This window comes from Ricinus communis, chromosome 10 (genome assembly GCF_019578655.1).
Source record: "Ricinus communis isolate WT05 ecotype wild-type chromosome 10, ASM1957865v1, whole genome shotgun sequence".
In the NCBI taxonomy this organism is placed as follows: Eukaryota; Viridiplantae; Streptophyta; class Magnoliopsida; order Malpighiales; family Euphorbiaceae; genus Ricinus; species Ricinus communis.
The window spans coordinates 9,379,532-9,449,391 of record NC_063265.1 but is presented as its reverse complement, the minus strand read 5'-3'; the positions used below and the strand labels follow the sequence as shown (position 1 = coordinate 9,449,391).

Here is a 69,860-nt window from a genome sequence, read left to right as displayed (position 1 = left end):
GAAAAATAAGTCAACACCGCAAATGCATTTCCCTATTCTGATTTTTCTTTCTTGATTATTATGGAAGACTCTAACTTTGGGTTGTCTTTATTTTTTCGTAGGGCGATTTTTAAGTCACATTCATCACATTGGTCCGCTGCAGATTCAACAGTTTTTTTTTTTTTTTGTTTATGTCTTCCAACTGTTTAAGCAAATCTTGGGACATGAGTTTTCTTAACCATAAGTTCTCAGTGCACCATCAAGTAAACTTTGATTGAATTCGTAGCTAAAATTCATAATTAACTCTTTGGTTTGCATATTCCATTTGCATTCTTCAAGGCTTGATTCTTCTCTGCTTTTAACTTGTTCATCCTTTAATTAGCTCATAAATTCTCTCATCTTGATCATAGACAAGACATATTCATTACATGTCAAGTCTTCTTCCCATCTTCTTAATTTGTCTCGCAATTTGGTAGAAGTTTTCTTTCATTGCATCACAGTTACCTACTTCAAAACAAAATCTTATTAACATGTTAATTAGCAGTAACACCGGTTATTAAAAAAATGAAGGATAAATCTGATGCAAGACTTGAAATTCAATGCTGCCCTCGATGATTTGTTATCATTAGGTTTGCCCTAACTTGATCAGGACTCAACACTTGAGCAAACCCACTGCCAAATGAGGACCAAAAGTTATGGGCGGCCACTGCTCAAACATGAGTGTTAGTGTTTGGTAGGCACTTAGTGACGAGATTAGAAGGGCAGTACTTTGCCCTATTTTCTTTCCTACAGGCACAAAGTAACATCAACAGCTGCATTTGTTGAAAACAGGGCAAACTTTCTTGGCTCACTCTTCTTTAACTAAATTATTTAATTAATCAACTTAGCTTGCCCCTTTCTATAAGGGAACATAACTAATAAAATGAAATGAAATCGACATATATTCATATGTCTATTATAAAAAAAAGAAATGATATCTTCAACAGAATAAAAATATTGTAGTAACGATTTACTAATTACTTAGTCGTATAGTATATAGTTTCCACTTTTTTTTCTAAATCTTCAAAGGAAGTTTGTCAATTAGTAACTTGGGGAATGAATCTTGACAAAATGGTTCATTTGATGGTGGTTAATTTACCTTCAATGGAGGCAACACCATAGTTTCCCAAGCAAAGGTTGATATTTTGAGGTGAATCATTAGCTTACCATGTGTTTATATATCTACAAAATTCAATTTTGCATTCATTGTTGATTCACCAACTATCTCTTTTTTTTTCTTTTCTTTTTCTCAATAATGAAAAAGAATTAGATGGACACCCATAGATTTAAACTTGTGTGATAGATGTATATATATTTTATTTTGAGTAACGTCTTAAGTTCGAATTTCTTTTTCTTCATTTGTATCATCCACAGTCAATGGATTTAGTAAATTATGATTAGATCTATTAGTAAAAATATCCAAATCTTTATATGATTTACAGCGTTTTCTTTTTTCCTAGCTAAAACATGACTTTTATTCGTAAATTTATTTGTTGACCTACATTGCATATGGGCGCAAAAATATGTAAATTTGAACAATTAAATCCAAACCAACCCCTTAATTTAAAATAAGGTGCATTTATTATTATTATTATTATTAGAAGAAGAATTTTTGCAGTGTATTGTTTATTGAAAATAATAATAATTCTTATGGTAAAAAAAATTTGCGATAATTTTTTTCAGAATTTTGTCTATACTTTTTTTTCATAATTTTACTAAAAAAAAAAGATACAAAAAATATATCTATAAGATATCCGAAGGATATTTTTAAAAATTTGTATTATTGTGACTCAGTTTTTATTTTATATTTTTTTATCTTTTTAAAATCTCATTAGAGAAAAGATATTAAAAGAATATCTAAAAATACTGAAAATTTATTTATTTTAACTTTTATTATTATGAATTTTTCTTTTAAAATTTCTTCCGAAAAGAATTAAAAATATATATTTTATTATTGTAAAATTAGTCAAATGAGAGAGTTTTATCATTTATTTTATTTTATTATGTTTGATATTCGTTAATTAAATGATATTGCATGTTTTTTATTTCAGCTAGTACATTTGGATGATATAAATATGTCTGTTTTAAAAAATATCATAATATATAAAAAATAATATCAAATACAATTTAAAATATATGGACATATAATTAAAATAAAATTAAAAAATATATTAAAATGATACCAATAAAATATTAAAAATATACTATAATACAGTTTTAAAAGTAAAATCATATAAATCAAATATCTTAAAAAAATCGATAAATTTTCTATAAATGCGTCAAAGTATTTTATTATTAAGCCACGGTAGCATTAAAGACAAGGAAAAGTTTCATAAAGATTATTCATCTTATAATTATTCTATACATTCACTCTTTCTCACGAATTCTTCTTATCTTTTATTTCTTTGAAACATAATCAAAATCATTAATTCAGAAGCTTAAGTTTATTTCAAAAAATAATTTATTAGAAAATATTTCATTTCACAGTGGGTAATTGCAGTTTTTTTTCAAGAAACTAGACTTGTTCATGGGTTGGGTCTGGGCGGGCTCAGGCCCGGCCTGACTTGATTTTGGACAAGCCCGAGCCCGCCCAAGCCTAAAATTTTTTTGATATCTCTAAGCCCAAGCCCGAGTCTGAAATTTTTTGAAAAGCCGGGCTCGGCCCGGCCTGGCCCGACCAATTATTCAATCTGTTCCAAATTGTAGACTTAGGGTTTTGTTTTGATTGATATATTATTAATAACAATAAAACTATAAACATAAATAATAGGTAGTTAAGTGGTATATAACACTTAATTATAAGTTGAAGGTCACTGATATGCTAGGTATGACGTTTCTTTTTTTTACTAACTAAACTAGACATCGGCCGGGTCGGGCTTGAGCTCAAAAATTATTGTCCAAATCTGGCCCAAAAAATACAGACCGGGCAGGTACCCAGGCTCATTAACATATCTACAAGAAAGCAAGCAATTTCAGAATGTGACCTTCATTGAAACTGGGCTTTCATTGAGACACGTGAAGACATAATGGGCCATGAAGACATAATGGGCCTTTCATATAATTCAATTGGAACATATATATTTATTCTCATTGCTTTATTTTTAGTTTCGATTGGTTGTTGGGTTTCAGATTATAAAAGACATAAATGGGCCTAGTTTCACATGAACACATTTTTTTGAGAATACACATTAACACAATTTGCTTCTTTTTTTTAAAAAATCCCTTCCTTTCTTTTCTTTTTTTGAAAAAATTCAGATTATTTTTTTTAATAATTTAAGATTATCTTGGATTAGCTTTTTTTTTTTTTCTTAAAAAGAAGACGGCTTTGAATTAGATTGTAATAACTTCTTGATGCAAAATTAAGCATCAATTAGTTGTTTATCCGTGTTCGATTATAAAATTAAGTTAATAGATATAATTTAATAAATATTTTAATTTTTAATATTAATTTATAATAATTTAAAAATAATAACAAATTTATTTTTAAATATGTATAGTTTTTAAAATTTTAAAATTTTATTAATGTAATAATATAGAAATTATTTTTAAAATATTTATTAATTAATATTAGTATTATATAATTTAATACTATAATTGATATTACTATTTTTAGAATTCAAATTTATTATTAAATATAATATTAAAAATATAATTTAATATGTTATTTTTTAAAATTAGAATTATTATATAATTAAAAAACTAATTTACTACTTAATAAAATATAAAATATAAGTAATATGCTTTTTTAAGATAGAATTAGTATAATTATCTTATTAGGAAACTATTTATAAGTTAATATAATATTAAAATATAATAAGTATACTATTTTTTAAGATTATAATTAATATTTAATTAAAAATATAATTTATTAATTAATAAATTAATAATAAAAAATTATAAAACTACAAATAAGTTTGAATTCTATGGGTCAAAAATAGTACACATGTCAAAATAAAAATTATACGTGTAAAAAATTAAACACATATCGAAGAAATTTAGATCTCACAAATTAATATATAAATAAATTATTTTTTGGAGCCAATAATATTTTTTAAAATATTTATATATTTACTTTTAGTATTTTTCTCAACCAAAAATTTTAATTGAGAATTATAAAATAATATTGAAAGAAATTATTTATCTTTTCAGAAAATTCTAAACAGACTAATGAGGAATGCATTTTAGAGTCGTAATAAATTGCCAATAGGATAACATATATCATTGGCAATAATGGACCTTAGATGATAATACCGTAAAATCTGGAGCTATACATTTTCGATGAAATAAAATTTGGAGTTTTTTACAAATCTATTGGAAAATTGTTCAAAATCATTTCTCCATTTTTTTTATGATTTTTTTGAAATTATATATTTTTTTAAGATTTTATTTATATAAATTTTTTTAAACTGTATTATAGTATTCATTTGATATTTTATTAGTGTCATGTTAGTATATTTTTATTACTGTTAAATATATTTTTTAATTTTATTTTAATTATATCTTCATTTATTTCAAACTCTATTGAAATATTTTTGATATATTATGGTATTTTTTTAAAACACACATCTTCATAACATCAAAATACACTAGTTGCTATAAACAAATACGTAATATTATTCAATTTATGAATATCAAACATAAAGATATAAAATACAAACAATAAATCTATTTCATTTAGCCGATTTTACAATAATTCAAGTTAAAATCATATCCTATTTGTATCTTATAGGTATTAGTTTTAGTATTTTTTTCCGAATAAAATTCTAAAAGGTAAATTTATAAGAATACAAGTTAAAATAAATAAACTTTCGGTGTCTGTCATGTATGTTTTTAAATTTTTTATGAGATTTTTAATAAAATAAAAATACCTAGAATAAAAATTGAATTCATAATGATACAAATTTAAAATAATATCCTTTTAATATCATATAGGTATATTTTTAGTATATTTTTTTTTATGGAATTCTGAAAATATAAAAAAGATATAAGACAAAAACTAAAGTCACAATATATTTAAAAAATAATTATTCAAATATTTTGAAGTATATTTTTAGTATTTCTTTAATAAATTATGAAATAAAAAAACTGTATAAACAAATTTTTTTTAAAAAAGAAATGTAAAAGAAAAAATTGTGATCGTAATTTTAAACAAAAAAACAGTTCACCATAAATTTTCTTTTACGATTTATGACTATGAAAAGATTATAATTTAATATTAGTTTGAATACTAAAAATATTTATTTGGGCTTAATACTTAATTTTGTTGGTTAAATGATAAAAACTAAAGATAAAATTTATCTTATTATGTAAGTAAAACTGATAAGACAAAACAATATTACAGTAAAACAAACACATCTCATAGTATATATTTTTTTAAAGTTATATATATATACTAATATTTACTAAATAAAGAAATATTTTTTAAGATGACACTTAATAAATTCATGACTTATTATAATAAAGAATTTATTCCTGTGATTTTAACTTTTTATTACTATATAATGTTATTCTTATACAGACTACCATCTTAAAGAAGATTTACTCTATTTAGCTGTTAGTGATTAATTTTTGTAACTTGCTACCCGGTGCATATGTCACATTTATGACAAAATAAAATCAATTACTTCCTGTTTGAATAATTATCTCTAATTAATTATCACCGTAACAAAATCAATTTTTTAATAAATTAGCTAGATCATTAGATGAGTTTAACTTAACTTCAACTATAGATTAAATACAGCTCCTTTATAAAAAAATTACCTTTTCTTACTTTGACAATTTTATCACCAAAAGAAACATAACTAAATTTAAAAATATTAAGAACAACAGTAGATAAAGTTTACAAAATCAGTTATATCAATTAGGATAGTGGGACCACCTACCGGGACTGCCTTGACCGATAATTGGGAAGACGGGCTGACCAACGGAAAACCAGGTTGACCAACGCTACCTCAAACAATATTACGAGTTTAATATCTAGGCTCTGATACCATATGCGGAGCAGGATCAGAATAATAGAGAAATAGTTAATAATAGAAGAAGATAAAAGAGAAGAAATAAGTAAATAATTTAAACTTTTATTGAATAAAGAAGATTTTACAAAGAGAGATAATAGGGAAGATAGTTCAAGCATTCAAGTGATGCCTCCCTTCATCTAATTTACATCTATATATAATAAGAAGTAGGACACTATTCGGACTTCAAACAAGCTTGAGTCCGTTACATTATTACAAAAGATAAATAATTAAACTACTTTGTCAAAAAGAAAAGATTATTGTCCGCCACTTTGTCCATTCTTATCATCTTATTTTGTCTTCTTGTTTTGTTCATTATTCTTGTCCATTACTTTGTTCATCCTTATCATCTTCTTTTGTCCATTTTCTTCCACTTGTGAAAAGGAAAAGATTCCTTGTCCATTTAGTCAAAAATAATGTCATAATTGTCGAGTCCATAGCAATCATTTTCATTTTGAGGAGTAAAGCTAGGTCCACTAGTGCTTCTAGAGTCCTCATTGTCACTATCTCTAGAGACTTGTGACAAAGCTTGTTCCAAGGCTGCTTTGAATTCCTTTTTTGTTGTATTTCCAGATAATTTTGCTAAAATTTTACTTTTATCCGATAAAAAGTTAAATTGTCCCATAGATTGGCTTGTGCCAGATATCATGGGATTTTTTCCCGCAAAATGTTTCAAAACAGTTTCTTTATTAGCTTGAATGTCTTTGCAGTTTTTCCACCATTTGACACTATATTCTCGAACTAAGCAGACAATAGAATTTACATTTGGAGAGGGTTTATAGGGTTTCACCTTGAATTGCCAAGAAAATATCCAAGGTAGGTTAAAAGTTTCAGAAAAAATGATCAATTTGTCATGTTTAAGAATGGGTAATTTTTCTTTAAAGATAGTAAATCCTTCCATAATTTTAGTAGGTAGAATTTCTGGGCATAGTCCAAAATAGGTCCACCAATCAGAAAACCAATTGGGAAAGGTTTTGAGTTGGTTTTGTGAAACATAAAGAACTGTGGAATGGTTCCAATTTCAAGATAAAAAGTATAGTACCGGGCTTTTTTATAATCAAAATAATTGAAACAAGGAGGTGTAAAGGTAACAAAAATTTTTTTGGCAGTATAAGGATTTTGGTTCTAGTCGGTTAGGGTAAGGACTTTCAAAATTCTGCATTTTGAATAGGAGATCTTTTCAGGAACGTCTTTATCAAAAGAATGTTCAATTTCTATTGAGTGAGTGTCCAAAAGGATAAGTTCGTAAAAAAATTTTAATTTGTACGAACTTTCAGGAATGAAAAATTGTCCAGAGGGAAAAATATATTGGAATAATTGTTGGTAATTGGGATTTTCCAAATTCCCATTGAATATTTCGCTTTCAAGAATAGTTACAATTTGGTGTTGAGGTTTTGTGAAATATTTGGGTGGTTCGGTTTTAGAAGAACCCGGTTTGTACTGACTTGTAAAAAGTTGGATGGTTTAGGTGGGGTAGAAGGAGTTTTGTCAAGTATTTCAAATCATTGGTAGATACCAATGAAGATTGTTCAGATCTTTTAGCCGCAAAATCGGTACGGAGATAATTTTTCTTAATGGGAGTGCCCATAAGAACTAGCTTGATTTATTTCCTAAAAATTCTCTTGTCAAAAATCGTGCAAAGAATTTGAAGAACCTTTAATATACTCAATATCAAAATCAAATATTCCTAAAAGTGCTTGCCATCCGGCAAAACTTGTTTCAAATAAAATTTTTAACATCTTTTCCAAAATATTTTTTGCAGCACTACAATCAATACGTAGTAAAAAATGTTTTCCAACTAAATCGTCTTCAAATTTTGTAATACACAAAACAATTGATAAAAGCTCCTTTTTAATAGTAGAGTATTTAGATTGGGTTTCATTCCATGCTCCAGAGTGAAATCTAACCAAAGACTCTGTATTTTGACCAGGTAACCTCTGTTTGAGAATACCTCCAAAACCTAAATCAGAGGCATCTGTTTCTACTATGAAAAAGGCATTGGGATGTGGTATGGATAGACAAGGTAAATGACGAATTTTCTGTTTAATAGTTTGTACGACTCGAGTGTGTTCATGGGTCCAGGGTTTTGGATTTTTTCTAAGACGATTGAACAAAGGTTTACAGAGGATTCTAATATCCTTAAAGAAATCAGATACATAATTAAGGCATCCCAAAAATCTTTGAAGTTGATTTTTATCCTTAATTTCATCAGGAAATTTGGAAGTAAATTCCAAAACTCTTGAAATAGGTGAAACATTATTTTCAAAAATTTCATGTCCAAGAAATCTAATTTTTGTTTGACATAGTTTCATTTTAGGTGCAGAAACTACTAAACCATTTTGCTTAATTATATTGTAAAACTTATGCAAATGAGAAAAATGTTGTGCTAATGAATTTGAAAAGACTAACACATCATCAATGTAAACAATAGTAAATGATTGATGATCATGAAAAATGTCATTCATAATTCTCTGGAATTCAGATGGTGCATTTTTTAATCCAAATGGCATGACATTCCATTCATAATGACCAAAAGGGACATTAAAACCAGTTTTGTAACGATCTTTTTCATTAATTTGAATTTGCCAAAAACCAAATTTCATGTCAAACTTGGAATAAATTTTTAAATCATAAAGTTTTTTCAACAAGTCTCTTTTGTTAGGTAAAGGATATCTAATCCATTCTAAGACTTTATTTAAAGGTTTATAATTTATGACAAGTCTAGGTACACCCCATTCTCTTTCTGCTGCATTGAAAACATAAAAAGCAGAGCAGCTCCAAGGAGAACTAGAATTACGAATTAACCCCTTTTGTAATAATTCATCTATTTCTTTCTTACAATGATTTTCAAGTTCCGTGTTCATGTGTATAGCATGTGATTTTGTTGGTATGTCATTTCGGAAAATCTTTAACATAAGGTAAAGAAATCACATGTTTTTCCTATTCCAAAAGCATTTGGGACAGTGCACATAAGTCTTTAGTAAAGAGATTCTCAATATCTTTTATTTTGGCTTTTGTCACATCAAGGTCTGACTCTTCTTTAATCTTTAAAGACAAAATTTCTTTGTTTAAAAAAGCGATTTGTTTTTTCTTTTGACTAATAAGATCATTAAAAACGCAATTTTTCTTCAAAACATTTATGTCTTTTTCTTGCTCAGAGAAGATGAATTTAAAACAAATTTTTTTTCCTAATAATCTAGTTTTGATATCGTGAGTGTCTACTGAAAAAGGATAAAGCAATGCTAAAAACGGAGTTCCAAGAATAACAGTAGCAGATAGATTTTTTATTAAAATAAAAGAAGTGTAAAAACATAATCCGTCATTACAAATTTTAACTTTAGAAAGCTTATAATTTATTTGCATTCTTGAACCATCAGCGGTATGTAATTTTTCGGTTGTTTTTTCAAAAAACTGTGTAGGTACAATTCCTTCTTGAATACAGTTTTGATCTGCTCCAGAATCAACTAAAGCAATTGTCTCAATTTTAAAATCATTTATAAGAATTCTAACAAAAATAAACCATTTATGAAAATTTACTCTGGTAATATGAGCTAAAAATTCATTAATATGAGAGTTATTTGTATTTTCAGAGGACTCAGCAATATCTTTATTTTTCCTATTTAGTTCCAATTTTAAAATTCTTTCTTTGAAATCTAAATTTTCATTTTTTAAATTATTAATTTCTTGTTTTATATTTTTAATTTCTTCTTGTAAATCTTGAATATTAGGTGTAGAATTTTTAGAAGATTTTGGTTCAAATCTTTGAAAAATTTCTTTTAAATTATAAGGAATAGGTTCAGTTTTTTGGGTTTCATTATGTAAAACAATATCTCTTAATTTCAAAAAATATTTTTCTCTATCAGAAGCGTCATTAATTTTATCAACTAATTCAAAAAGATTAGAAAGGGTTTCTTTTGTTAAAACATTTAAAGTTGAATTACAACAAGGACCTGTACAAATTCCAGGACCTTCACATGTTTCAAAATCAGTATTTGTAGAAGATGAATCACTCAAAATATTTAAATCATTTTCTTCAAAATCACTTAAATCGGAATTTTCGGGATCTCAGACGATAGTAAAAGATTAAGCATTTGATCTTTAAGTTTATCGGAAATGTCTAAATTATTGATTTTTTCTTTCATCCTACATTGGGATTTAAAATGACCAACACGACCACATTTGTAATGTATGGGAGGACCTTTCTTTTTATTATTTTTATTTTTATTTTTATTTTGAGAAATATTTTTGGATGAAAAAGTTTTTTGAAAATTCAGAGTATTTTTTCTATAATTTTTATTAGAAGATTTTCTTTTCAAATATTTTTTAGTTTTTGAAGAAGGGGCTTGAATACGTTCATAGCCATATTGAAAACAGAAATCTCCTGACTCTTTTTTAGATTGTGAAAATTTATTTTTAATTTTAGCTTTTAATTTCAAATCAGTACACAAAGCTAAGCCTTCATTATTAATAAAATTAATAATTTCTCCATAGGTTAAAGTATCATAAGGAATAGTATTTCCATAAAAATCTCTAATCCTTGTTCTAACCTTTTCAGCGAATAATTTAGGTAAACCAGCAATAAATCTTTCTTTCCAAAAACTATGGTTACAATCAGTTCTAGAGAAAACTTTTGTTAAAAAGACATCTTTGTACCAACGAAAATCTTGAAGTTTAGGGCAAGTTAAATTTGAAAGAATTTCAAAAGATCGAATTTGATATTGATTAGGTTCACCAACAAAATATTTTGTAATAGCAAAAAGTAAAGTTGCTACAGCATCTTCTTCTTCAGTTTAAATAGATGTTTGATTTTCAGTTTTTATAACTATTTCCTAGCATTTAAAATCCTTGATTTATCTTCTAAGGAGGTGTAATTATCCCACCATCCTTTTAATTGACCAGTGAAGCCAGATATTAACATTTGAGCTATTTTTTTATCAGTATTATTTACAGATCTGGCTCTGTACGAAGTACAGACCATGGTCATTTCTTGAGACAGACCATCTAAGTTCCATTCATAAACAGAATCTCCATCATATTTTGCTTGAGTAAAGCTAACTCTTTCCTCAAACAAGACATCTGGAGAAGTAGGTCTAGGATAATAATGTCTAGTCCTAGGTTTGTCAAAACCTCTATTATGGTATATTTTATTTATTTCAAATTTATCGTTAATAAATTGACTCTCTAAATTTTTAACTTCATTTTGTTCAGGATTATCAGAATTAAGTACACTAACAGAAGGTTTATCTTTCAAGGACAGACTAGCTAATTTTAAATTTATTTGGTTCAAGATATCATCTTTATCATTTAATTTAATTAATTGTTGTTCAGGAATCTCATGGGGTTGAAAAATAGGTTTTCATAGGTATACCACCTGGCCTAGGTGCTTGATTATTTAGGCTAGATGTCTCTATCCTATCAAGTTGTGAAGCAATTGTAAAAAGAATTTGATTTGTATAATTATTTTGATTTTGAACATTTCTAATATCTTTTAATAAAGGGAGTTTGTCATCATTATCAGAGCTTATTCTTTTAAAGGGTGAAGCAATTATTTCCTGATTATGAACATTTATTTTAACTTTTTCTAAAGGTGGATGAACAGAAATAATTTGTTTATTTCCTACGGTTGTATTCCAAGTTTTAGAAACTCTATCATTTGTAAAAATATTTTTAAAAGGAAATTCTATATCATTATTGTTACAATAAATTTCAAACCAGATAAAAAACGGAACATTTACCTTAATGTGAATTTAAATATTCATAAAATTTTTCTTGAATAGTCTCTCTCTCCCCCTTCGAAAAATGATTTTGAAACCATAAAACTTTTTCACGATTTCTTATATGGTAATAATCAGATCGTAAAAAAGGTTTATCTATTTCGAAAGGTGTAAAAATCATATTTAAAGTTGAAAAATTTTCCATAGTTGATCTAGAAGGTGACAAAACAGTTCATCGGAATTTTTATCTTGGTCTATATTAATGTAATCAGCAAAAGGTTGAGGAATCCTATTTTCAAAATCAACCCCTTGTAAATTTGTATTAGAATTTGGAAAACGTCATGTGTGTGGAAGGTCTAGAATTTTCAAAAGTAGACAATCTAGATGAAGGTAAAAAAGTAGGTGAAAAACTTATTTGAATGTGAACCATTTGATTGCTCTAAAATTTGTGAAACTCTAGAATTATTTTCTATAGATTGAGGCTTATTAATTTCTTGTAAATCCCAAGTTCCAGCTTGAGACAACTCATTCCATTTTAGTCTTTTGGGGACTTGTATTTTAGAATGTAAAGGATTAGCTTCAAATAAAATCGTTTCATTTCTTGTTAAAGAATGTCTTGCTCTAGGATCTATAGTTGTTGTCATTACTTTATAATAGATCCTATAAATGGCGGTATAGATCTAGAATTTTCAGCAAAATCCATATTTTTAGTTTTAACAGTTAAAATCAAAGTGTCTAAAATATTTGAATCAAATAATGAAATTGAAAAATTTGGATAACAATTAAAATAGACAGGACCATTGGCTAAATTTGATTCAGCCATAGCCAAAAGTGAATTTGAAAAATTCAAATGTCTTGCATCTCTTAAACAAAGGAAAATAGGTATGTCCAATCCAATTCTAAATAAAGGTTTAACAGCAATTTGAACCATGCCTATATGTAAAAATTTAAATTTCTTTTTAATATGTTCATGCAATGCAGAGGACGAAAGTAAATGTAAATTTTCATGAGATTTATTTAAAGCAATAGTTTGTTCAGTTTGTTTAATAGAATAATTTTGTGCAAAATCAAAAGTTCCAATTCGATAAACACTATTAACATTTTGTTTAGGGATGGACCAATTATGTAACTGATTTTCTATTTTTGAGATATTAGACCCTTGAATAGTAAATTCTTCAGAATTTAAATCAGAAAGAGTAGAAGAAGAAGAAGGAGAAACTATTTCTCGACTACTAAAATTGCGAATTTTTTTAAGATTTTATTTATATAAATTTTTTTAAACTGTATTATAGTATTCATTTGATATTTTATTAGTGTCATGTTAGTATATTTTTATTACTGTTAAATATATTTTTTAATTTTATTTTAATTATATCTTCATTTATTTCAAACTTTATTGAAATATTTTTGATATATTATGGTATTTTTTTAAAACACACATCTTCATAACATCAAAATACACTAGTTGCTATAAACAAATACGTAATATTATTCAATTTATGAATATCAAACATAAAGATATAAAATACAAACAATAAATCTATTTCATTTAGCCGATTTTACAATAATTCAAGTTAAAATCATATCCTATTTGTATCTTATAGGTATTAGTTTTAGTATTTTTTTCCGAATAAAATTCTAAAAGGTAAATTTATAAGAATACAAGTTAAAATAAATAAACTTTCGGTGTCTGTCATGTATGTTTTTAAATTTTTTTATGAGATTTTTAATAAAATAAAAATACCTAGAATAAAAATTGAATTCATAATGATACAAATTTAAAATAATATCCTTTTAATATCATATAGGTATATTTTTAGTATATTTTTTTTTATGGAATTCTGAAAATATAAAAAAGATATAAGACAAAAACTAAAGTCACAATAATATAAATTTTAAAAAATAATTATTCAAATATTTTGAAGTATATTTTTAGTATTTCTTTAATAAATTATGAAATAAAAAAACTGTATAAACAAAATTTTTTAAAAAAGAAACGTAAAAGAAAAAATTGTGATCGTAATTTTAAACAAAAAAACAGTTCACCATAAATTTTCTTTTACGATCTATGACTATGAAAAGATTATAATTTAATATTAGTTTGAATACTAAAAATATTTATTTGGGCTTAATACTTAATTTTGTTGGTTAAATGATAAAAACTAAAGATAAAATTTATCTTATTATGTAAGTAAAACTGATAAGACAAAACAATATTACAGTGAAACAAACACATCTCATAGTATATATTTTTTTAAAGTTATATATATATACTAATATTTACTAAATAAAGAAATATTTTTTAAGATGACACTTAATAAATTCATGACTTATTATAATAAAGAATTTATTCCTGTGATTTTAACTTTTTATTACTATATAATGTTATTCTTATACAGACTATCATCTTAGAGAAGATTTACTCTATTTAGCTGTTAGTGATTAATTTTTGTAACTTGCTACCCGGTGCATATGTCACATTTATGACAAAATAAAATCAATTACTTCCTGTTTGAATAATTATCTCTAATTAATTATCACTGTAACAAAATCAATTTTTTAATAAATTAGCTACATCATTAGATGAGTTTAACTTAACTTCAACTATAAATTAAATACAGCTCCTTTATAAAAAAATTACCTTTTCTTACTTTGACAATTTTATCACCAAAAGAAACATAACTAAATTTAAAAATATTAAGAAAAACAGTAGATAAAGTTTACAAAATCAGTTATATCAATTAGGATTGAGAAAAGAACCATTTAAATTATATCCAATTCAAAATTCGATTAAATTAAACTGAATTTATTAGATAACAGAACCGATGGTTTAAGTTTATGTCTTACTTTTTTTTTATAATTTTGATTTTTGACTGGTTTTAGTTTTTTAAATAAAAAGACTATAAATTTCAGTTAACTGACTAAAAATATTATATCTTATATATTTACTATAAATATACCTAAAATAACTTTATTTTTTCTCTCATTTATATTGATAATTAAGAACTACTTTCTTTGTTTTTAGATTTGTATTTTCTTCTTATAACGGATATTCGTAATAAATTCTTTAAGTAAATTTATATTTAAATATTTAAAATTTATATACTTTTTTTTAAAAAAATGTACTTTTTAATATTGGTTGTATAACTTGTATTGTAACTTTTATTACACTTATTTTAGCAAGCATTATTGTTTCTATTCAAGATTTTTGTAAAAATATTTGTTGAATAATTGTGACAGTTTAAAACTATAAAATAATATTAATCGGTCTGTATGAATCGATTAATTGATTATCAGTTAACTAGTTCATTTTGATATGATTTCGATTTTAAAAATAAAAAATTAAAGTAAACAATTTGATTTTAATTTTTAGTTGATTCGATTAACTGAATCATGAGCACTCGTCGTATCAATTAGATTGAAAATTATGAAATTATTGTCAAAAAAAAATTATAAAAAAAGGGAAAATATTATATTTATATTTATCCTTGTTTTTCTCTTCATTGACATTGGATTTTGACTGAAATACATTTGTTAATGAAAATAAATAAATAAATAAAGAAGACACCAAAAAGAAAAAAGTATGGTTTATTGTAATTCAAAGAACCAAGATATTTTCCAGCTTGGAAAACAAGGATTGTTTTTAAAAAAGAAATTCTTAGCCAAATTACTCCACAAGTTCAAATCCTCATCAGTAAGTCACCGCCACTTAGGGTTTTAGCGCCACCGTCACAACCACCACATCTCATGCATTTCCACCTCTAAGAGAAATGGGCGGCGCCACCAGATTCCTCATGCTTCTCACCACCACCACGGCCACAGCTCCCTCTCCATTTCTCCTCCATCACTACCACCACCGCATCCCTTCTCTCCTCCGCCTCTCCCGTCACCGTCGTCAACTTCTCCATTCTCTCTCTCACTACCACCATAATTCGTCTCTTTGTCTTCCAGGCCCCTTAAAAATCAAAGCTTCTCAACAACAGCAGCAGCAACTCCATACCCAAACCGCCTCCTTAACTCGGGCTGCCGGTTGGCCTGTCCATCCATGGGCCGAATGGTCCAATTTCATTAACAACCTATCCATCTCTGGGTACTTTAATAGGCAAATTGAAATTGATGAAGATGATGAGTTGATAATAACAGATGGAGTTAATTTGCCGGAGCATTTTATTTGTGCTGTTAATGCTTGCTCTGCGTTTTCCCGCGAAAAACCCCACCTTTTAAGGTTAGTTATTATCTTCCATTTCTTTTTCCCTTATAACATGATTAAAACTATTTTAACTTAATTCATTTTATTTTAATTGTGTGTAGGATGCTATCAAGAAGAGATATTGAGGTGGTTGTTGATAAAGGAATGCCCTTTTTGTTTAAAAATGGTGATGTTTCAAAGAGGAGAATGATGTCGTTTCTGGGTATACCTGGTGCTAATGTTAGTAGTTTTGATTTTTTTGTCAATGCTTATTTAACATTTACGATTGATGGTGGTACTTTGAATTCTTGTTTTATGATTTTAGTATTTAATTGAGAGGATATTGTTTTTATGTATATTTTTGTGTTAAGTTATTTAATATTTTTCCATTTACTTAAGAGGAGATTAAGCATTATCTAGAACTACTCTTTTAGACATTTGAGATCGATAATAAAGGATTATGTTAATATGTCACTCACAGACAAATGATAGCACAGAAATAGAACTGATGGCATGGTAAGTGGAAAAGAGATTGTTGTTTCGATCTTGGAAGTGTTCAAACTCTTGCAGATGATGTTTCATATAAATTAATTGGTTTTATAAAAAGTCTTTCTGAGACCACTCATAATGTTCTCTTATCAACTACCCTGAAATTAGATGCGGTCTTTGCCATTTTCTTACACACAATCACCAACAAATGATATTGCTAAAACTCTGGCAGTTCGCCGCTGCCGCTTACCTGTCTCCCTTCTCTCTCTCTCTCTCTGTCTCTCTCTCATTAGAACTCTCTAACCTTGTTTACTAAATTCGAAATGTCTTTATCCTCAGCACCCTGTTTTTTTTTACTTTTAGGTGCAGAATACTGATAAGGCACACACAATTGATTTGGTAAGGTTTCTATTAAGTTATGCAAGCAATCTTGTTTCTTCTAAGAAGAACAATCTACCCAGTGAAGAAATCGAGTCATCTGTGCGATATCTATTGGGTGAATTGGCCCAGCTGAGTTATACTCCACAGACAAACCTATCTGTGTCGGTGCAAAACCAATTCCCAGATAGATATGAACAAGCATCAAGGCCTCTTGGGCAAAACATTGAAATGAAAAGAGGTGACTGGATTTGTCCAAGGTATTTCATTTATATTTCTTTAATTTCTTAACCTACTATTTAGTGTCAGTGATATGTATGGTAACATTTTTGTTTTTCTAATACATATATATATATAACTTTTATTAATTTTTCTAATTGAGCAGGTGTAGCTTCATGAACTTTGCAAGAAATATGAAATGCCTTGAATGTGAAGAAGCACGCCCAAAGAGGCAGCTTACTGGTGGGGAGTGGGAGTGTCCTCAGTGAGCAATTTTCTTTTTCTTATCTCCTATGGACTTGTTGGTTGATCTGTCTTCATTTAAATTATTAATAGAAAAACTTTTCCATTTGCAGATGCGATTTCTTTAATTATGGGAGGAACATGGCGTGCTTAAGGTGTGATTGCAAGCGGCCTGGACATGTCTCACTTGGTACCACCAATTCTAGATCAGGTCTGGGTTATGGCAATGGTAGTGATGCAAATAGAGATGATGTGGATAGCAGGCTGGCAGCCAATGAAGAGAAGGCACAGCGTTGGTTTAGCAAGATCTCTCAGATGGATAGTAATTCGGACATGGGCAGTGCCATAGCAGATGAAGATTTTCCTGAAATCATGCCATTGAGGAAAGGAGTTAATAGATTTGTTGTTAGCACAAGAAAGACACCACTTGAAAGGAGGCTGGCCAATGCCGAATATGAAAGAACTTCTCGTAACAGTAGCCCTGTTGAAAGCACAGGTGCAAATACATCTGCCAGTCAACCAATCAGCCAGAGATTGGATGCGATTCTTGGACGTAAGACAGCTGGTTTTCAATCTGATGACAAGACTTTCAACATTGGACAAAATATGGAATCAAATACTCCCTCTTCTACTTCCAATTATATTCCATTTGTGCCCTTACCTGCAGATATGTTTGCCAAGAAACTTGATAAGACACAAATGGACAAGAGTGAGGCGGAGATGGACAGTAAGTCTCTTGCGTCAAGCACTGGTGAAAAAACAGCTTCTGGGAGTGATGGATATAGTAAATCATCAGAAAATTGGCAGCCTTCTGAGAATCCCATGGGCCGGGATCTGAGCAATGAAAAGGAAAGAGAACAAGCGGAAAAATCTGAGAGATGGTTTAAGAGAGTTGCAGAGCTGCATAATGTTAAAGATTTGGCTAGTGAGATTTCAGACGAGGACTTCCCTGAAATCATGCCAATGCGAAAAGGAGAGAATCGATTTGTCGTCAGCAAAAGGAAAGATCGTTCTTTGACTTCTCCAATGTACAAGAGACGTATGGCCATGGAACAAGCTAGTGATACAAACTTTGTGCCTTTTGTCCCCTTCCCACCAAACTACTTTGCTCAGAAGGATAATCAGCAGTCAGGTGGAGCTGATTCAGCTAATAATGCTAGGAGTGCAATCTCAAATTCAAATTCAAATTCTACAGCAACAGAAGAGCTTTCAGAAAAGTTGGATGACAGTAAACCTGGGCCGCCTGCTGCAGCTTATGTTCAAGGGATGGAAAATCAACAAGACAGTACAGGGAGCACTCAATCGAGAGCTTGGAAGAACTCAAATGAAAGCAAGGCAGATGCAACTTACGAGGCACTAACAAGTGGTAAATCAACTCAAGATATTGTTGATACCCTGCCTAATAGAAGGAATAGTTGGACCAGTGGATATTCTAGGAATGAGATTGTTAGTGGTAAATCGAATCTTATGGATAGTTCTATACAGAATTATACAACTTCCCCGACAAGTGGCAAGGAGAGTAGGAACAGTGGATTCTCTAGTGAAGAGAATGTCAAGGAGGTGGCAAGTTTGACAGAGGCTATATCTCATCCATCTAAGAATCAGGACATCAGAGAGAACTGGAATGGAAAAAGTTTGGAAGGGTCAGCAGTGAAGGAACCAGATCCTCTGGACATGTCAGAGGAAGCCAAGGCAGAGAGATGGTTCCGACGTGTTGCCCAGATAAAGGACATCTCAGAGTTGAGTCAGATCCCAGATGAAGATTTCCCATCAATAATGCCAATGCGGAAAGGTGTTAATAGATTTGTAGTGAGCAAAAGAAAAACACCATTAGAGAGGAGGTTGACATCTACTCAGTATAGAAAAAGTCTTCCAACAGTGAACTCTGATCCAGTAAAGAAAAGTGACAGTAGTTGATGCATCACATAAGATTATATCAAGTTAAGTTACTTGGATCCTTGAGCAACTTCCGTTCCTTGTACTCATAGAGAAGAAACCTTTCTAGGACGTTGTCTATTTGAGCTTTATTCTTCTACCAGGAGCGAGTATTTGGGTAGGCTGATACAGTCAGAAGGTCAAATCCTGGAAGTTGCAGGATTCAGATGCTTCTGCTAATGCAAAAACGCGATACAGAAATGAAAAATAGACCATGCATAATGCATGTATGTCACGGTCAACATTTTTTTTACATATAAAAGCTGGAGAAATTGATTGTCCGAACCCGAAACATTGATTCAAGTAATAAAGGAATTTGAAAGCGTTTATGTATCGAATTCATAGTTGAAAACATATTAAGACAGCATACTACTTTGGTTGTGAACGTTGAACCACCATCATTCTCCGATACTAATTACCTATCTTCCGAACTTTTCGATTTATCTATGGAGCTTTTTCTTTTTTTACAAATATATAAAAAGTGAAGGGTAAAATTTTATTTTTACGGTACAAAATATATTTTTTTATATGTTATATTATTATTTTCTAAAATATATATATTCATATCATCAAGATACACTAATTGCTATAAAAAATCATGTAAAATAAAATTAAATATAAAATAAAAATAATAAATCTTTCTCATTTGGTTGATTTTATAATAATACATTTTTTTGATATTTTTTAGATATACTTTTAAAAGTTTTTTCCTAATGAAAATTTAAAAAAAATATAAAATAATAGTTTCACAATAATACAAGTTTAGGTATTCTTTTAGTATTTTTTTCTAGATAAAATTCTGAAAAATAAAAATATAAAATAAAAACGATAAATCTATCTCATTTGACTGATATTACAACAATAGAAGTTAAAATAATATTATTTCAGTATTTTTTAGGTATACATTTTATATTTTTTTCTCACAATTTTATTTTTTTAAAAAACCATATAAGTAAAGAATTTTGAGAAAAAAAATGTAAAATATTTTGCAAAAAAAAAATTGTAAAAATATTTTTTTAACAAAAATCGTGTCCATGAAACTTCTTTTTCCTCTTATTTTTTTTATTTAATCTTTCAACATTCAATTTCTGTTTCATTATTTTCTTTTGATAAAAATGATGAGAGTAAGCAACACTCCGCCTGTGACAAACTTTTCATTCGAAAGGCAAGTTAATAAGATGGAAAATATTAAAAGAAAAAGGAATAGAATTATATATGTTTTGTTCTTCTTATATTTGTTTCGCATTACTATTAAATTGTGATATTTCTATTTTCAAAGTATTGAAAGTTTGATATATGTTACTATTTATATACTAAATTGATGGACAGTTGACACATATTTTTTAGTTTTAAATGATAGAGTATGTGTTAATCGTCTAATACTAAAATATAAAATACTTACACATAAGTGTCACTCTTAGAAATGGCGGATAGGCGGGTTTTTAGATATTCGATCCGACTGAACCCTAATATGATATATTTAAATAATAATAAATAAATTTCAAATGAGTTTAAAATTTAATTTATTACCCGTATTGAGTTCGAGTTGGGTTTGAATTTGAACCCGTGTGTACCGTTACTCGAACCCGAGTATATTAAAATTTATTATATTTTTATTATTTAGAATGTTATTTTAAAATATTATCATATTTATGTTTAGATTGTATTAATATATTGAACATTTAATGTTGAATACTAAGATTTGATTAATTTATATCTTGTTATTTTGTATTTTTTTGTTTACGTTAATTTATGCTTATATATTTTAAAATTTAATTATTGTAAATGGATTCGGTAAATAGATACCTATTTAATTATCTGAATATTTATATAAACAGGTAGCGTACCCGCTATGCATTTAAATATCTATAAATATATTTAATAATTATTTAATTTAAATGGATTTTAATTGAGTTCAGGTAGTATACGAATTTTCTATTCAAGTTTGGGTAACAAAAATAATTTTTTAAACGGATTTAGGACAGGTTCAAGTATGTATATTTTAATAGGGTTTGGGTTCGAATATTCTTAAATAGGCGAGTCTTTATTCGTTGTCATTCCTAATCACTTTTCTATCAGCTATATTGGATACACTAAACCTAGATAAATATTTCTTAATTATATAAGTATTTGATATAAAGTTCTCAAAATGATGGATCGAGAACAGCTAATAGTTAAATCGAGTCCACTTTTGTTGGCCATAATTTGTATGAATATTGACACATATCAATCATTTATATATATTGATCCTATATTATTAGCATTAATTATAAATTTTCAAATTTAAACTTTGATTAATCATATGATATAGAATTTATAAAAGAAACAAGAAAGAATAAAATTAATAGATTGCTAATCAAAGATTGTCTCAAAATTGGCAAAAAATAGTCGAGCACACTTGCAAAATGCACCGAGTTTCATTGTTTTTCTTTGAAGGGAAATCCTCTTCATGCTATTGTGGAAAAAAGGGATTAAAAGTTACAGGAAGGAATACGAGTGATGATGAGCAGTCAGAGTCATTATATGGCAGAAGAAATGTTTTCTCCGAAATGGGTTCTCTTTTGTTTCCAAGAAAATGGGACGATAGCAACATTATGAATAAATCTGCTGTGGGACTGGGCAAGGGTCAAGTGAAGCAAGTTTAACACACATACGGTACATGAATCGCTAGTTTTCTGCTCAGAAACCAGCAATTTACAATTCCATGGCCCTTATAATTAGATCGGAACTAATCAGTTTTGATTCACAGTTCCGATTCTAAGGTCATAAATGTAAATTAATTTTTTTGAAATGATTACATATTCTTTTCCTTTATTACAGATTGGAATCGAAACCGTCGGCTCCGGTTTAGGAACCCACAATAATGGTGCCATCAATGAAAGAATCGGTTTGAACTGGTGCATTTCGAGCAGATTCAAACTAGTATCTAAATTTGACCGGTTCAATGTTGTTTTGACTGGTTCAATTTTGGGTTCATACCGGCCCGTGGCCAACCCTCTGCACATAGGTCTATCCAAGTAGTAATTATACAATTGCTCCGCAAAGCTAAGCATTGCCGCCACGACTATTACTTTATATCAGCTATAAAATAATTATACAATGAATTATCTTTATGAATATCAAATAAGTTAGAAAATTAGATATGTCAATTCTTACAAGTTTATATGTATAAAAGAAACTGCTAAAATATTTTTATCAGTTAAAATGTTTGCTCTTAATGAACTTTGTTTGATTGAAATATTCAAATGTCTTACTCTGTTTGTTGTGATGAAGCTGCCGGATTCTGTTAAATATTTCAAAATATTATAAACATATGTCTCACTCTCTGTCCATTAGAAAAGACAACAGACATGCAAGTTTGAAAAATAATTATATTCTTGAGGTCGAAACAGAATCAAACTTTTCATTTCTTTCAGATCCTTAACTCCTACGTGGCTCAATAATCTTCTTTCAATTTGCTACAATCTTTTCTTGCGTCTCAGCTCAATATTCATCTTATCTTTTGCTTCTGAAATCCCAACTGCAAGTTGTTTATATATATATCTTTTCTTATAGTCCAATATTTATTAATTAAAATACTATTTTCACTCTTTTCTTGAAGTTTCTCTCAATGTCTCCTGCTTCTTTGGTCAGAGGATGTACCATAAAAGCTGCCAATAGTATCATCTCTACGCTTGGCTTCATTGTTTTTCTCTATCTTGATTTTCTCGAAATCATCTTTTGTATTATTTATAGGTTTCTTGATAAGTTCTTTGAAGGGAAGGCATGTTCTTGTTATTGTGAAAGCAGAGAAGCGCAAGAAGGGAATGCTGGGGTTGATGCAGAGGGTATTGAGATGTCAGAGACTTTGTATAGGAGGCAAAATGTGTTTAGGCAAACGGGACTTTTGGGTTTTGCAAGGAAATGGGAGAACTGCTCTGTTGGTGCTGCTGAAGGAAAGATGGTGAATAACAATAAGTGGTCTGATTGTGGGTGCGAATCTTGTGTTTCTTGGATGAAAGATGGCAGTGGGCAGAAGTTGCATGTAGTTATGAGGGAACCTTCGAGAGGTAATTAATCGTAAATGTTACCTTGATTCACTTAATTAATTTCAAATTTTAAACTAAAGCTTGATTCTGTGGACACTTAATTGAGAGTAATAAAGAGTTAAAACTCAAGATTTTTATTATAAACAGACGTGAGCATTAATGTTAGCGGCAATCACTTGTAAATTTGGTGAAGTTGGGACCGAAACTTGAGATTATTGCTATTATAAGCTTCTATTTGATTGCTGAGAAAATGAAAGATAAGAAGACATATTCTGGTTACGCTTGTATTGTATAATTAATTGAGTAGACAGTTCCTTGTGGTTCAGGAAAATGATAATTCCTGTAATGAGTTTCTACGTAATATATTATTATCAGCAATTTAAATATTTTAATCCATAAATTTATCTAGTTCATTACACGAAGTTATCCATTCCAAGCTTTAAGTGGTAGCAGCAGCTGCTGTTGCTTTATTAAGTAGCATGGTCAGTACTGATGCTGTTATCATTTCTTGTTTACAGCTGCCAATGCGGATAGCTGCAGCAATTTGGCAGAAAATGTGATATTCCTGCATGGGTTCCTCTCTTCCTCTTCATTTTGGACAGAGACAGTGTTTCCAAATCTCTCCGAGTCTGGAGAGCAAAACTACAGACTATTTGCTGTCGATCTTTTGGGATTTGGAAGGAGTCCTAAGCCAAATAACTGTTTCTATACTTTAAGGGATCACTTGGAAATGATTGAAAAATCCGTGATCCATCCTTTCGAGTTGAAATCTTTCCATGTCGTTGCATATTCCATGGGCTGCATTATTGCACTGGCACTTGCTGCGAAATACTCAGATTGCGTGAAATCAATCACCCTCGTAGCACCAGTAAGTGCATAGAACTTGTGATAGATTGAATTGCTTTATAAATTCTGTGCAAACTTTTACAATGTCGATCAAGGCTTATGTTGTTTTCTTTCTGTTTCTCTTCCAAAAATGCTGTAGCCATACTTCCCAAGTTCTAAAGAAGAGGCAAGTCTAGTAGCGCTTCAAAAACTTGCTGGGAAGAAATTGTGGCCACCATTGCTCTTTGGTTCGTCTTTTATGTCATGGTACGAGCACTTAGGCCGATGCGTTTGTCTACTTATTTGTCGAAACCACAAGATATGGGAGAATATTCTGAAGCTACTTACTTGGAGAAGGTAACACCAGCTTTATCATAATAGCCATAAATTACTTTTTATTAAGCAATTCTTCGTTTTGGATAATCTATCCTACTAAGTTGGATAGATTTTAAATGTAATTATTTTTATATATATTTTAAAATTTAATATCATTGTAAAACTTAATTTATTCCCAACTGATTTTAATCATTTAATATAATATGCAACTGATAATGAAGATATACACTTAGAGTAGATAAGTACTTTCAATCATAACTTGTTATATAAATGTTGACATTGGCAGGGATCTCCATTTCATAGCTGTTGACTTGACAAGGCACACGCATCATTCAGCTTGGCATACAATGCATAATGTGGTATGTGGAGGAGCAAAATTCATGGATGACTACTTGGAGACTTTGATGAAATCCAAAGTGAAATTTTGTGTAATCCAAGGCGACAGCGATAATGTTGTCCCATTGGAGTGTAGCCATAATTTCAAGAGTAAGGTTACTGATGCACAAGTTAGTATTGTCCCTAATGCTGATCATGTTTCTGTCGTCATCGGCAGAGACAGGGATTTTACTATAAATTTAGAGCTTATTTGGACATCAATTGCTGACCCAGAATTTTGTTTGGAAGATGACAATAGTTCAGAAATTTGATCGCTCTTTCTTGTAATTCTTAGCTGAAGCATTCTTTTCACAGGGACCCAAAAAAAAAACATAAATTAAATTTAAAGTGAAAGGGTAACTAAGTTTTTCTTCCTTATAAATACTTATATGTATCAGTCGTTTGCTAGTAGTATTGACCATTTGGTTGCAGAGTGAGAGGCAAACAGTATATATGGGTACAGTTTATGCTGTAGTTGTGCTGATAGCTACGGAAAATGAGAAATAATTTAAATAAATAGTTTATTTGAGCCCACCCATTAAATTAGGAAGTTTTTGGCAAATTTGGAAGCCTGTTTTGTTGGTTAATTGGTCACGTGCGCCAAGTGGATTGTTGAAACCACGTGCTGTGTCCAAACTGTTGGCTTTGTAGCTATACTTGTTAGGTGGTTAGGTTACCCTTCAATTACTCAACTACCCCGTTTCTTCTTTTTTCCTAAACACAAGCTTGTACTATAAAAATATCACAATGATACGTTACCTATTTTATAATGTAAAATTTTCTTTTAATTCAAAACCAGTAATAGGTGATATATTTTACAATGTAAAAAAACATTTCTCATATGTCACTATATTGAAATTCACATAGTATATCTTTTTTAAAATTATTTTTATAGACTATTTTTATAATATATTAATTTTTTATTTTATGAAATATCTAAATTAGATAAATTATAATTTTATAATTAAAATAAAACTAAATATAAAATTCAATCACTATTTATATAAATATTCAATCTACGACTACGCTCAGATACAAAAACGACAAAACGTGGAATTTTCTTGTCCTAATTTTTTTTTTAAATCTTTTTACTTTGCATAAGTATAATCGACAACTTTTGCGTCAGCATTTTATTACTCAAATATAAAAGGAATTTTATCTTTAAAACAAAAATTGAAAAAACTACTACTTATTTGTTTATTAATTGTGTTCAATTTGAGGACCAAGTTTAATTGGACTGAACTGATGTGTAAACATAGTATGCAATAGGAATTTTATTTATTAAAATAAGTTATGTAATTTTTTATTTGACACCCTTCTATTTTAATATTACGAGGTTTAAACTCTTATTGAATATTAAATTATTTTTATTACTGAAAAATTTATTCTATCATTGACAACCAATAATTTTTTTTTGATTTATAAAAATTTATTAAGCATACCACATATGTAGCTATATGAATTGTCACAATTAATATATTTTTAAATTGACTTTTTAATTAAATAATCAGTGAATATATAAATTTTTTTGATGGTTTGTTTAAATCCTTTAGAGGTGCCACAAGATTTAAACAAATTGTAGTAAATACTATAAAGGAATAAGCTGAAAGACTTATATTTAATTGGTTAAAAATTTAAATAAATAACTGAGTGTTTGAAATAAATATAAATATAAAAACAGTAATTGAAAAAAAATAGTTTAGTGGAAATTAAAGTTTTAAAAAGTATTTGGTGAGAATTCATATTGAATAATTTTGATTGTGTGTGGTTGCTCTTTTTGATGTTGATGCTTGATACCCTCTCCATTCCATGCTTCTTTTGTTTTGTTTAGAAAATCTCAAGTCCCACTTTTGTTGAAAAATGCTTTCTTTTCTTATATCATAACTTTTTATATAACTCAAATTATTTTACGTGTGTAGTAGTTACCTTTAATTACTAACTAATTAAGCTAATTAATTAATTAAATTAATTAATTAGATTAATGATTATGAACTTTCGACTTAGGTTCTTATTTTACTTATTTATATCTAAAAAATAATCATAGGCGAACTAATTTCACAAAGAATAATTTCATTTTAATAGAAAATAATAAGATTTTTTAAAAAATAACTTTATTTTTTTTAATATTATAAAAATATTCTAATATTAGTTTCAAGATTGAAAGTACCTTAATAGATGAAATTATAAACAAAAATTCAAATCTAAAATTTATAAATTTATAGGTAAAAAATAAAAATTAAGCTACTTTATAGTAGATATGAGTTCCTGCATTTTCTTTTCCTTTGTGTAACTGCATTAATGTTCGTATATATATGTTTATGGTTTTTTTCCTTTTTTAGGTGGGTGAAGTGTGCCATATGTTATATTATTTTCGATAGAATAATTTCTTTATTTTATTTTAGTTAATATTTACTATTATTTTTTATTTTAAAGTATTAAAATATTATTTTATAAAAATACTTATTTAATATTCTTATAAAATTATTTTTTATTTTAAAATGTTAGATTCCATTATTTTCTAATTAAAACTGTTTTTTTAACGGACTGTAAAACTGGCAGTCCATGTTTTATTTGACAAAATAAAATGGGATGGTACACCAGTACCAACTACCCCTTCTCTATATAAGATACTGGCAGGTTATTACAACCAAATTCTTTTTATATATTTCCTCATTAAATTATGAAATTTTAATTTAATTTATTTTAATATACAAATGTCTTTTAATAATATTATTTGTTTTATTTCTAAATAATATTTTATCAATAAAATAAAAAAAAATACAGAGGAAGAATATAATTCCTAAACAAATAAAAAAAATAAGACTAATAACAAAATATACCTTAAAACTATTTTCTCCCATTAATTTAAAACATATGATTTAAGAGTTTGTTTGCTTACCTACTTCTTTTTCTTCTTCCCCTTTTCCTTTTTCTTTCAATTATTGAAAATTGACTTTAGTGGTGGAGTTACTGTTACAGCACCACCAAATCCCATTGATATTAGAGAGGGCCCATAAAACACCCATTCTCTGTCTTTTTCTCTCCTTCCCCTAACCATTTATTCGCTCGTTCATTCAGTTTCTTTCTTAAAATTTCTCCCTCTCTCTATACCCTCTGCTACTTGAGGGATTTCTTGGGGCGATCAACTATTATGGATTTAGATTTCTTGCAAACACTTGATACTCAGATTCTTGTTGGTGTAGCTGTTGCTGTCTTGGCCATTGCTGTTGGTGCTGTCTTTCTTTTTTCCGCTAAGAAACCTAAAGGTTCTGATCTCTTACTCACCCTCTACATGTCATTGTATTGTGTTTTTAACTTCTGGGTATTGATTTGACTCTTGCCCTTTTTTGTACTGAAATGGTTGAATTATTCTCTGAACTTTCTGATTTATGGGTTTTTTGGGATTACCAACATTAGAATCAAATTTTGTTTTGCCAAAGTTTGGACTGTAATTAGTGTAATTTGATCTTGTTTTTGTTTCTGCATGTGCATTGTTTTATGAATCTGTATATGTGTGTGGTCTTTAGGCTGCTTAGATCCTGAGAATTTCAAGGATTTTAAACTTGTCAAGCGCACTCAGCTTAGCCATAATGTGGCGAAGTTCACTTTTGAACTTCCTACACCTACTTCAGTTTTGGGCCTTCCAATCGGACAACATATAAGCTGCAGGTTCGTTGGTTAATCCCTCCTTTCTTTCTGACACAAGAGATTGAGGAAATAGGTTTCTGCATCTCTATCATTTAAAAGTCAAATTGCATATAAAATGTTTGATCTATGCGCATGCAATATGTCATTTGTTTTCTGAATTTTACTCATTCTTAGTATTCTTAAATCGCACTCTAGCAGAGAGAAACAAGAATAATAAACACCCACAGGAGAAGGAAAACAATATAAAAAAAATTTATGTGGTTCAATTTTCCGTTGCACCTGCATCCAAGATAATTCGGCAACTCAACAAAGTTTTGTTATAATTCTAGACAGAAAACTGTATAAACCTTTCTTGCTCAACACCCAATAACCTAGTTACATCTTTTTTAGTTAACTAGGACAGTTGAAACATGTTACTTGCCACATAAAGAGCTCTTCCATTATCTTATTACTCTTTAGCAAAGCCAGACAAATGCATGGCTATTTATAACTGAACTGGGCACCATTTGTCAAACAAGGATGGGAAATTCTTCTTTTGTGGGTACTAAATTCCTTCCTTTCAGTGCCTACAATAGTCAACATTCTTATTCCTTTTCTTTTATGGCAAATTTTGGGATTTCTATGATATTGGTGGGCATACAATTAATAATCTTCCCTTTTCCGACAACATTAAGATCTGAATTTGCACTGCAACTACATGGCAGCAAAAACTCAAAAGTATGGTAGTCTTCCTTTCGATAGGAACACAAAGAGATCATTACTTAAAAGGGATGCTATCAAGGAGCTGTAATCCAAATCGAGCCATGGATGTTGTCATGGAAGGAGAAAATATTGAGCTTGAGTATGGACTCCCCAACATGGTGTAACCCACAAATTTGATGCAAAAGAAAGAAAAAGAAAAAGGATATGAGCAACATTGTGTCCTCTTTAGTTATCTAGGATTACTAAAACATGTTACTCGTAACTAATCTGTCAAACAAGATGGTAGAAAATTCTTCTCTTATAGGTACTGAATCCAGTCCTTTCCATGCCTATTATAGCCGAGTTTTTTTCTTAATATTTTGTTTCAAATTTGGGGGTCCCACCCTATTGACGGGCCTAGATTTTGTTAAAGAAAGAATCCAATGCCTAAAAAGAATAGCCATGTGGTGCAGAGAGTAAAAGGAGAGCAGAGGAGCTCTCACTGTGGAGAGTAACATAGCACATTTCAGCAATTGTTGTTACACTAGAAAGGGTGTGACATGCTTATTGTGTTAAGTGCGAGAGAGTGTTTTGCAATTGTAAATTTGTTAAGTTAGTCAATTATCCTTTTGAGGTTTGTGGATTGTTAGACATAGGTATATTGAGGAACCAAAACACGTAAAAGGAAATACTAGCATTGTATTTCGCTTCTTGTGGGTGTATTTATTTCTCTTTCTTCACTTAGGTACATACAATTTAGAGTCAATTTTTTCTTATCAAACTAATTATAAAATGTTATCCTTGTAGAATTGCAAACTTCACTTGAACAAAAATAGTTTTTCCTGTCCGCTCTAAACGAACAAAACTCAACCTGAGAGCAATTGCCAAAATATTTGATACCACTTGATGGGAATTTCAGGGAGGATCACAGACTAAAAAAATGACTCCTGGGAAAAGAAAAACAACACAGGATGCAGTTTCATTCCTCAACAAACTTGCGTCCATGATCCCTCACAAGGATAACTCAGTAACTCGATACAATTTGTGAAACCTCTCTCGCAGAACATCCAATCTGCTAATCTCTCTTTCATTAGCTAGGATCACTAAAAGATGTTTTACCCAGAAAGCTCCTAATGCTCTACCAAAGATTTCAGAATTTTCATTATTTATATCTCAACTTGACACTAATTTTTCGAACAAGTTGATGCCAAATTTTCTTCTTTAGGGCTTTTTCTTTTTTAAAAATCATGGGTCCCACTATATCGGTGGCTCAAAGAAAGATTAATCTTTATGTTTAGGTCTTTTGACCCGTTACTTCCTTGAACAGGGGCAAGGATAGCCAAGGTGAAGAGGTCATTAAACCATATACTCCAACTACATTGGATTCTGATGTTGGACATTTTGAGTTAGTTATTAAGGTATGATTCATAGAATTTTCTGTTCATGAACTTTGATTGTGTTGGCTCTGTCTACATATGGTGGCTTCCCCCTCTTAATCTGCTTTGCTGCTTTGGATTGTTTCGCAAGTAGATGTATCCACAAGGAAGGATGTCCCATCATTTTAGAGAGATGCGTGTTGGTGATCACCTTTCAGTAAAGGGACCCAAGGTACATGTTCTCCTTGCAAGTGAACTCAACAAGTGCTTTTCAATCTGCATTATTGCTACCAAATTCTTGGTTGTTTTTTTTTTTTCCTAATTAGCATCCCATTCTATGGGAATATGGTATTGAAAAAAAGTGAAAACGCAACTAATATTTAATAATCATTTTCTTGGCTATACATATGTCATGACTATAGTGAAAAGTGAAGCCTCTCATTTGGCAGCTGGTGCTTGAAATCTTTTCTGTACCAGGGTCGTTTTAGGTATCAACCTGGCCAAGTTAGAGCTTTTGGAATGCTTGCTGGAGGCTCAGGCATTACTCCAATGTTCCAAGTATGTTTTCCAGAACTTCCTTTTATCTCATCATTTTTGTTGATCTTAACTTGCAATGATCCTTGGACTATTTCATATTATTACATGGATAACTGTTTTTTGATGTTTCACCGCCTAGGTCGCCAGAGCAATATTAGAAAACCCGAAGGACCAGACAAAAGTACACCTCATTTATGCTAATGTTACTTATGAAGACATTCTTTTAAAGGTGAGCAGAACCTCTATTTTCCTGTGAACAGTTTTAGATTTGAACTTGTATTACTGTTTTCTTATTCTGTGTGCTTCTCTGAGTTTCCTCGTGTATAAATCTTGGGTAAAAATGTCCATCAGTTCACTCAAGTACTCGGCCATTTACTTGGTTCAATTGACCGGTGTTCTATTCAGCAGTATTCATCTAACTACAATACATACACACCAGCGTTGCAGTATTTTGAGACAAAATATAATTTTAGTGGATAATTATTTGTTTGATTTTGGAACAGGAAGAATTGGATGGCCTTGCTGCTAATTACCCTAATCGCTTCAAAGTTTATTATGTTTTGAATCAGGTTAATTCCTCTGCTAGAGCTTCTTCTTTTTTCTCGACTATATAGATAACTTTCTCATTTTATGTTGAATATTATAAAGAAAATGCAAGTAATAACTGATTCTGGTTGATAATTTGCTAACTTATGGTCATGGTTAGTAAGCTGACAAATGCATTGGTGATGTATGGCCTCTTTGGTTGGCTCTGCCACTATACTATCATTTTCTGATCCATGTGGAGTTTCATTGTGCCTAAGTTACTACTTATTTGGTGGATGTATAATCTCATACTGATTAGGGCTATAGATGTTGAAGTTATTTTATTACCAGTGGCTATTTTATTAATAAAATTGCCTTGTTGTCTCAGCCTCCTGAAGTCTGGGATGGTGGTGTTGGCTTTGTATCAAAGGAAATGATTAAAGAACACTGCCCTGCACCTGCATCTGATATTCAGGTATGCTTTTTTTTTTTTTTTTTTTAAATTTATTTACTTGCTATGTGCATCTAAATATACCCTCATAAATTGGAAGATGCAAGTCCACTCTTTGATTTCATCTATGAATGGAAAGAATTTAAAGGGACATGATTATGGATGTCTCAATTGTTAGGATCATGTAACATGCAGATTCTGAGATGTGGACCACCCCCTATGAACAAGGCCATGGCTGGTCACCTTGAAGCCCTGGGGTATGCACCTGAGATGCAGTTCCAATTTTGATCCTTCACGGCAATTTATCACTTGCATGGACTCAATGAAGGACTTCACCGCTCTGTATTGTTGTTCCTCCTATTTGGATAAAACAACCTGTCATCAGAGAAACTGAAATGTAAAACTTGGAATGCTTTGATTTGTTTTTTAAAATTTTAAGAAAATTTTCCGGAAATTGGATTTAACTTAGAAAATGCTGCCTCTTGTTGAATTATCTTTGAGATTGAACATTTTCTGAAATAATGTAATGTTTACTCACCAAGTATGCGAGTTACCATCTGTTCCTACTCCCGAAATGATTTTGAATGTCTGTAAAAGAAGAGTAAAAGTAGCAGATAGAAGACAGACATCTTGTCATTTTCTTCTTGGGAGACTTGGGAAAAGGGGATGGGCAAATGTTGACAAACTACTCTCAGCCTGAGATGGCTATCCTGTCAATTTTCCAAGATGATTGTAGTGTGTTTATATTGGATTATTTGATCAACAATGCTTCTTTTTCCCCAAAATATGCTTTTGTGCAAGCGGCGGAGTATTAGAAAGAAAATAAAGTAAGAATCATCCTAAGTAAAAGCAGCATTAAAAAAGCATATCAAAACCTTGATATTATTATTATCTTTTTCTTTCATTTTATCAAGTATAAAATAGGGTTATACTCCTATGATAAGGTAGCATTTCCAATTTAATAAATAACAATCATTTAAGAAAAGGTATATTGGAGGGAAAGCAAAACAATGGTTTTTGGGATCTACAAAATGCACACATGCACACCTGCCACTACCCCTGAGAATATTACCAGCCTCAGAATATTAAAAATAAAAAATAAAGGACCTGACCAATTGTTAAAATAGAAAAACAAAACAAACAACCAGACAATAAAAGGCTAAAAGCTCCACTCTCTCCCTGGCTGCCTGCTCCCCTCTAATGGCTGATTTGAACTTGTCATGAACTCAGAAATGAGTGATTCCCTACTTTTTATTACCACCATGCAAAATCAAATACTTACATTATTGGCACAACTTCTTCTTCTTCTTCTTCTTTCTTCTTAATATCAGAGACATGTATTAAATAGCTGTGAGAAAAAAAATGGCAATTAGCATTGACAACAATAATGTCGAAGCAAAAATATTAGGTAGCATTTTCAAGCAATGAATTTACTTTTAAATTACAAAGTGGATCCACATGGCTATCAGTCCCATCAGTACAATATATATACTAGTTTATATGGACCATGTCTCTGTTCATTGATGCTATAAATTATAAGAAAACAAAAAACAATTTTGAAAAAATCAATAATAAGAGCAGTTGGACACAGACTATTATATGCCCCAAGTAAAACCATCCCTAGTTAATTCCTGTTGAGGGCTTCTGTTTATGCTCATACAAATTTCATAGAGATTCAAAATCTTCCCCCAATTTAGGTCAATTGCACATTTTTTTTTATTTGGGTTTTCTCTTTTTCTGTGTGTATGTGTATGTAATGGAGTTAGACTGCAATCAATCCCACTTGCACTACAGAAACAGCCATTTTTCTTCTATTCTCTGTCAGAAAAAAATTCAAAATGAAACTGTAATCAGTAATGTCAATATTTCAACAGTTTGGTAAATAAATTTCATGGATTTAAATTTCTTAAAAACAAAAAAGAAAAGAGGGTTGAAGGCTTCAATTCCAACCTGATGTTGATTCTACATCTTATTGGAGTGGTGAGCTGTCATTTCCTTGCAACAATCCTTTAATGGCTTGACTTGACTTGAGTCATAGCTAAATACATTTATTTACATATACCATTACTATTTGCTTTTTATTAAACTTTTAATATTTTAATTTTTAAATTTATAAACTAAATTATTAAAATAAAAAAATATATAAAAAGTAATATGTAAGTTCTTAACTTTTTTCTTGTATTTGGATAATTTTTTATTATTTGTGAATTTTCTAATATAGAGTGTATGTAGGATGTTAAAAAAGTATATTTAGAATTTTTTTTTTATTTTTATAAGTTATTTCTAAGAAAAAACATCAATTTATTTATTTTTTAAATAATATTTAAAACTCTCAAATATAATAAAATAGAAAATGAGAACCTCAATATCAAACATTCTTGGTGTTTTAAGTAGTTGAATGATTTTTATTTTCTCCTTTAAAAATGATTTAATAATTATTTTAAATATTTTTTTATTCTTTTACCATTGCAATTGGATTATATCTTTTTATACTCATATAAATATATATATTCTAAGTTAAAATAATAATACGTTATAAAATTTCATATTTAATAAGTAGTTGTAATATAAATAAAATAATTTCAGAGAAAATACAAAATGTAAAATCAATGTATGTCTTATTGAGTAGGATTAGCCATAACAACTCATTAAAAAAATGGAAAAGAACATAATATAGACAATCAGAAAAGTTAAAAAAGTTTTAACTAAAAAATTAAAATTTTTAATTATTTTACTCCTTGTCTTTTATCTCTGCATTAACAATAAGATTAGAGTGGTTAAATTTTGTGAGTATTCTGTTTCTCAGTCAAAATTTAATTTACCCAAAGAGAAAATAATAATTAGCTAATTTAACTAACAACTAAAAAATAGTTTTTAAAAGAAAAACATAAATAGCAAATACAAAATGTAAATAATAATCAAATATTAGTACAACGATAGATAATTAGAACAAAATAAAAGAAAAGTGAGAGAAAGGTAGAGAGTCCGGTTCTACAGATGGACCCTATTCCAACGCTAACTCAATTTTTGCACTCTAGAGAGAGAAACTAGTAGAGAGAGAGAGAAAATTTGAGTGTTCAAACGAGCACCAAACCAACGCCATCTTTAGTGTTCTATGCATTCATTGTTTTCTCTCTACGGTTCGATTCTTTACATTGTAAAGTTTTGATTTTTTTGACTGAACCAAGAACTAGAAATAAAGACACCCATTTTTTCCTCTTCAATTTAATTTCCTCTTTCACTAATCTTTCTTTGGTTTTTAGTCATTCTTTCTATATTGGGTTTCTTTCTTTCTTTTTTTCTTCTTTTCTTTTTCCCTGGTGGGCTGGTGAGATTGGGTTATCTCTTGGGGTTTGCTTGTGTTGTTGCATTGGTGTTCTTATTGAAGGCTTGATTTTTGTTTCCCCTCATTCTTGGCAATGTGGAGAGGGAAGAGGTGATGGTAGAACTTCTGGGTTTTGGTTTATAGGTTGTGTCATGAACTTGATTCTCCATCAGGGTGATTACTTTTCTTGCAATATTTTTGGACAATGCCATTGCCACCGATGATTATTACTTTTACCCACGTGAGATTTTCTTCACATTTTTGTTGCTTGTGATCTCTGGTAAATTGATGCTCGTAGTTTCTCCTCTTAGGGTGTGTTTTTGGTCAGTATGATGTTTGTTAGGAGACATTGCTGATTTTATGTGGGATTAGTATAGCAATGGCTGAGAAACATAGTTCATCACTTGTGGTTATTTCTAGGAAATCTTTGTTTGGTTTGTTCTCATTTGTATTAGTCTTGTTCATATTATCTTGGTTCTTTGTGTTACGCTCCACTGGCCGCCCTAACTTCATTGATGGTAGTTTGATAAATAATCCACTTTATTCCATAATTGACAATGGTAGTGATGCACCCTCAATTGGAAGCAGAGCTACCCTAGCGGATAGCAGAGGAGAAGGACAAGAAGAAGCAGAAGAAACGCCCCAGGAGAAAGTTGATGTGAAAGATGTCAAATGCAATACCCCTCTTGAGAATAGAAAAGAACCCCTTAAGGTTTTTATGTATGATTTGCCACCTGAGTTTCATTTTGAACTCTTAGATTGGAAAGCACAAGGGGATAGTGTTTGGCCTGATCTTAGAACTAAAATACCTGGATATCCTGGTGGGTTAAACCTGCAACATAGTATTGAATATTGGCTTACATTGGATCTTCTTGCTTCAGAAATTTCTGGTATTCCTAGAGCTGGTAGTGCTATTAGAGTCCGGAATTCTAGTGAAGCTGATGTTATATTTGTACCATTCTTTTCTTCATTAAGCTATAACCGATATTCTAAGGTAAACCCACATCAAAAAAGAAGCAAGAACAAACTGTTGCAAGAGAAGCTGGTGAGATACGTGACATCACAAATGGAATGGAAGAGATCACAGGGGCAAGACCATATCATTTTGGCTCACCATCCCAATAGCATGTTAGATGCAAGGATGAAGCTATGGCCAGCATTATTCATACTGGCAGACTTTGGGAGGTATCCTCCCAATATAGCAAATGTTGACAAAGATTTAATTGCACCTTACAAACATGTAATCAGAAGCTATGCGGATGACTCATCTACCTTTGATAGCCGTCCTACTTTACTATACTTTCAGGGAGCCATATACAGGAAAGATGTTCGTACTCTTCCTCTTTTATATATATGATCTGTTAATTATTTATTTTTTATTTATTGCAAGGAAAGCCAATTCCCCGGTTTAGTTGCTTCAGAGTTTTCTTTTTCATATATTTCAAAATATAGAATTAGGGTTTTATGTGGCAAATTTTTCCTATCTTGTTTTTGCTTGATGTCATGTGCCTCATTTATACTTGTTGTCATCTAGAGAACCAAGTTAAAGAATGGCTTAGTTTGATGAAATTGATGTGTAAACACAATAGACACAGGGCATAATAAAACAATATCAATCTCCTAGATTACACCCATTATTTTATAGGTGAAATTTGGTTTTCTGACACTTTTTTGATTTTGGAGAAACTAACTAGCTATGCTTGGGCATAATATATTTGTTAGCTATTCTGAAGGGCCTTTTGTGCTGAGGTGTAACAACGGCTAGCTGGAGCTGATACTAGATTGCTGAATGTTTTTCACCTCTTATTTTTTGTTCTTTCAAAAAACAGAACAACTGATGGCTTTTGCGTTACATTCAGTAGATTCTGAATGCAATTGGCCATCCAACCAAAGCCATTCAATGCTTTCCCTTTTCTTCATTCTGTGAATAATCATTGCCTCACTTTAGGTTGGAAGTACTGGGTTTACATATGATTCTTTACTTTGGGGCTTTCTAATTAAACTTACCCTTTCACTCAGTGAATAATCTTTTACCTCACTTTAGGTTGGAAGTACTGGGTTTACATATGATTCTTTACTTTTGGGCTTTCTGATTGTTAGGGTGGCTTTGCTCGGCAAGAACTATTTTACCTTCTAAAAGATGAAAAAGATGTGCATTTTCAATTTGGGAGTGTTCAGAAGGATGGAATCAACAAAGCTTCTCAGGGAATGCACGCCTCCAAATTTTGCCTCAATATTGCAGGTGACACTCCCTCGTCCAACCGGCTATTTGATGCAATTGCCAGCCATTGTGTTCCTGTCATCATCAGTGATGACATTGAGCTCCCTTATGAGGACGTCCTCGACTACTCCCAATTCTGCATATTCGTTCGCACATCAGATGCTATCAAAGAAAAATTCCTCATAAATTTAATCAGGGGTATTGGGAAGGATGAATGGACTCAAATGTGGCAGAAACTGAAAGAGGTAGAACGGTTCTTTGAGTTTCAATATCCTTCAAAGGAAGGGGATGCTGTTCAAATGATATGGCAGGCAGTGGCTAGAAAGGTCCCTGCAATCAGAATGAAGATAAACAAGTCGATGAGATTCTCTCGGTCTTTTGGCCACAACATCAGAGAGTTAAGAGGAATCCCAACACCTGGTAATTTTTGGTGACAAAGAGGAAGTTAACATTCTTTATTGGCAATGACCTTAGAACTTGTCATGAGACATACTGCATAGAAGGTGAGACTCGCAGTGTATTCATTCTCTTAGGTGAGAACTGCAATGTATTCTCACTGCAGATTTTGGATGTTCTTTGTAAAAAGGGAAACTTATAAATAGAGTTTCAGGCATTTTAGCTACTTAATGGCAAATGATATTCAATAGACCCATCATATACCTATCTATGTACCTTCAGTTCATTTTTGTGTATGTTTTATATGAAGGCATATCCGCTTGGACAAGTCTAGCCTTTGAAGAGAGAATTATACTATGATGCTTTTGGTAGAGGAAATATTGAAAAAAGCATGTTATGATGCCTTCTAAAGATGATATTAATAGTGTGACCTGTGACTTTACAGTTTCAGAGAGTTGGAACTAAAATTTATAAAGTTCATAGCCTAATGGAAAAACTGGGATTAATTCAGAACTATAACTAACTGAAGTACAGTTAACAAGCGCTAAAGTGTTAAAACTTGTTAACAAGGTTATGTGGGTTGGGGCTGATGTGCTTTGAAGATGGAAGTTGAAGTATTTAGAAGGCCCAAGAAAGGTCAAATTTTGTAGAATGTTCAAAACCCAAAGGATAATAAATTAACAGAAACATTTTAATAGATTGAATAAGAAGTTAAAAACTCATCCTATAAACCTCTCATAAACCACTCTTCTACACCATGGCCCCCTCTCCCTCTCCCTCTTCTTCGCTTCTCCTCTCCCCTTCTTTGCTCTCCATTCTTCCTCTTTCTAAACCACACTGTTTTTCACCATTCAAACTCTCCAACTCTAATTCCAGGAACAGCTCTTTATCTTCAAAACGACACACTTCCATTGTCGTCTATGCTAAAGCTAAGGCTAAAGCTAAAGATAAGCCGCCTCCTTTGCTTTACCAGACAACCACAGTAGAAGAGCTAGAAGTAGAAGAACAAGAAGATGATGATGAAGAAGAAGAAATGGAAGAAGAATTTGACACAGTTAACATAGCCGAGGATGTCACTCAGGTCTATCTTCAAACTCCTTTGTTTTTTTTTTTCCTATGAAATTACTGATTTTTCCATTTAAGATTTGCTTGTTTGCGCTAAATTGTAAATGGGTTTCTTGGAATTCTATATGGGGATAAGGAAAAACGATTCCTTTTTTTAATCTAATTTTAAGGATATTCCTTTTTTTTTTTTACACCTCCGTGTCCAAATTGATAGCTAGTTGAGATAGAAGTTTTAAATAGATTTTAAGTTTTGATTTTGCCTTTGAGACTTGGGTGGTAATTGCCGCATGTTTGATGCAGTTTAATTTTGCTTAAACTGCTTATGTATCAGGGATGTACTGATTTGAACAGTTGTGCCAAATTGATATATAGTTGATCGGGAGAACGCCAATGATATATCTCAACAAAGTTACACAGGGCTGTGTGGCTCATATTGCTGCGAAACTTGAATCCATGGAACCTTGCCGGAGTGTCAAGGATAGGTAATTTTCATCTCTCTTCTGGATTAAGTGATATCCCTTGTTTTTAGTTTGTTTCATTCTGGAGAGTCCTTAGCCCGTTATATATGATGGTAGGTCTTTATGATAAATGTATCTTGTATCTCATCAGGTTCACTGGAATGTTATCTGCAGGCTCCTCTTTTTAGAATTGTCGAATGGCCTTAGTGTGTAAAATGTTGCGCAAGTTTTTAATATTTTTCTTGTGTCATACAAGATGTGTTTTAGCTACCTGATATGATTTCTATTGTCATGGTTGGCATTTCAGAATTGGCTACAGTATGATTTCTGAAGCTGAAGAGAGTGGAGAGATTTCTCCTGGGAAGGTTAGCTGTGTACATTTTGTTGCAAATGTATGTTATGACAGGGTGAACATAGTATTTAGTATGTTCATATGTAGCTCACATAGAATCTTGTCTTTGTGCAGAGCATATTAGTTGAACCGACTAGTGGAAATACGGGACTTGCTATTGCTTTTGTTGCAGCAACCAAGGGTTACAAACTCATTGTCACCATGCCTGCTTCAATAGGTCTTGAGAGAAGAATCCTGTTACGTGCATTTGGAGCTGAAATTGTTTTGACTGACCCACGGAAAGGTTTGAAAGGGGCGGTTGAGAAGGCTGAAGAAATTGTTCTCAGAACACCAAACGCATACTTGTTTCAACAGTTTGAGAATGTGGCTAATGTAAAGGTTATAATTAATTCTCCTTCTCATACTTCTTATAGTCTGTTTGTTATTAGGTTGAAATTTGATTTTTGGTATCTTAGATTTTTATAACTAAAACATGCCAAAACCTTAAGATTAGTTTTTATGGCCTCTAATTAACTTATTCAAAATTGAGGTTTTCTCACCAACTCAAATAACAATGTTAAATGAACTCTTACAAGTCTCTTCATAGTATTTTAGTGTTTTCTCTTGTGGAGGTCTTCTATTAAAACTTATCTTGCATAAATTACAGATACACTTTGAAACTACAGGACCTGAGATATGGGAGGATACTCTAGGCAATGTTGACATGCTTGTTGCTGGAATTGGAACTGGTGGTACTGTAACAGGCACTGGGCGTTTCTTGAAGTTGATGAAAAAAGAAATTAAGGTTGGCATTGTTATTTGATAAGAGAATTTAATGCCTATTGATTCTGCATGTTGATGAGCTATTTTTCCTACCTAAGAAATAGGCTTAGATCAACATATAAAAATTGATGACAACAGCCTTATGCTATAAGTCATTTACATATGGGTTACATATGCAACTTTATAATATGGGCATCATGGCTTGACTTGATTTTATTACTTCAATATCATTTTTTTGGTGTGGGTTTGACTGGTAAAGAGATTGTTCACTATTTGTATATATGTGACTTTTGGGCTTACAAAATGAAAATGCTATAAGCTTTAGTCTGAATGTACCAGGAATATGATGCTATGCCATCAAAAGTATCTTCACTTGCTATTTCAGTAATCTTATCCTTATGAAGTTCCAGATGTCCTTACAACTTGATGCTTTACCTATCAATCTATCATCAGTTTACAGAGTTTGTGATTACTGAAAAACTATTTTGGTTGTGCACTTAAATGATAAGATCATGTTGCAGTAATTATCTGATTAGGGCTTCATTTAGTGGGATTCAACATGACCTTATAGATTGTAATCTGTTACTGCAGTATATGTGCCTTATCTTTTGGTATCACATTATATTCAATGTTTTTAATTCTTTACTTAGGTAGTTGGTGTGGAGCCTGCTGAAAGGAGTGTAATCTCAGGAGAAAACCCAGGTGAAAAATCATTGTCTTGGTCTTTTTTTGATATACTTTTCCTATGCCTTTTCTGATGAAAGAAATTGGTGTCTCCTGACTGTTAATAGCTAACGAAATCTTGGTGTAGGTTTTATACCAAGCATCTTGGAAGTTAAATTGCTCGATGAAGTTGTCAAGGTGAGAAGGTGATAGTGGCCTAATTTCTTACCAATCTGTATTCTGAACTTATGACTGCATTAGCAATCTGAAATGTCTTATTGGTTTAATTCTTGTGTGTGTTTGAAAAATCAAGTTCAGTTGATAAAATTCTCAGAGAGCAGGGAGTTATTTTCCAGAGAACAATTTGCAAAACATATACAAAAGTGAAATTCATTGTTCTACTCCTCCACAGGATGGAGTTGTGTATAACTTGAACTTAAATATATGTACTAAATGTACTATTCTCTGTTGAATAATTTGAATATGGCTAAAGTGTAAAGTGAAGGTGATAGCATTATCTGCACAATATTGATGTTCCCTGTAATCTGTAAATGTTCCTGTTTTGCCATGTCATAGAGTGTGTTCTTCACCATATTGATGGTTGACAGGTCCTTAGATTCACTGTTATCACTAACCAAGTGAGTTGATTTGATACAAATTGTTGACATGAAAATGCAGGTCACAAATGATGAAGCTGTTGAAATGGCTAGGAGACTAGCCTTGGAGGAAGGTTTGCTGGTAAAGTGCAAAGATCTTAAAGATTCTTATATTCCTTGTTTCGTTCTGCTTTTACTTCTCAGTGGTTTCATTTTCAAGTTTTTGCTCTTTGCATTTCTGGTATTTGCTTAGCTTGGGTCGCTGACCTGAAAAATAACATTAGACCTTATAAGCTATGAACTCAGCTCTTTTTTCTATGTTGGGAAAAGAAAAAGTCATTTGTTCTGATCAGTACTAGCTAGCACAATGTGAATCACTAACTTAAACTCTTCCACACATGATAATTAGAGATTTATTTTCTCCCACTCTTCGCTAGGTTGGTATTTCGTCAGGAGCTGCTGCAGCTGCTGCAGTCAGTTTAGGGAAAAGGCCTGAGAATGCTGGAAAGCTCATTACAGTAAGTAACTCTTTTCTAATAGAATGCATAAAAAACTTTTTGTGATTATGTATGATTAAATCATCAATAGATAATTACTTTATGTGCAATTCAGGTTATTGGTGAAATGTTAACTTACATGCTTACCTTTGCTAATTTTAAGTCAATTAATTTCTCGGGAACATTAAGACAGACATAAGAACTCTGATTTGAACCAGAAATAACATGAGGGGATGTTATGTCAGGGACCTTAAACCAAAATCACCTCAAAGGGTTATTAAGCATTTGGTCATTTACTGCTATAAGAAGAAATGTGCTACAATAAGCATATTAAGCTCCTTGAAAAGAAAATAGACTGGACTGTAGGGATTATTCGTGGGCAAAATTGCTCTTTTCCAGTTTTAATAGGATACCCAAATATTCCACAATTGAAATCAAAGTTCCAGTTAGTCTGCCTGCCCACATGCACACTTTAATTAGAAATAAATGAGCTGATTAGCGTTTTACTTTTCTTTTCTTAAGAGCATGAAGCGTTTACTCTTTTTTTGTTTTTTTCCAAAACGTGAAGCATTTTACATGTTTTTTCATTGCAATGTAAAGATATATCAAAGTATTAGGAAGATTTTTTTCTCAACCTGATACTACATCTAATTAGCATTCTAATGTGTTTCAATGCCATAGGTTATATTTCCAAGCTTTGGTGAGAGGTACATACCTACTGTTCTTTTTCAGTCTATATACGAAGAGGTTCAAAATATGCGGCCAAGATAGTAGAAATTTCTCAGAAACTGGAATTCTTGCATCTTCAACTGATGGACCATTTCATTGCACGCAGGTAAATATCTTTGGTAGTTTTCTGAATTTTGTCCCAGTAATTCTTCTTGGATCACTCAACCTGAATTCTCTCATCTCTCTGCAGGTATAGTCTTGGTTTATTGTAGATGAAGGTGTCCAAATAAAGTTTTGTCTCGTCTCATATTTTGATATCCCATCCTCTCTCTATGTGCATATGCATTCTCTAGGACAACAATTTGGATATGCTGACCAAGATGTGGGGCAGAAGGGGTGCTGCTTATCATGACAATGAATACTGCATTGTGTCATGTGCCGGTAATGGTCCATATCAGAAGAGAAGCTGTTCTGTAAGGATTTCATACTGAGTTTTTGTATAATCTTCTGTTCTTCTGTTCAATTTTTTGAGGAACTCATTACCTTTGAATAGCATGTTAAATATTTGGGATTACATTACATTGAAGCAGAAACCAACCGATCTATATGTTTATCAGCTTCTTGCTTACCCATTGTATGTTCTTGGTAATAGACGATCATTCCTGTTTGAAGATCAGATAATTTTGCACCGATGGATAGGATTTGCTTATCAACCAAGCTCATATCCATGACTGTTCTGTATGAAAGGTCAATTTTGATTGTGATAGACTGGTGGACCTCATCAAGGACAATGGGAGACTTATCTAAGATGATGAGCATTTAATCAATGTGAAATTATTAAGTAGGACCCTGATTGTGATTGTGATTGTGATTTTCTTTCTTCTTTTCTTTTTTCCTCAGAAACATGTACTCTAGTGGACGGCAGGGATAATAAGCAGATTCTAATCTAATCATTTTACCATTTTGAATTATTCAATAAATTCATTATCAGTCTGCCACATGTCACACGTAAATCTATATGTTTTTATTTTTCATTCGTTGGAGGCTAACGAATCATGGGTACACTTCTCTTATCAGTTCGTACATAATATTCATCACAAAGATGATAAACTCTTAAATATATCGTGAACGATGAAAGAAAAAAGAAATCCAACCTGAATCAAATAAGTTCTCACATATAATTAGTTGGACTAATTATTAATTAAATCGTTAACTTTACATTTTTTAATAATTTTATTAAATTATTTTAAAATTTTAAAATAAATGTATATACTTTTAATTTATTTTTTAAAAATATATTTTAGTAATAATTTTTTAAAATTTATAATAAAAAATACGATAAGTTAATTATACTTATTAAATAAAGAATTAGTGAATTAATAAAAAATTTATTACATTGAGATTAAAAATGTATTAAATGATGTATATATTTGAGATGTTTAATGATCATATTGTTAAATCTAGAACAAACTATTTTTGCTAATTTACATTATTATTTTTTTATTAAGTACAATCAACTTGCCATATTATTTTTCTTACCATGAAATTTTAAAAATTATCATTAGAAAGTGGTTTTGAAAACAAATTAAAAATACAAATATTTGTTTTGAAATTTTGAGATAATTGGATAAAACCGTTAAAAATATAAAATTTAGAATTTAATTAATAGTTAGACTTAATTAGTTGCGATAAGGATAAAAGTATTTATAGCCTTACCATTTTAGAATTTTAAATATATATATATTTTAGATAAAAAGAAACATGTGATTATAAATTGTGATAAAAAAATACTTTACCGTTTAAAAGTTCTGAATCACAAGAATTTAGTTATTTTTATGCGGATCATGTATCATTATTACATTGCTCATACATAAATTTAAAGCTTCAAAACTCTTAGTTTTGTAGTTTGACCATCAAAACATGGTTTAAAAAGTTATCGATATGATGAGATTGATTCAACGATCAAGTAATGGCATTAGAAGTCGTTAAGCTCTAGACTCATACTATCAAATATGGACAACACAATAATGATAGTTTATCAAAGTGGAGATGATTAAATTCTTGCAAATCAAAACCTTTTAACTGTGATGTACTTTTTTTGTCATAATTTATAATTACATATATCTTTTTATCTGAAAAAAAAACCACATATTTATAATTATAAATTAGATACTTAAAATAAACCACAATTTCTAATTTGTTTATTAGGTATTATATATATATATTTGGACATTGGGTACTATATTTGTCCTCAAGTGATGTTTAAATTACATGATAATTGATAAGATAAGGTCATTCCCATTGCCCTAACCTCTCATTAGATACAAATTAAAGTTGAATGTTTTTTTTTTTGGTTCTAATTGTTGGCTAGCTACTCAAGCTCAAACGGCAACAAAAATAAGCTACTAATTTGTACTAACATATATGACAAGAAAAGACTACCAATTTCAAAAATGATTCTGATGGGTAGGCTTATAGGATTTTTCTGGGTACCTCTTCATTTAATTTGACATTAAAAACAAAGTCAGGAAGTTTGATATGTCTACCACAAAATGGCAACCTTACCTGCACGTCAAGCACATGCTTTTCATTTTCTCTCCTGTTATAGTCTTAAAAGACAAGAAATCAGCCATATTTACTCCACAGCATTCACTTCACCCTCATCGGAAATTAATTTTCATCACATCCTTCTTTTCTTTTCTTATTCACTGGTTTTACTTATGACTGCTGATGGTGAAATATCACTACAAAATGAAATATATATGTTCTTTAAGGAAGTTAAGAATTCAAAACCTTCGAAAAAAGGAGTTGAATAAATAGCATTTCTTATTAGGAAAACAAAAGAAAAAGGGAAATTGTGGTGGGAAAATCTTTCCATTGAATTACAAGTTGCTTGCATTAATATAAAAAATTGGTATCAGTTTTTGAATATGAAACTTCATTATTATCGAGAACGAAATGCTGCATTACTGATAGGGCCATTTGTCTTAGCCTAATTTAGAGGTCATTAAAGAGAAAACCTCACTAAATGGATTGGACTCTCAGTAACCAAGTACCCTTGCAGCATTTAGACAGTCAGGGGGCCGAAACAAAAAAGAAAAGTCAGTACGCTAATTGACTTTTGAGGTTGATCATTAATGCCAAAATTATTTGTTTGTTTCATTAAATTTGTTAGTAGTAATAGTAATAAACATTTTATTAGCACAAATAATCATAAAACAAAAGTGAATATACGTACTGTAATCTTTTACTCTTGAATTTCATTAGTTTGTGATTGATTTTGTGTACAAAGTCCAAATCAGTCTTAAGAAAGTTAATCCTGTGTTTTTATGAATGAAAATCGTTATTATGTAGGAGTAATCAGATTGGAGAAGTCTTAATTGTATTCTTGCAGATAATAATAATACAATTCTATTAATTGCTTTTCTTACACACAAAGCCCTTTTCTCACCATTGGAGTTTCCAAGTCGACAGTCTACTTCTCTTTTCTTTATTTAATTTAATTTTATTGGTTTCATTTATAGTGTCTTTGTCTGGAATATCTAGTCAGGACCAACACCATTTCTTTTTTTAAACGTCAATATTTTAGTTAAAAGTCAAATGTTGCTGCTACCTTATGTGGAATTCATAATATTATTCATTTAAATATTTATTTTTATAAAAGTATTTGTAAAATTGTTTTGAGCTGAATGCTAAGGTACAATTGTTAGGGGACAGACATTAGCCCCGTGGTACTAAGATTAAAACTCCACTGAGGCAGTAACATTATCAGCAAAGAAGGGATTATAAATCCCAGCAGTGCAAACCCTAAAAGCCAACATGCACTCTAACCATTGCCACTATCTTCTTGCATAAACAGTATTTTATAACCAGGCTGCAAACATTTTCTGATTGCCAATACAATTGTCTGCACCCTTGATTTATATACAGAAAATTGTTTTGTTCTATATGTTTATCAATACTGATTGTTTTATATATATATATATATATATTATATGAATTATGCGGTTCATTCCCATGTTTCCATTCATATTTTTTAATAAGCAAAGTATTTTTATTAATAATATTGAGGAAAAAAAAACCAACTTGTGCAATAACATAAGTTGATGAAAAAGACCCCTCTTTAAGATTAATTACAAAAGACAAGAGCAAAGACAGGTCTAAAATATTACAGCAGAGTTATTTGAATATAGCAGATGATATAACATATAAAAACAATGTCCTATAATAAGATTCATGAGATCATATAGGAGGAGGCAATTATATATCTTACATGCCAGCAATGCAATGTTAGGTAGTATTGATAGTAATGTTAGAAAGTGAAGTTATGGGTTTCATTAAACATAGGGGTCCTGCTTAAATCAAATCATCAACATGCTATTTATTTGGCAATTAATTTAAAGTCTTCATATGTATATATATATATATCATTGGTGGGTTTTTCTTTCAATTTTTTTTTATCATGTTGATTTATAATTTTGTTTTATTGTGGCACCTCTATGTGCACGTGTGCTTCTGTAAAAAAAAAAAAAGGAAATGTCTAATTTTATAAAGCAGAGATGAATATGGAATCATGTCAAAATTGAAATTACACCAAACGGATTAATGTGCCATCAAACATAATCAAAGATTGTACATTATGTGGACCAGATCTTTATTAATTCAATTAATTAGATGTTCATCTACTAATTGAAATGATTATTGTTTTTATATGTGTTTTCTTTCAGCTATTAATAGAGATTAAAAAAGATTAACATGCTATATATCATATACCAATAAAATTATACAATTTTTGTTAGTATAGCTATTTTACTACGTATGATATCTCAGAATTTAAATCTTATTATATAGGTATAAAAAAATGCACTGTCTTTTATAATAATCTAATTTCAATTTGTTAAACATGTGTTTCATTATTCTTATTTATCACTTATTTCCTTAATTACTGGTATTCCTGTAGCTAGCTAGTTAGGTTAACCTTGACTTGGATTATAACTATATACAGCATAATCATAAAGCATTTGCTAAACCAAATTAAAGTAATTAAAATTTTCACACTATTATATGTTTAATTTTATACTGTAAAGACCGATTAGTTATGCAACATTGAATTAATGGTTAGCGGTGGAAGATTAAGATTACAGTGTGATAATAAATTAAGTAGTGACTGTCGGTTTTATTTAATATTATAAAAAAGTTTTAAACAATCCACTGATAAAGCTATCTCTAATCTCTAATCTCTAATCTCTTATGCTAAACAAAACATGCATTAGGCCAAATGTAGCAAATTAGTGAAAGCAAACATAAGGAATAGCTTTTCACCGCAAATAAATGAGGCCAACGCCTTCCATCACAAGTACAAGATTTTTCATTTAGTTTCTTGTCTAAGTCTAACCATGAAGAACCCTTCACTGCCATTCACTAAGTAAGTTCACATGCCATTTATACATCAAACTACTTACGAAGAAATCACTCAAAACACTCGACTCCCTTCTCCTTTTTCATATAAAAGGTCTCTTTTTAAAAATTAAAAAAATAAAATAAAATTCCATGCATATATATATTTATGTTGCAACCTTTTTGAGTCCCTGAATCAAAGATTTACAAGTAATTTCTATATCCAGCAACTAGCAAGTCCAAGAAACGTTATGGACCAAGGGACAATTACATTATGTACTACCATACAGAATTTGAATTTCCTTTTTTATAAATTAGTAAATTAATCATTTTCATCCTATCAAAAATCCTTTTATAATACCGCTGTTAAAAAATAAACCTTATTTAAATTTGTCTTTTTTAATTATAAATTCTAATTTCACCGCTGTAGCATTCGGACGCGTTAATATCTTATTACATGGTCTATCAACAAATCTATAATTGCATGAACCAACTATGATATGAAATTGATACATATCTTAAATTTTTCTAATTAACAAATTAGCTATATAGGATACAATCATTAAGTGCTTAATTATTTGTTTAAATTATACAAGTCAATTTTATCAATGAGAAAAGGGAAAACCCACCTCAGATGATGAAAAACTCTACCTAAGAAACTAAGGGAAGATTGGGTTCGCAACTGGAGCATTACACTTGCAATTTTATTTGTGAAAAGACTAGTGTTATATGAAGGGGTGGTGCACTGGGGGGGACCAGGAAATTAAAGGGAGGAGTAGTAGCTAGAGAGGAAAATAATCCATTTTGGTGTATCCTGTGAAAGTTCATTTGCATGGTGTAGACATGAGATCAGCATTTTTTCCGTAGCCTTCTTACACCGAAAGGTCATTTAAGATCACATGTTTCCCTCTTTCATAGTTTACTAAAAAAAGGGCATTGAGGAACCATTTTACCTCATTTGGATGCAAGAGTTTCGTGACACTGCATTTCTTTTGGTTTACTTATATGGCTATTATTCTTCTCACCTTTTTCTACGCTTAACAGATGCTTCTTTGTTTATATCTTTGCTTTCAAGAAATTAGCAAAAAAAAACTTTAGTCATCTATATAAGTAAGAGGTTGAGTATTGCTAATTTGATTTCAGAGTATTAATTTTGAACCCTATTGATTAGGCACTAGTAGTTCCTAAATTTGAGTATTTACACTGTATACAATATAGTTCTATTAAGACAATGAATGAAACAATTTTATGAACAAATTATTATGTTGTTCTTGAAAGTTTACCCTTCTATTATAAATTGTATTATTAATCATTATAATTGAAAGATTTTTTTTATTTCGAAAAAGAAGATTTAAGTATTAACTCATTTTATATATAAGAGATTCTTATTTAGACTTGGTGTATGTCACCGTTTGTACATCAAACTGATAGATAATTAATATATATTCATTAGTTTTAAATAATGGAATATGTATCAATCATCCAATACTCAAATGTAAAACATTCATAATACCCGCTCTTTTATTTATTGTGATGCATATACACTAAGTTTAGATAAAGATTATCTAATAATTTAAAATTTTCATCTCTAAAAATCATTATTTAGTAGATTAACTCTTTTATATCTGCACTTATTAAAAAAAAAATCTTGAATATTTTTTTTTCCTAATGAATCTAAGGTCAAACAGTACCCTTATCATTTAGTATCCAAAAAAATTTCCATGAACACTGATCAGGAAAATTAAATCTGAAATGATAGAATGAAGAACAAACTTGGCTAACATACCTGACTAACTCTGATTCCCAAATACAGTTACCATGCAAGTCCAAAGATGAGGAAAGTCAAATAGTGAAGGGAAGGCTTTCTCCAATAGATATTAAATGGATGAACTCTTTCTTTTCTTTGTTTGTTTATTCGATTTTTGTTTTAATTTAATATTGTCGGTTCAATCCCAATTTACAGGTAATGAGTATTAAATCATTAAATAGCTGAATTTCTTGGTCATCAACCAAATAAATAATGTTAGAAAAGAAATAATTATATGAAGTGAAGTGCTTAGTTTATTTCGAAGACAAATGTAATTCATCTGCAAGAAACTACGAAGTTAATTACACTTGAAAATTAAGAGATCCCAACTTTTTAGAATCTCTCAGCTAAAAGATTAGAACCTTCTTTTTTTTTTTTTTTTTTTTGGGTTCTGTTGGAGCATTATTGCCCATTGATTTGTAGCTCAGACTTCATAAAAAGAAAAAAGAAAAAAAGGGTAAATAATAATAATAAAGAGAAGGACAATGACATGATTAGAATATTGGAGACAGTTCCATAGATTCTTCTTCTACTTGACCAGTACCACTTTCATCCAGGAGCCATTTCTCAAGAAATGACAATGGAGGATTATTATTTTGATCAGATTTCTGCTTCTTGTTCTCAGTGAATCCTGCTGTTACATTCTCTTTTTCTTGATGATCACTTGCAGAAGACTCTTGATGACAACCCTTTATAGTACTAGCACTCGTAGCAACTGTTGTAGAATCACTAGTAGATTTATGGTCCCATGCAACATTGTTCAAATTCTCAAATGATAAGATTGACTCAAACTCTTCATGAGAAATCAAATCACCACCACCCATACTACTACAGCCACCGCCACCGCCACCGCCGCGGCCATTTTCTTCATCCGCTTTTGGCCTATAACATTGAAGAGAAGTTGTAGCCACTAAGTTATCTCCAATGCTGCCATCGTTCTGGCTCCATTTCTCTTTGATGATGACATGATCGTTGGGCTTTGGAGATGGCCTCATCCAACCTTCAAGAAGCCGCGAAATGTTTTCAGTGCTTGATGCATAAGAAGCGGTGGTCATAGTGGTGATGGTGGTGGTGGAGGTGGAGGTAGAGCTGGAGGCAATCTGGTGGTTGAGCTTGATAGTTGAAGAAGAATTAGGACTCAAATCTAAGCTTCTTGATTTCTCACTAAAACTCTTTGACATAAAACTAGCTGTTGAAGCTTCTGGTGCTGCTGCCATGGGGTCTAAAGCTGACTGAAACTTCTTTAGCTTCTTCTTTAGGTGGGTGTTCCAGTAGTTCTTTATATCATTATCTGTTCTTTGTGGAAGATATGAAGCTATTGCAGCCCATCTGTCCAAGAACCAAGAACCAAGAACCAAAAACCAAAAATTTAAAATTAAAGAAAGTTGCCAATTGATTAGCAAATAACTAGGAAATGAGAAGCTTTAGAGGATTTACCTGTTACCCAATAAAGCTTGCAAGTGAATAATCATTCCTTCTTCATGGGGTGTGAAATTACCTCTCTTGATTCCTGGTCTTAGGTAATTAGTCCATCTAAGCCTGCAACTTTTGCTGCACCTTAGCAATCCTTTTGCAAACATAAAACATTTTTTTTGTAATCCATTAGTGTATTCAAACTTTCACAATTTTATATATTCTCTTTTACCCAACAAAAGAAAATAAACATCATATTCATATGGATTCAAGAACGTTATTTATATATAATACATAAGAGATGAACATTATAAGAACAAGTTGGATCTATATATGGTATGAAAATTACCAGTATTAGTAGGAACTGATCTCCAATTTCCAGGACCATGTTCTTGGATATAAGAAACTAAAATAATGTCCTCCTCAGGGGTCCATGGACCCTTCTTGATGCCAACTTTATCGCAGCAAGGAGGTCTCCCCATAGCTAACTTTCACCTCTCTCTCTCTCTCTCTCTTTCTCTCTCTCTTCTTCTTCTTCTTCTTCTTCTACTACTACTTCTTCTCACTTTGTTCACTCTCTTCCTTTAGACCCCTACCATTCTATATGGACCTTTCAAATAGTAACATGACCATGTGAGCGTATATATATGCTTGGTGACTTTTAAGGAGGGAGAAGAAAGCAACTTCTCTTTTTACACCCGAAATTGGTCTACCTAGCTGAGTCACCTCGTCTTTTTAATAGCTTTTACTATAGTATTTTTAATCTCCTATATTCATACTTGTACCTAAGCTTACTAATTTTCATTAAAATATAGATTCAGTTGAGTGCTTGAATAGATTAGAAAAACTTTCAGTCTGGATATTTTTTATTTATTTTAATAAAAAATTATTTTTTATATAAGCGATTCAATAATTATATATATAATATTTAATAATTAATATTTATTTATAATAATTGCATATATTTATATTTACTAAATCTTTGTAGGTTTTGGAAATATAAAACCGATAATAGTTTATTTGAATATGTGATTTACTAGTATGAACATGGACAGCCATCAATCTATAGACTAAGCCAAAGTCAAAGTCAAAATGACTTTTACCATCTCAGCAACCAAAGGTAGAAATCAATCTGAATTTTTTTCCTGTCGTAGTTATGTTTTCAGGTGACTTAAGCTACACTACATACAATACACCTAATGCTCTCTCTTTCTCTCATTTTTCTTTTGAATATTGCTCTTTTAATTTGGTAAAATTTGTGTATTTATGACGAATATAACAGGATGAATATTGCTCGTTTCAGTAATTATGATCTTCTTATAAATTAAAAATAAAATCAAACGGTTTCAATTAATTTAATATATATATATATATATATATATATATATATATATATATATATATATATATTTTGTTTTTGTTTACAAGTAAGTAAGGCAAGGGTTTCGACTAGTTATTGCTCAAGTTGTAAGATGTATATATATGATCATGAGTAAGCTAAGTATATAAGCTCTTGGTCTTTGATTATAATTTTCAAGTTATCAACAACTTAGGGTTATATTTCTCTCCCTATTGTTGCCTAGTAATTAATGTGTTTTTTTCTTGATAAAAAGAAAAAGAAGAGACTTAACCTTAACCTTGATCGAGATTGCAAAATGCATACTGGAAGAATCATTAGCAAAAGAAATGAGACTAATAATATTTATAGATTATAGAAATTAAGAAACAAGATAATATTATTAGGTATGTATGGTTGTCACCAACTATCATTCATTTTCATCTTGGGGTTATATAACTGTTTGTGCTCAAACTGAAAATTGAGTCAAAACCCACAAAAATTAAGAAATCCATTAATATAATTTTACTTCAATTTCTTAAAGGAACTTGAAGATCCATAATTATTCTGATTCAAGACATCAAAACTGGTGCAAACATTGAGGTACCTACAGTTTCTGTCACCCTCTCATTAGAGCCAAAATACTAATACAGCACTAATGATTTCGACACAGTTAGTTGGACATATTTTAAGATGCCACCAAAAATTTAAAGTGTTGAAAGAAAAGAAGACAGCCAGATCTGTACGTGCAGGAGGGGAGGCACATTAGGTAGCGGGAGGAACTAGAAGATTCAATATGTGTTTTTCTTCTTTGGGCAAATAAATAGGGGAAAGGAGGCGACGTATCAATGTTTATTCCATGTAATTATATCAGTTTCTTCTCTATTATAAAATCATAACTAGTTTATATGAGTTTTAAATCAGTCACTGCAGTATTAATCTTGAAAAATTAAATGAAAAATCGAACTAAAGTGTGAAACAATACGTTAAGTTAAATCCAAATCGTTAAGTTACTTGGTGAAAATCATCCAACCATCAAACTATCCTCCTAGAGGATAAGTTTCAATGTATCTTGTTCTTAGAAACCAAGATAATGTGATTAAACCAGCTGCTAATCTTGATGTTTCTGAATTTAAAACTTTCTGCAGATCAACTCAAAAAATAAAGTTAAGATTTGCAAGGTTTTGGCTGGTCAGGCCAAAGTTTTGTGAAGCTTTATTTAAAATATTTAGATTGAAAATCATCGTTAGTAGATTATCTTTATATGGTATATAAAGACATTAAATTAAGTTTGTTTCTATAAATCCAAACAACTGAAGAGAGCAGTATGGGTAATTGTTTTTTATGGTTGGATATATGATATTAGTGTAGCTGAAATGAAAGAGAAAAAACAATAATAACGGATTTATTTGCTTTTTAATTTTTGAACTGTCAATATTTACTATTTTTTTTTAACAATGTTAGCACTCACTGTTCGCATTGTAAAAATGACATATGTATATATAAATGTATTGTATTTTAATATTAAATAATTAATATATATTTTATTATTTAAAATTAATTAATATATATCAATTCAAATCATTTAAATTTTAGAATTTTTTTTTCGTGTTTTCCCAAAACAAAGACAATTTTTTTAACTTGATGGATGCCATGTTTCTAATATGTAAATACAACTATGAGCACGAATAATAGAGTAAATTAAGGAGCTGTAAATCTTAAACAAGGATCTTAAATATTGTCCTTATGTGTTATGTTTGGGGCCTCCTTTTAATAATTTTTGTTGGTCCCTCTTCTTTAGAAGCTTTTAATGGCGATTTGATTGATGGACGTGCTACGCTTATCTGAATCTACTGTTTTTTATATATATATATTTAATTTAATTTAATTAAAAGTACAAAAGAAATAAAATTTAATTAAAAAATAGAAATAAAAATAGTACAAAAGAATTCAATTGAGTTAAACAAAAATACTTAATCAAATTCAAAAATCCAAAATAAAAATTTGAAATTTGAAAAATCCTAATAATAAAATTTGTCTTTTTAATATAACATGATTTTATATTTTCATATTTCTGCAATAAATTAATATTATTCTTAACATGCTTATTTGTGACATAGGTAGGCTTGGCCAGCCAAGTGGAACGTGTTAAAAGAGAAACAAAGCCACGAAGAAGCATCAGAAACCTGACACTACCATTGAAAAACTCAAAAATCAGAAGTGGGGGCCAAAGCCTGAAAAGGGTCCGTTTATTTTCTAGTGAAGACATTTCTCAGACATGATAGCAGCAGCATGGATCTTCACTTCTCCTTCTCTAAGTCAGACAAATGACTCTCTCAATATATACATACGTTGCCTTTCTTGTACTTTATACTTTTGTATTTAATTGTTTTAAAAGCAAATATGTTCATGGAAAATATATGGATCGTTCAATATTTATATTTATATATTTTTTTTCTTTTCAATCGATGTCGGTACAGTTGTATTCATTCAAACTATAGTACCGGATTATCAATTTTAAATAAAGTGTTATATACATAATTTTAATATAACATTTTTGTCATGTGGTGATAAAATTAAAAGAAATCGTAATTTTACATGTTTTATTGTAAAACACTCCTTAGAGGAATAAATTCCTTTCATCGTAAGTAGATATCACAAAATTAATTATTAGTGTGAAAAGTGTTGCCAAGGACAATAATCTGGAGGCTAACAGTGCCGACATTGACAAATCATACGATCTAAAAGTCCAAACTCTCGCGTGTCTAGAGCCCGATTACATCATTCTCTATCTATCTCAACTTAGGATATATTAGTATGTTAAGCTCAAGAGAATGGAAAAGAAAAGAAAAAAATTATAAAGTGACAAATAAATTACTTGTATTTTAAAAAATAAAGATTTTAAACTTAACACTAAATTTCTTTAGTCTGGTGTTTCATTGTCTATTTGTTTATATGTTTGAAGGATTTGGACCAGACAATTACCAAAGCTTGCATACATTTCATTTGTAACCCTACCATCAGATGTTTATGTTAATGCTGTTGGTGGTTGCAGTCTGGGAGATTTGCATTTAAGCAAAGCTAAGATCTGATAACAGATGATTATTACTTGAAGTTGAAATTTACAGCTATTTTGTAGGGCTATTAAGTACTGACTGCATCAGTATTCACGACTAGTGCTTTTATTTACCCATGAATACAAGTAGACTACAGAACTGATTTTAAACGAAATATTACATAAATTAATTACATAAAGAAGAAGAAAACAAAGATTTTGAGCTAATACTTCTGTTGTGATTTCTAAAATTAAATAAATTTATGTTAAAAATAACCCATCAAAACCATTTGTTTCTTTTTATGAAAAGACTTTTGTAAGAAATAGAATTTTTCCTTATCAGTGGACCAATTTCTATTTGATTTTTTGTTCTTAGGGAAAGGATGGAAATTACCTAAAATAATATTTGAGTACTAAGATTTGTGATGATTCACTCTGAAATTGCCAGAGGAATGGACTCTTAACTTTGAAAGCTTTATGTAGCTATGAATATCATGTGTTTTACTTTTACACAAACAAGAAGAGAAAACACAGCCAATTCTAGGGGTGAGCAAAACCAAAAAAAAACCAAACCAAATTCTTTCAAATTATTTTTAGAATTCAGTTTAGTTCGGTTTAGCAATGGACAAATCGAATAATATTTTACTTCAACTCGATTTTTGCTCAAAAAGTATTGATTATAACCGAACCGGCTGAAATTTTTATAAATTGCTAAAATAATATTTATTTGTTTATATTAAGGAAAATCAATTTATTTAACTATAAAATATAAATATGTATAGATTAAATTACAAAAAAAATATAAAACAAAATTCAAAAAGCTGAAACCAATCATAACCGAATCGAACATTTTAACCGACTATTGCTTATCCCCATCCAATTCTATGCTTGGAGGAAGGCTATATAAAATCTTACAACGGGAATATTGCTTAATCTTACAAAAATACTCTATTATCATAAACAGAAGCTGACTTTTCAATAGCGCTATTGTATGGAAGACAACTGTGTCCAATCAGGTCCACACAGGCTAAGAACGGACCTGAGGACCACACCAAATATTAACTACATTTATAATCAACTTGTTCATTTAGAGGCTATAGTAATAGCTATCGTCTTGACTTAATCCATGGGGTAAAGTGTAATAAATATTACAGACACATGCCTGTCTAATGCCAGATCTCAATTACACACTTGATGCATGTTCATGGAATCCTAAGTAGGTTTCTTCTTATTGATTATAAAGAAAGCACAAAAACATTTTACATTCTAATTCATACAGAAGATACTAACATGCGAATTTAACATCAGAAATTGAAACCAGGTTTCTGTTTCATGATCTGCCAATTGTTTCTTATACGATAGATTCTTGACCAACCTTCCTATTGAACAGCCAGCTCGTGAATGGCACGTAGAGACAAGTCTAGCAACTTTTCTGGGTACGAGTCTGGTTAACGAGGAGCAATTGCAAAGTCAACTAGTCCACTAGTTCTTCCCTAATGCCTGGCAGTGATGTGTCACCTTGTTTTTCAGGAACTGCATAGACATTAAACATGACATTCAGTACTTCTCTTATAACCAACCACAATCAAGTCTCCCCAGAAAGAAGTGTCAAAGATAGAATTGTAAACCTGTAGAACATTACGAGTCCGAACAATTGGATATACAAATATAATTGACTCACAGTCACTAATGTCATTGGCTATAAAGTTAATCAACATCATCTCACTGTAGCTAGCTCATAAGGATATATAGATTGAAACACCATCTTTAATACTGGTCAATTGAATGTACCATAGTATACAAGTTTATCCTGTAAAGTTCCTGATAATCACATGTATTTGTCATTAGGCTTCTACGCGAAACTGAAATACACTAAAAAGGATGGCACATGCGAGAATAAATACACAGTGAGTGAGAATATTAGTGTTTCATAGCAAATTAGCTCATCTCAATAAGAGCCTGGGTCAAACACATAGATTCTTTGGGCTGCCACATGAGATTTAAATTCATTCTATAGGCTTCACATGTTAGAACAAAACACAAGATGACTGAACCAAAATATAGAGCCAAGCCAACCTTGTATATTTCTCCAATAAGAGCTAACAAGAGAGAAAAGAAAGGGAGCCAAATGCTCAAGTTATTATTTTTAACAAGTCACAAATATTTTGTTAGATATGGAAAGACCAATTAGTTGGAACCTTACATTTCACGGATCTCTTAAACTTCTTTTTGTTATATTCGTTTTGCCCACAACTTGTCGACCTATAATCTTGTAGAGGGTGATACTTCATGGATGCCAACTCCTCCTTTGCTTTCTCGAGCCTCCGCTTCTCATCTCTCTAGTGTGAAATTATATGAGCATCACAAATATTCTTTACAATCCCCAAAACCATATTTGATACAAGTGATTGGACATGCCACAACTTACATGGGCCTTATTGAACCCTACTATTTGTTGCTTGCAAAGCTTAAGCTCCATCTCAAGTGAATGAACTCGAGATTCAAAAGAAACCACACACTGTTCCACCAATTGTTTTTGCCTACCTCTGACCACCTCGGGCTGCCACACGTTCAAAGCAACAGAAGCTTGCCTAAAGAACAATCACAAGATTCATTAAGCATAAACAACAAAAAGAAAAAAAAGATCCTAATCAAAGAAATTGCCAAATTTCTCAACATAAATTAAATACAAAGTATTGATCAAAAAAACAAATTAGATACAAAGTAATCCAAGCCAGCTTTAAATTCAAACATCAAACTTCTTCAAAGCCAAAAAAAAAAAAATTATGAAAATCTTCAATATGAAAATTAACAGACAGTACCTTTTCACTTCAACAACCCAATGTCTTTTTTACACAATTTTTATTTTCTTTTAAGTTAATTTGGCGCAGACTAACATTCAAACTAGAAACCTTACAGCTCCAAAAACAACTCATTCTCAAAACATATAATACATAGATTACATTCTCCTATATGCAACAACCCTGTTTGTCGTAAAGCATACACAAAACACACAAAAGAAACACAATTTTGAATTCTGTGTAAGCACATCATATATAACAAGTAAATAATTAACAGAAACACGTATAGGTCTCAATTGCAAGAATTAAAAATGAGATTACCTGACCTTGTGTAAATTAGACAATTCATTAGCAGTATCTCTCATTTTGTCACTCTCTTGACACAATCTGTATTCAATATCCCTAATCTTCCTCTCACGCTCCATAATTTCACTTTCTTTTCTAAGCACCGCTCTTCTATGGGCTGCAACCTTCTTTTCTCTCTCCTTCTCAAACCTTAGAATAGGAAGAAAAAAAAACAGCAATTAAACTCATTTCCAAAAAATTGAACCAAAAAGACTTGGAATTTGATAGTACAGATTTTAGAAGTACCTGATTTTGTAAGTGGACTTTGCGGTGGAAGTGTAATTGTTAGGGTTAGGGTTTTGTTGGTGCTGCTGTTGCTGTGGTGAGGGAGGGAAGTCTGAGGAGAGGAAGTGGGACCAGAATGAGTGTTCATTGGATAATCGGTGGAGGCGGCGACAGCAGATTGAGATGCAGCATAAATCTTTATAGCTAAAATTCGAGCTTCTAATTCCGAATTCAATTATTTGACGCCATAGCTCATCTGGTAACCCTGACATCTTTCTTTGCTTATCAAAGGAAGTTCCATTGCCATCTTTTGTTTTAGATTTTATTTTATTACGGCACCGACGTTGTTTTCTACTATTAAATTTAATTTTTATTTTTTTTGTATATTATCACAGTATTATTATTATAACTAAATAATAATTATCATAAAACTAAATTAATTTTTATGAAATTATTAATATAAATATATAACCAAACTCGAGAACCTAATTACTTTTAGAAATAAAAAAATTAATTGATATAATATATTTATCATAAGATGAGGAAAATGTTTTAGCAATTATTATTATTATTATTATTTAGATGTCATCTTTGAATATTGAAAAAAAGAAAAAATTGGATCAAATCATCTATAACTGATGTCTATGTGCAGAAGTAAAATAATATTATTATTTAATAGATTTAAAATGACAGTTAGAGGTGATTAAAAGAAGAGTGACTATAGTTAATATAGAATTGAAGTTGGAGAAGCAAGGGATAGGGATGTAATTGCAAAATCAATATCTTAAGAGGGCCTATTGCAAGAATTTTACCATCAAATTGGAGTTCTCCTCCATTTCAAATCCTCACCTACAAAAACATATTCAAAAACTAAACTATATGCCTGCAATTTGAAGAACTAATAGAAGTATACGCAACTGCATTTTGTTGTCTGTATCTATGTGCACGTGCATTGGTAGCTCAGAATGTTTCTATAACATGTAATCAAATATTTAAGTTTTGTATGTCTCAACCACGATGGAAAGTAAGTGAAGACAATATTGTCAACGAGTCATTGCATGAGAAGTTCCGAATTCTATAAAAGCTAGAACCCAGAAGGGCAGTAGTTTATCTTCAGGTTGTTGCGTTGCATTAGCTGATAATAGACTTGAATCACATGAAAGTTACAAGATCACATGGGAGAGATGTCTGAGAAGTAATACTAACCACAGTGTTTACATAATTCGAGTCCAAAAGCATATATATTTCTATCTGTGGTGCAAAAGATTTTCTTCTTGCCTTTCACAATAATTAGAGGTCAAAACATCATCAGATTTGTTGCAGTCCCAACAATAAAAGGTTCCATCAATAACCGAGTCAGGAAGTAAAAGATGATACCTAATGTTATCGAAATAGGGAGAGCTGGTAGAGCTCGGCGGCACACAGACAACAAAATAAGAGTGCAGCCAAGTCCAGAAATAATTGCAAGGTAACATGCATATACTGTCATGAGATCATACATTGCAGCCCTGCCCACAAGAACACTGTAGAAAACAAAATCTCCAAGACCGAGTTTAATACCTCTGCTGGCAAGCATAGAGTCTTCAGGAGCATCCCTCCTTACCTGCTCTCTCTCACTCCCCAATCGCAGCATATCAACAAGAGGAGAAGTTTCCTCATCCACAGCAACGTCAGACTCCCGATTCCCAACCATTGTTGAAAACTCTGATGATTCCCTGCTTGATGAGCACCTTTCCCTAGAGAAACCAACCAATGGGAACCTCTCTGAATCATCTCCATTCCCGATACCCTCAACATTCCCAACATTCCTAACTGGAATGGATGTGTACTCAGAGTTCACACGATTTTCACTCTCATTTCGATTCCGATTGGCATTTGATACCATTTGCATCTCCACGGACCCCGAATCTGAAACTCCACCAACCAAAAGGTCCAAACTCCTACCCTGATTATTCCCATTTTGTGAAACTGTTGGCCGAGCCTCATAAACCAATGCTGGGAGTTCCTCATCTCGGCTCTGAGCCAACTCCACAAGCAACTTAAGTGGCCCACCAGGTGCCAAAACTGCCACAAGATCATAAACTGCCAATGCAACCAGCACAGTCCATGTAGTCCACTCTGGTAGTTTAGTAAACCAAGCTGCCACAAATATCCCTAATGCCACCATATATCCTTGCCTAAAAAATATCGGTATCCCACCCCCAAACACCGATAATACACCCACAATTGTAAAGTTAAATAACATAATAAAGCAGGTAACCGAATCAATTGGAATGGAGAAATGCTGAATCAATGACAAAAATATAGAGCCTCCCATTGAACCTAGAAAACAACAAGAACACGAAGTCAAAAAAAAAGAAGGTACAGCAATGCCAAGGAAACAAGTAAACAGCCACTAGTAAACTAACACAATAAAACTACTGCAATGAAACAAAATTTAGCAGAAAACATGTAATTAAGTCTATGCACCAAACGAAAAAAAATAAAACAAAAAAGCACACGCAATGGCAATGTATTTAGAAAACGCAAACTTGGAGCTGATGTCTTTATGGGTAAAAATGCTAATCGAGAGCCAGAACTATATAGTTCTTAAAGAATATAAAAGGAACCCGGAATAGAAAATATCTTTAAAGCACACACTTACAAGTCACAATTACAAAATATTGATAATTAAGAATAAAAGAAAAGGCAAAATTAAGACAAACCCAGTAGAATTCTTGAAGAATAAAAACCCAAAACAGCAAATTATTTAAAATGCAAATTTACCTAATACAAAAAAGGCAGAGAATCGCATGTAATTCTTCAAGAAGCGAGTACAATTATAGTAATACAATAGAACCAGAAGAAAAGTGACAACAGCAATGAGAATGACAAAGACAAGAGCATTCAGTAACGATCCTTCAAGCTTCTGTGCAGTTGAGTCAGATGGGTTTTCGAGGTATACGAGATTGGCCGCAGTACGGATCGGCGGAGCCGAAGCAGCCGTCGAGAAAGGGTTTGACGGAGAGAGAGAATAGACAATGAGAACTACGAGAAGCATACAGATTGAGACTGGTGACATTACTCCAATAATTTCAACTCCGATTGATTCCAAAATGCTCGAGTCCATTGTCTGTGGTCGGTTGCCGAGCACTTGGTGGGTGATTTTGGGCGGGATAGGGAGATGTGCTTCTAAGGCATTTTTGGAGAGACTTGGGAACGGAGGTTTTGGAGCTGTGGAACTATTTCTCCTTTTGTACTTTACTCTTTTTTGTGTTGTGGGTTGCAATTTTTGTTTTACAGATGATCATTAATTACAAGGATAAAAATGATATGGCATGTTATTTGACCTCCATTCATTAGTGAAAAGCAAACATTTTCTGCTTTCCCTCTACTGGCCATATCAATTAAGACATCTATATAATATTTTATTACCTAATTAATATTTGCTATCAATATTTTGACCATTATAAAAGTATTTCTTTTTACACCACAAATTTAATCCGGTGATAAACATTATTTCAATTTTAGCAAATTTAAATCAAATTTCGTTATTTATAACTCAAAGATAAAGTTAATTTAAAAAGAAAAGATTACCTTCTAGTTTTGCATTTGTCACTTCAGATTGTATTTTATAATATATATATATAATATTTTTATCTATTATAGTAGGAAGTGGGACTCAAGCACAAGTCTCCCTCTGGAACTAACTTACTAGATGACAATCTAGTGATTCCTTCTTTTAAAACATTTTACTTTCTTTTTAATATTTAAATACTTCATCCAATCGATATTGTGAATACTTTATGATTTGACATCACAGTTTGAAGGTTTAATAATGTAAATAACGTATTGATAAAAGGCCATTCAATTTTCTTGATGACGGGGTTGTTAGCCTGCAATAGCATCCTAGGTCATAATCTCGACCCACCATGCACCAAGTCTATCGAAAGTTCTCAAGCAGCAGAACAGCTTTGCTCAAGCCGTTATCCTCTCTATTAGGATTGGAGAGTTCACTGGCTTCATGCGTTCAGTTTCCATAGGCGTTTATCAGATAGCTTCCCTTGTAATTGCTTGCGTTTATGCCCCTACTTCTAGCAGGGGTCTTTATGATTGATCTTGTATGGTTTTAGAATTCCAGGCGAGGGAAGAAGAAGCAGGAGGGTAAGGAACACCAGTCATCTAAAACAATAAAGGAGTACTTAGCATCTTATCATTCTATCCTATGATTACATAACTCGCAATTGAACAAACTCACAGGTTTATCAAATACGAAAATAAGTCGATGTAACAGCATGATCAAGATAGTGTAAAGGCCTGAAAATGAAACATTGCACTGCCAATTTTGCAGCCTTGTAAACTAGCTGCCAATGAGACGTGGCATGGTTTTATTTCACAAAGAATACAAACAGAAATGATAACAAAAAGAACTAAAAATAATAAGCATGGCTTAGGTGTACTGACCAACTGACTACATTTAATCTGAAACCTTCTACAATGAACACAAAATGATAAAGCAATAATTTTGTGGCTGAACGTTAAGCAAATGGATTCCCTCCAACAAAAGCAACAGGTCCTTGTGTTTGGACATTCCTGTTAAAAAGATAACTTATAAGTATATTTGCATAAAAAGGACAATGACGATGACGATGAAATAGGATAATAAAAATAATACAAACTCCAACAGTACAAAAAACTTACGGGTTTGGTGCTTGTCCTCCCATATATGCCAAGCCGCCTGCACCATCAAGGACAGGTAGATTAGATCAATTCAAAAAATCATAGCCAGATAATTTTTTAAATGCTTCAACTGTTTCCCCATCTAAGCATAAAATGTTGCAGGTTTAAGCGACACAACACAGCTCCGGCGATAAAAGCCTGAACTACAATAAATAAAACAGATACAGCTCACACACCAGGAAGAACTAACCTTGTGGTGCAGCTGGGACATAAGTTGTTACTGGATCTTGAGGAAACCATGGTTCAGTCATGCCACTACCAAGGAAGGCAGACTGCAAGTGGGCATCAGGCAGTGCAGCTTGTAAAGAACTCATGTCCAAGAACTGCAATATGATAACATCAAGATGAAATTACAACTACCAGCGTACTTCCAGTAGGCCTAACTTGCTATGTAAACAAATGCTCCATGAGACAATCATATTTATAATATAGGAAAGATAATTATACAATAATTGGAAAATAAACTCACAACTTATATCATGCGAAATCAGTAATGTGACCAGTGTTTCCAATATCCATTTCTGAAAACATGTCAAATGTAATAATACTCTAATAGCATGAAGAAATGCTAGAACAAAACTAATTTCCTAAATCCTTCCTTTGGCGTTGGACTTAAAAAGGGTTGTCCCTCCTGCAGCACAATCATGATAATCTAGGAATTATTGCATACACTGCATGAAGGCTATGATTAATGTAATCTTGCAAAGACTTGTGAACCACCACCTCACTATACTTTCCACCAGAATCTCCTAAATAGAGAAGTCTGTGGATGGAAGCATCCCTCCACCAATGTGTTACTCGAGCATACATATAGGTGAAATTACTGAACAACAACCCAATCTCGATGAAAGTACAAGCAAGACAACAACCACTTCTATTCCTAACATGAACGGACACTTCTTTTAGGCGCTTTCAGTCGTACCCTTTTTTTTTCTTCAGTTGGTTGCCACTATGATAAGTGAATTTTCAGTGGCTCAAAATAAGACAGTAATATTACAGAAACTATGTATCAGTTTTTAATGTAGAGCTGATATAATCATGCAAGATTTCAAGTCTTCATTTAAGGAATAGACACTTAATCTCCTAGCATCACACATGATCCCTATTACTTGACTATCTGAGGTTCTACATAATAACAGCCTTGCAAGTTATCCCGAACCAGGCATTTCCCTCAAGAGAAGGTTCCCTTGGAATCTGGACATTGGCTTATTGCACTACTTATTAGCAAATCGTGTGTGTGTGTGTGCATGTGCGTGTGCCTTACCATATTCCCTGGCTCTAGTTCAGAATCATATGGAAGATCAAATGGGTTGTTTGACTTATGATTGTTTGCATGTGACTGAGCTGGTTCCTGCGGAAAGAGAAGAGATCAATTACTACATAACTCCAACTAAAATCAAAAGGCATAGAGCTGATGCAAGTTAAGATGCAAACCATAATAGGATTCGCAGGAGTATAGGACGGCTCCAAGAGAATGTCTGACTGTCCATCCAGACCTGACAGCTCTCCTTGTCCATAAGGAGCAACTCTTTTAATTCCGTCTCTACTAGGGTCCTGCAAAAAAAGAGTTTTAGTCCAAATTGTAGATTGTAGATATCTTGAAGCATTACGAGATAAAAGGAACCTCTGAAGCCTTCAAGCCTGAACTCTGGTCAGCAGTTGAAGGCATACTTGCTGCAACTTGTTGAATGCTACTTTGAGTGGTGCCCTCTAAGGAAAGGTGCGTAACAGAATCTTCAAAAGCATTCCATGTCTGCACAAAAGCCAAAGTTTACCATTGACATGCAGCAATATATCGTCAAGCCACAGAAGCATCTGCTGTTCTTCAACTTGTATAGCATGACATAAAGGATTCAAGAAGGTCAAATCTTATAGTGTGGCATAGCCTACCTGAGCACTTGTGTTATCAGGAACTTCAACATTATGCAAACCATTGGTCCATGGAGCAGAACCTGATGCTGACTCTTCAACACTAGAGTTCTGAAATGGTGGCCACTGCATGCTTTTATCCGAGGATGAAACTTGGTCAAACTGTGCTGAAGAATACATGCTTGCGGATATGACAAAAGGTGTAAGATTTCCATTCCCTTGTGTGGATGTTGTGGGCTGAATATCAAAAGTAGCCCATCCTTCATTTTTGGGGATTGACAACTCCGGTGAATTTTGATCCACACTATTAATTGACTGCTGTTGAGTAATCCCACCAAAGAGGTCAATAGATGAGGGCAGAGAAGTTTGGGGAGTTTGATATGAATTCATAGCTGGAACTGGATCTAATGGTGAAATCTCAAACAAATTTACAGGTGGTGCTGGTGATGTGGCTGACAGTTGAAACAAATCAATAGGTGAACCTACAGAAGCATCTGCTTTTGGAACAACAGGTGCCTTAAAATGATCCAAACTATCATAACTCCCAGAACCAGCCATCTGTTGAAAAGTAGGCATTTTATCCTGGTGAGTCCCAGTTGCTTGCTCAGGCTCTGAGACAATATCTGCTAAACTACTAGAATTAAATGACTTGACGGAAACAGAATTGCTATCAAATGATCCAATGCTTCCTAGAGATGCACTTCTCTGCATAGAGGAATAATCTGAAATCAATTTACTAAAAAGATAAAAAGCAAGAAATGCTGTTGAGACCAAATGCAGGAACAAATACAAAAAAAAAAAAAAAAAACAATGTTGTATATGTGACAATTCCATTAACAAGGGTGCTTTTGGAGAATTCTCATACATGATTTGTCAATAAACTGCATAGCAAGCCAAAAAATTACAAAGCAAAAATCATTTTTGCACCCATATGTCATGCATACATGTGTGTGTTATATATCTACTTATATTTAGAGCATGAATTTATCAAGTTAAGAAATAAGAACAAAAGCAGACCTGGTATATCCTTTGTTGCAATTTGCAAGGTTCAGTTAAGGCAAGGCAAAATTTCATACATATATTTTATGCAAACACTTTCATATACAAAAAGAACAATGTAGATGTTGAATGAGTAAATTCACATCTTGCTGGTAACAAGGTTATGAGAAATAAGACCTGTGAATGTGGAATCCCTTCTGCACCTCTCTTAAAATTTGCTTCTGAAAATAGATCTATTCTTCGTTGCTGTACATCTTCACCCAAAATATTTTTAGGAGTCTGAATAGGTGGACTACTATAGTTTGGAGACTCTGTAGTAACCAGCTCTCCCCCACTAGACACAGAATAATCTGAAACTCCAGAAACAGAACCCTCATTTGCAAACCTATCCTCAAACATTCTATCACTTAAACGAGTAGGACTGCAAATAAAACTAGACATCTTCCCGACGTAGAGGCCTCGATCTGAACCAGGTTTGCGAGTGAGAACGCCAGCTTGTTTTCCATAACGTCGATCTTCGTACTGATAGTCATAAGGAGGACTTTGAGAATAAGAATGATAAGAGCTGGCACGCCTTGTCTCATCTTCGTGGCTTCTCATCCTCTGTCAAGTACATTGATGAATAATGCATTAAGCTTTGTAGTAATCGCTTAAGTGAGAGAAAAACAATAACAAAAATAAAGAACATAATGGGAATGCCATAGACAGTTGGGATTGTTTGATTCTGCTTCTAGAAATGTGGTTTTCAGAATATCACAAAATAACATATCATGTCTCAACTCTGCTGCAAAAAATTTAAATAAAATAAAAGTGTAGAAGATTTAATTATCCAAAGAATCTTCAGAATTTTATTTCAGAAACAAATTCCGAAAGAATTTCTCAACTGCTTCCCCAAGAAAAGAAAATGATTTAGAACTAGGAACCGAAAGTTCCGTAATACAATGTTAACATAGCAAAACATTAAATTTATAAATAAAAAAAGAATTAAAAAAAGCTGCAGTAAATTTGCAATATTACCTGCAAATCCCTTGGAGGCTTATCGTGGGTCTTTCCACCAGCATATTTCTTATCAACATATATGCTCTTTATAAACTCTCGTATTTTATCAACATTGCTGGAGCAAAAGAAAAAAAGTATAAGAGAAGTAATTGTTTGTCATATTAATGCCAAACATCAAAGCAAAAGACTGCATGTCCTGCACCTGTTATCAGGTAACCTTTGCCTTTGTTGGTCCCAATCCTTCAAATATATTTCCCTTGCACGCTGAAAAGATGAATATCTCATAAACAAAACAATAAGCATCCTACATTCCTACTGTTTTCATAGCCTATGAATGTGTAGTACTATTTGTACCTGGTTACCGCCATTTTGAAGTGCTTCAACATCTTGAGACGTGAACTTAGACATAGAAACTGACTTTACACGATGAGTGAACTCACGACTGCATAAAAAAAAACAGCAAGAATGCATTATAAGAAAATTGAATAGAAAATGCATGAAGAGAGGGTTAAATCATAAAACAAAAAGGAAAGACTTACTGTATCCCACTACAAGTCATACAAACGAAAGTCCAGAAATTAGTGCAAACAAACTGTGGACCCTGCACAAACTACAAAATTAGTTCCAAATCATGACCATCCCAGCAAGCGAAAAAGAAAAAAAAAAAAAAAGGAAATTCAAAAGCCTCAACTCTCAACTCTCTAAAAGATAAATGAAAACCTTAAAAGAAAAAGAAAAAAAAAAAAGAACTATCTTAAGCTAATTTGAACTGGGACCAAAACATCCATGTGACTAATCATCATCACCCTTTCTCCATGTAGCTTGTTCCTAACAAAAGCTTCAGCTCGAAACTACCCACTGAAATTATTACTAGATAAACAATTCTATTACAAATTATTTGCTACAAAATCTTATATAATAAATATTTAAGAAAAAAACAAGAATCGGAAAGAAAAGTTGCAATTTGCATTTTACCCTGTACATGCACAGAGTTATGCATTTACTTGCAGCTAATCAAACCCAAAACTTAAAATAGAGAGAAAGGAAGAGAATACCAAGCTATTGCAGTTGATGCAGCGACGATTAGGAGGCAACTTCATTAGTCCTCTTATTATCTTCTCATTTCGTTCTTCTTCCTTTCTACTTCCCATCTCTCTCTATATATATAAATTCAAACCCTAATGTTATAAAACCTTTTCCCTCGACGAATCCGAAACACAAAGACAGCTTCTCTTTTGGGGGGGTTCAAGCTCAAAATCAAAAATATAACAACAAAATATTTTGTAAAAGGAATAATAATCTAGGGTTTGTTTGGTGTTGTTAATTCTGTTACCGAAATGAACAGAAACACCAACAGTCTTAATAATTCAAATCAGCTCGATTCAGACCACAAAAAACTACTCTCTCTCTTTCTCTCTCTCTCCTTGCTATTGGGCTAAGCAGCATTTTGTTATTTATATAAAAACATTTATAAGAAAAAAAAAAAGGAAATGAATAATTTGGATGAATCTGAGTATCACAATTGGATGTTTTTAAAAAGTAAATAAAGGTTCTTTTGTTCAAAACTCTATGATTGTTTTTTTATTTATTTTATAACGTCTTTATCGATCATGGCAACGAGAAAGGCTGCCCACTGGTCATTATGGGATTTGCTATTGCCACGAATTATGGAATTGAATCGTAAAGCTCCTCGAATTAAAATTATGAATGCTAATCGTGTGGAAGCAGTAAGTATTTGCGCTGCTCAAAGTGGAAATTCTGATTTTATCTTTTTGGGCAAAAATTTATCATAGACTGAAAATTTTTTGACATGAAAATGATTAATTTAATAAAAATCATTATTATTAAAGTAAATCTAAAAATAAGAAAAATTATCCACTAACTCTTCAATATTAAACAAAAATTAATTA

The 69,860-nt window shown here is 31.3% G+C and overlaps 9 protein-coding genes across 19 annotated transcripts; 5 read left to right on the top strand and 4 right to left on the bottom strand.

Annotated features, from left to right (window-relative positions):
- Positions 1-15,352: 15,352 nt before the first annotated feature.
- On the top strand, positions 15,353-19,537 carry LOC8268595 (zinc finger protein VAR3, chloroplastic). Its single transcript, XM_002530898.3, has 5 exons — positions 15,353-15,971; positions 16,058-16,175; positions 16,788-17,062; positions 17,188-17,286; positions 17,378-19,537. Exons 1-5 carry the CDS (start codon positions 15,517-15,519, stop codon positions 19,179-19,181), a joined length of 2,751 nt encoding a protein of 916 aa, XP_002530944.2. The 5' UTR covers positions 15,353-15,516; the 3' UTR covers positions 19,182-19,537.
- A 3,102-nt stretch (positions 19,538-22,639) lies between these two features.
- Positions 22,640-25,137, top strand: LOC8268573 (probable lysophospholipase BODYGUARD 4). The gene is made up of 4 exons (XM_048379912.1): positions 22,640-23,248; positions 23,746-24,095; positions 24,213-24,409; positions 24,675-25,137. The coding sequence occupies exons 1-4, from the start codon at positions 22,810-22,812 to the stop codon at positions 25,033-25,035; spliced, it is 1,347 nt and encodes a 448-aa protein (XP_048235869.1). The 5' UTR covers positions 22,640-22,809; the 3' UTR covers positions 25,036-25,137.
- A 2,638-nt stretch (positions 25,138-27,775) lies between these two features.
- LOC8268574 (NADH--cytochrome b5 reductase 1) lies at positions 27,776-32,522 on the top strand. The gene is made up of 9 exons (XM_048379925.1): positions 27,776-28,029; positions 28,291-28,432; positions 30,420-30,510; positions 30,623-30,700; positions 30,946-31,026; positions 31,145-31,234; positions 31,509-31,574; positions 31,919-32,005; positions 32,177-32,522. The coding sequence occupies exons 1-9, from the start codon at positions 27,915-27,917 to the stop codon at positions 32,267-32,269; spliced, it is 843 nt and encodes a 280-aa protein (XP_048235882.1). The 5' UTR covers positions 27,776-27,914; the 3' UTR covers positions 32,270-32,522.
- Positions 32,523-34,946: 2,424 nt separating this feature from the next.
- Positions 34,947-38,182, top strand: LOC8268575 (probable arabinosyltransferase ARAD1). Its single transcript, XM_015726471.3, has 2 exons — positions 34,947-36,633; positions 37,407-38,182. The coding sequence occupies exons 1-2, from the start codon at positions 35,686-35,688 to the stop codon at positions 37,959-37,961; spliced, it is 1,503 nt and encodes a 500-aa protein (XP_015581957.2). The 5' UTR covers positions 34,947-35,685; the 3' UTR covers positions 37,962-38,182.
- Positions 38,183-38,564: 382 nt separating this feature from the next.
- On the top strand, positions 38,565-43,998 carry LOC8268576 (S-sulfo-L-cysteine synthase (O-acetyl-L-serine-dependent), chloroplastic). Of its 10 annotated transcripts, none has more exons than XM_048379916.1 (12): positions 38,582-39,004; positions 39,361-39,470; positions 39,754-39,811; positions 39,913-40,176; positions 40,445-40,582; positions 41,211-41,262; positions 41,372-41,421; positions 41,902-41,961; positions 42,257-42,337; positions 42,998-43,151; positions 43,236-43,458; positions 43,886-43,998. In XM_048379916.1, exons 1-10 carry the CDS (start codon positions 38,681-38,683, stop codon positions 43,085-43,087), a joined length of 1,227 nt encoding a protein of 408 aa, XP_048235873.1. In that variant the 5' UTR covers positions 38,582-38,680; the 3' UTR covers positions 43,088-43,151; positions 43,236-43,458; positions 43,886-43,998. The 10 variants fall into 10 exon arrangements, with proteins under 10 accessions (XP_048235876.1, XP_048235873.1, XP_048235872.1 ...); XM_048379915.1 differs by having other exon boundaries at positions 43,638-43,978; XM_048379918.1 differs by having other exon boundaries at positions 38,583-39,004; positions 43,339-43,458.
- A 6,427-nt stretch (positions 43,999-50,425) lies between these two features.
- LOC8268577 (transcription factor MYB60) lies at positions 50,426-52,339 on the bottom strand. The gene is made up of 3 exons (XM_002530904.4): positions 51,952-52,339; positions 51,627-51,756; positions 50,426-51,518 (listed from the first exon to the last, which is right to left on the bottom strand). The coding sequence occupies exons 1-3, from the start codon at positions 52,082-52,084 to the stop codon at positions 50,684-50,686; spliced, it is 1,098 nt and encodes a 365-aa protein (XP_002530950.1). The 5' UTR covers positions 52,085-52,339; the 3' UTR covers positions 50,426-50,683.
- Positions 52,340-56,950: 4,611 nt separating this feature from the next.
- LOC8268578 (F-box protein SKIP24) lies at positions 56,951-59,717 on the bottom strand. Its single transcript, XM_002530905.4, has 5 exons — positions 59,386-59,717; positions 59,116-59,289; positions 58,422-58,584; positions 58,197-58,332; positions 56,951-57,526 (listed from the first exon to the last, which is right to left on the bottom strand). The coding sequence occupies exons 1-5, from the start codon at positions 59,634-59,636 to the stop codon at positions 57,468-57,470; spliced, it is 783 nt and encodes a 260-aa protein (XP_002530951.2). The 5' UTR covers positions 59,637-59,717; the 3' UTR covers positions 56,951-57,467.
- A 701-nt stretch (positions 59,718-60,418) lies between these two features.
- Positions 60,419-62,693, bottom strand: LOC8268579 (presenilin-like protein At1g08700). Its single transcript, XM_002530906.4, has 2 exons — positions 62,131-62,693; positions 60,419-61,686 (listed from the first exon to the last, which is right to left on the bottom strand). The coding sequence occupies exons 1-2, from the start codon at positions 62,471-62,473 to the stop codon at positions 60,662-60,664; spliced, it is 1,368 nt and encodes a 455-aa protein (XP_002530952.2). The 5' UTR covers positions 62,474-62,693; the 3' UTR covers positions 60,419-60,661.
- Positions 62,694-63,648: 955 nt separating this feature from the next.
- Positions 63,649-69,489, bottom strand: LOC8268580 (probable ADP-ribosylation factor GTPase-activating protein AGD14). Of its 2 annotated transcripts, none has more exons than XM_048369845.1 (13): positions 69,006-69,489; positions 68,490-68,560; positions 68,305-68,392; positions 68,153-68,214; positions 67,969-68,065; positions 67,129-67,554; positions 65,974-66,657; positions 65,708-65,836; positions 65,518-65,637; positions 65,348-65,434; positions 64,274-64,406; positions 64,045-64,081; positions 63,649-63,936 (listed from the first exon to the last, which is right to left on the bottom strand). In XM_048369845.1, the coding sequence occupies exons 1-13, from the start codon at positions 69,099-69,101 to the stop codon at positions 63,882-63,884; spliced, it is 2,085 nt and encodes a 694-aa protein (XP_048225802.1). In that variant the 5' UTR covers positions 69,102-69,489; the 3' UTR covers positions 63,649-63,881. The 2 variants fall into 2 exon arrangements, with proteins under 2 accessions (XP_048225802.1, XP_002530953.2); XM_002530907.4 differs by having other exon boundaries at positions 68,490-68,551; positions 69,006-69,488.
- Positions 69,490-69,860: the final 371 nt, after the last annotated feature.

Bases quoted from the DNA above. Each gene is read 5' to 3' on its own strand.
- LOC8268595 (XM_002530898.3), top strand. From the start codon at position 15,517: ATGGGCGGCGCCACCAGATTCCTCATGCTTCTCACCACCACCACGGCC. The intron at 15,972-16,057 runs GTTAGTTATTAT...AATTGTGTGTAG, and splicing joins GAAAAACCCCACCTTTTAAG to GATGCTATCAAGAAGAGATA. The intron at 17,063-17,187 runs GTATTTCATTTA...CTAATTGAGCAG, and splicing joins GGTGACTGGATTTGTCCAAG to GTGTAGCTTCATGAACTTTG.
- LOC8268573 (XM_048379912.1), top strand. From the start codon at position 22,810: ATGTCTCCTGCTTCTTTGGTCAGAGGATGTACCATAAAAGCTGCCAAT. The intron at 23,249-23,745 runs GTAATTAATCGT...TCTTGTTTACAG, and splicing joins TATGAGGGAACCTTCGAGAG to CTGCCAATGCGGATAGCTGC. The intron at 24,410-24,674 runs GTAACACCAGCT...TGACATTGGCAG, and splicing joins AAGCTACTTACTTGGAGAAG to GGATCTCCATTTCATAGCTG.
- LOC8268574 (XM_048379925.1), top strand. From the start codon at position 27,915: ATGGATTTAGATTTCTTGCAAACACTTGATACTCAGATTCTTGTTGGT. The intron at 30,701-30,945 runs GTACATGTTCTC...TTTCTGTACCAG, and splicing joins TTTCAGTAAAGGGACCCAAG to GGTCGTTTTAGGTATCAACC. The intron at 31,575-31,918 runs GTTAATTCCTCT...TTGTTGTCTCAG, and splicing joins TTTATTATGTTTTGAATCAG to CCTCCTGAAGTCTGGGATGG.
- LOC8268575 (XM_015726471.3), top strand. From the start codon at position 35,686: ATGGCTGAGAAACATAGTTCATCACTTGTGGTTATTTCTAGGAAATCT. The intron at 36,634-37,406 runs GTTCGTACTCTT...TCTGATTGTTAG, and splicing joins GAGCCATATACAGGAAAGAT to GGTGGCTTTGCTCGGCAAGA.
- LOC8268576 (XM_048379916.1), top strand. From the start codon at position 38,681: ATGGCCCCCTCTCCCTCTCCCTCTTCTTCGCTTCTCCTCTCCCCTTCT. The intron at 39,005-39,360 runs GTCTATCTTCAA...ATTGATATATAG, and splicing joins TAGCCGAGGATGTCACTCAG to TTGATCGGGAGAACGCCAAT. The intron at 39,471-39,753 runs GTAATTTTCATC...TTGGCATTTCAG, and splicing joins TGCCGGAGTGTCAAGGATAG to AATTGGCTACAGTATGATTT.
- LOC8268577 (XM_002530904.4), bottom strand. From the start codon at position 52,084: ATGGGGAGACCTCCTTGCTGCGATAAAGTTGGCATCAAGAAGGGTCCA. The intron at 51,757-51,951 runs GTAATTTTCATA...TGTTTGCAAAAG, and splicing joins ATCAGTTCCTACTAATACTG to GATTGCTAAGGTGCAGCAAA. The intron at 51,519-51,626 runs GTAAATCCTCTA...GTTCTTGGACAG, and splicing joins CAAGCTTTATTGGGTAACAG to ATGGGCTGCAATAGCTTCAT.
- LOC8268578 (XM_002530905.4), bottom strand. From the start codon at position 59,636: ATGTCAGGGTTACCAGATGAGCTATGGCGTCAAATAATTGAATTCGGA. The intron at 58,585-59,115 runs GTAATCTCATTT...ATTGTTCTTTAG, and splicing joins TCTAATTTACACAAGGTCAG to GCAAGCTTCTGTTGCTTTGA. The intron at 58,333-58,421 runs GTAAGTTGTGGC...ATTTCACACTAG, and splicing joins TAGGGTTCAATAAGGCCCAT to AGAGATGAGAAGCGGAGGCT.
- LOC8268579 (XM_002530906.4), bottom strand. From the start codon at position 62,473: ATGGACTCGAGCATTTTGGAATCAATCGGAGTTGAAATTATTGGAGTA. The intron at 61,687-62,130 runs GTAAATTTGCAT...GTTGTTTTCTAG, and splicing joins CTCTGCCTTTTTTGTATTAG to GTTCAATGGGAGGCTCTATA.
- LOC8268580 (XM_048369845.1), bottom strand. From the start codon at position 69,101: ATGGGAAGTAGAAAGGAAGAAGAACGAAATGAGAAGATAATAAGAGGA. The intron at 68,215-68,304 runs GTACAAATAGTA...TCATCTTTTCAG, and splicing joins TTCAAAATGGCGGTAACCAG to CGTGCAAGGGAAATATATTT. The intron at 67,555-67,968 runs GTAATATTGCAA...TGTACTTGACAG, and splicing joins AGCCTCCAAGGGATTTGCAG to AGGATGAGAAGCCACGAAGA.